General features: G+C 38.2%; 1 protein-coding gene across 1 annotated transcript; it reads right to left on the minus strand.

Moving 5' to 3' along the window:
* Window positions 1-8,733: 8,733 nt before the first annotated feature.
* On the minus strand, window positions 8,734-57,605 carry LOC127794392 (uncharacterized). The gene is made up of 5 exons (XM_052325429.1): window positions 55,841-57,605; window positions 22,215-22,399; window positions 21,959-22,129; window positions 10,460-10,912; window positions 8,734-9,627 (listed from the first exon to the last, which is right to left on the minus strand). Exons 1-5 carry the CDS (start codon window positions 57,318-57,320, stop codon window positions 9,169-9,171), a joined length of 2,748 nt encoding a protein of 915 aa, XP_052181389.1. The 5' UTR covers window positions 57,321-57,605; the 3' UTR covers window positions 8,734-9,168.
* Between the last annotated feature and the right edge of the window lie 14,484 nt (window positions 57,606-72,089).

A 72,089-nucleotide genomic window follows, 5' to 3' on the forward strand; every position in this document is an offset into this window, starting at 1 on the left:
CTCCCCTCCATTTCTCCTACCTTTCTGGGTTCTGGTTCCAAGACAAATGCGCGCGGATATTATATGGGTCGATTCCAGTCAATTTGGATATTTTTGGTGAAGTATCGACACATTTTCCTTTGGAAACGAATACACATTCCTTATATTTGATTTCAACGAGAAGGAAAGACTGATTTGGATCTGTCCAAACCACACCGACCTTTATGGGTCGATTTTACACTCCATTAATGAGCTGACTGTAAAAGTATTCATAGATTTACAATGTAAAATACAGTAAAATTAAGTGTACAAACTACATTTATATATATACATATATATACACATATAAATAGCATTTTGTATAAACTTGTAATATTTTTTATGGGGCACTTTAAATGAGGTACAACTAGTCCATTATTTAAGAACTAGTTTGGGAGAGTTTTCTTTTTTAATTTTTATTTTTATAATTATTTCAACTTGAAAACCAAAAAAAAAATGTGGTTTAATAGACTCTATTTTCACTTTAAAATAACCAAATATTTTTAGAATAAGCTGCTTAGTAGACTCTATCAACTTTTTCGGAAAAGCATTTGGTAAGTGCAACGTTGCTTGTAAAAGCTAACCCACTTCCTTTAAAAAAAGAAAAACAAAAGCAAATTAAGCTACCTTTTAAGCAAAATACAAGTGGTTTCCTATTTTTTATATCGTTCTCTTTCTTCATAACAAGGTCATTCCCTATTTTTTTTTTTTTTTTTTGTTGAGATACTCTCCATAATAGTTATTTAATATATTAATATATTTTTAATCAATTTACATATCCACAATACAACAACAAAATATTAACTAAAGACATAAGACTTGTTTTTAATATTAATAAGCACAACACAAGTTACACGACACTTAATTTTTGAATACTAATTTATTAATTTTTATTTTTACAACACATTACAATAAAGCACAATAGTACCACACCCCTAACATGACAATTCGAAAGAGGCCCTAAAACTTCGGTACTAAGAAAGAATCATTCTTTTGTTAAGTATTGAATTCGTTGCGTGATTTGCAACTTAGTGTTTTAATGCATAACAAAACAAGTGACAAGCATTTAAGTACATACATTAAGGGTCTGTTTGATTGCACTTATTTTCTATGAAAAATGAGTATTTTTCACTTAAATTCTAATTTTTGTAGTGTTTGATTGCACTTATTTTCTAGAAAAATTAAGTTCCCATTTTCGGTCACGTAATGCTCTTTTCTCGCTTTTGCGAGAAATGATTTTCCTAGGGGGGGCTTGTTTTCCATTTCCAGGGAATTGAATCACCGCGCGCACAGCACATCCACCCCGATTTCTCTAGGATTTCCTCTCCCATTCAAGCCAGCTTCGTTCCCTTCTTCTTTGTCACCATCCACTGTCGAAGTCGAGCCCCTACTTGGGCTTCGTCGCCATCTCTGACCTCCTGTGAGTCGTCATCCACCGCCGAAGAAGACCATCTCTGACTTCCTGTGACTTGCCATCCATCTTCGACTTGGGCTTCGTCGCCATCTCCACAAAAGACTAGCTCTGACTTCGTTTTCGTCGCTATCTTCGCAGAAGACCATCTTCGATTTCGAGTTTCACACCACCGACGCATCTTCATCTTCTTCCACGGTAAAGTTTTCGTCCTCCTCTGTTCTTATTTCTGTAGATCCAGTGAGCGATCTTGGTATTCATCCACCGATCTTGGTTTTTCTCTCTGTTTCAGTGAACGATTTTGGTCTTCGACCATCGATCTGGAGTCTTTGTCCACCAGAAGAGATCTTGTTCTTTGTTTCAGTGAGTGATCTTGGCCTCTATTTCAGCGAGCGATCTTCGTGTTTGCCATCTCCGTCGAAGTCGACCTTCGATTCCGACTTGCAAACCGTCGTTCATCCTCGTCGCCATCTTCGTCCACGGTAAGCTTTCTGGCCCAACCCTATCTGGTTTTCAATTTATCCTTCATCTAAATCTAATGGGCAATTTTTGTACTAAAAATTTATAATTTACAAAAAACTTTCATGAGTCCAACTTATTATTACAAAAAAATTAGGGTTGCTTTGTGGCAATTTTTGTATTAAAAAATTATTATTACAGAAAACAACTGTCTCACATTATGCATATAATATTTTGTATAAAAAAAAAAAAATTGTTGGGGGGGGGGGTTGGCTGAAAAATTGTGATCATGGATAACCATGGACAATTAATCCAACTGTATGTCACTAATTAAGCTTGATAAACAAATAATTAAGAAGCAAATCAATTCAATGGATAGGCAGTGGTCTGTTGACGACTGCCTATCCATGTCTAGGCAAAACATGTGCCTACTCGTGACAAATTATTTGTTAAAAATTATTTGTATTTGTTCAATATTAAAGTTTGAGACTATATTTGGAGTAGGCACATGCAATTCAATGGATAGGCAGTGGTTTGTATAAAAATTTTGATGCTGTATGGCGGGGTGTGTATATTTTAAACTTTTGATCTTGCATGCTCTATGTTTTCATTGCCCCTTTATGTCAAATATAAATTATCTGTCCAGTCTTCTGATTTAGTAGTTCTATTATTTGTGCTTCTTATTAATTACTTGGATCTCTCTTGCATTTCGTTTCCTCAAATATGTGTTTAATTTCAGGAGCTGTTGGCTACCTGATGATGGTAGTAGTAGCCCACTTCCTCCATGGAAGTTGTTTTTGATGACTGATCTCAATGAGTAACCTTGCTTTTGATGACTGATCTCAATTAGTAGTTCTATTTATTTGTTTTTGCTGTTGGCTACCTGGTGATGGTAGTTGTGGGGACATATTTTTTGATGATGATGGTATAGCAAATTTGGCACTCAGGTTTGTCTCAACTTTTAGGAATTTTGCTGCTTATAAGTTGTAGTTTATTTGACTTAGCATCTCCACATTGCTGCTTATAAGTTGTAGTTTATTTGACTTAGCAGATTTTTATTCATATAGCATCTCCACACTGAATTTTGCTAAATTTAGTTACGAACTTTATAGGGTTTACTAATTGGACATGCAATGTTCATAAGCTTGTGTTGCAATCTGCAGTTTAAATTTCTTTAGTTACTATTTGGCTCATGTGGATTGGGTTTAAGTGAGAGAGTAGTAGTAGTTGCTAGTTGGCGTCTGAATCATGTACATGCAGTCATCTTTATATTTTTTTCCTATTGCAAATATGGTGAAAGTGATAGATATATTGATTATTGCATATTTTTTGAATTGATGTATTTTTTATAGATTTGGTTTGGGTTTGGAATAGGAATTGCAATGGGACTTGTGATTGGTTATTATTTGTTCATCTATTTCCAACCAAGCAACGTTTTAAGGAAAACTTGCCTTTGTCTTTCTTTTCATTCTATTGATTTTTGGTTCTAGTTGTTTTTTTCCATTATCTACCTTATACGTGTTTCTTTTTCATTATGCATAGCCTTATATATGTATTTATTCTTCAAAACTATTTTTATTCTTCATTTTGATATATATATATATATTAATATAAAAATTTGATAAATAATTGTGTATAATTTATTAATATATATTGTATTAATGTAAAATTTAATACTATAAAAATGAACAAATTTCAAGGTAAAAAAGGTATTCTTTCCATGGAAAATGTCTATTTTCTAGGGAAAATAATGACAATCAAACATCAAAGTGAGAAAAAATGATTATTTTCATAGAAAATAATGGCAATCAAACACCAAAAATTAGAAAAGTATAGCAATTTCTAGGTAGAAAATTTAGTCAATCAAACACCATCAATTGACATTTTTTCTGGAATTTAATTCTAGGCAATTCAATTCCCTCGAATTCAATTTCTTATCACTCAAATTTCACCCTTGCAATTTGATTACGAGCATGAAATTTATATGGAAAGAAAATATTTTCTAGGTAATTGAATTGTCTAGAATTAAATTCTAGGAAAAATGTTAATTGAAGGTGTTTGATTGACTTAATTTTTATCTAGAAATTGTTGTATTTTTCTATCTTTTGGTGATTGACTGCCATTACTTTCTATGGAAATAGTTATTTTTTTCTCACTTTTGGTGTTTGATTGTCATTATTTTCCCTAAAAAATAGACACTTTCCATGGAAAGAATACCTTTTTTACCTTGAAATTTGTTCATTTTTATAGTATTAAATTTTACATTAATACAATATATATTAATAAATTATACACAATTATTTATCAAATTTTTATATTAATATATATATATATCAAAATGAAGAATAAAAATAGTTTTGAAGAATAAATATATATATAAGGCTATGTATAATGAAAAAGAAACACGTATAAGGTACATAATGGAAAAAAACAACTAGAACCAAAAATCAATAGATTGAAAAAAAAGACAAAGTTAAGTTATCCTTAAAACTTCGCTTGGTTGGAAATATATGAACAAATAATAACCAATCAAAAGTCCCATTGCAATTCCTATTCCAAACCCAAACCAAATCTATAAAAAATACATCAATTCAAAAAATATGCAATCATCAATATATCTACCACTTTTACCAAATCTGCAATCGAAAAAAAAATATGAAGATGACTACATGTACATTATTAATTTGTGTATTTTGTGTGTGTGTTTATTATTATTTTCCATAGAAATAGGCATTTTTTCCAATTTTTATTGTTTGATTGTCATTATTTTCTATAGAAATAGTCATTTTTTCTTACTTTTGGTGTTTGATTAGCATTATTTTCCATGGAAATTGTACCATTTTCCAGAGAAAAATTTTAAAAAATGCACAAATTAATAATCAAATACACAAAATAATAAACACATATATACATAATCAATAATTAAATACACAAATTAATAATCAAATACCTAAAATAATAAAATACAGGCATATTCACAAAATAATAAATAAATAATTCACAAAATTATCAAAAAATAATAAATCAGATACGTATACATAAAATAATTAATACACAAAATAAAAAATAAAAAATTTTAAAAAATAATCAAATACACAAAAAATTGTACATATATTAAAAAATTATATATAATTATTTTAGTATTACATCTTCGTATATTATACACAATTATTTTAATTTTTTATCAAAAGTCTTTTTTTAATATTTTTATATTTTCCTGGATACCCCACCACCACCACACCACACCCGCCACCACATGCAACACCAAAACCCAAGAAACCCTTTAATGACTTACCCCTGTGGCCCTACCCCCCCTCTCCCCACGATTTGTTGCCTGTTCATCTTCTTCTCTCTCTCTCTCTCACCCTCTTCTCCAAGCAGCAGCCATCGCCATCTCTATCTCTTACCCTCTCTCACACTTTCTCTCTCTCTCCCTCTTGCCATTGTTGTTGACCCCTACTGCCAATGTTGCTGCACCGCCGTCGGCCCCCAACCGCAGCTCTAGCCCTTCTTCCTTTCCTCCGTCGTCGATCTTGCCACTGCCAGTCGATCCGTCGTTACCACCGCTACTTGATCCACCAAACTTCAGTGAGTGCTCTCTCTCTCTCTCTCTCTCTCTCTCTCTCTCTCTCTTTCTCTCTCTCTCTCTCTCCCCGCCATTAAACTGGTCTGGAACTCGAAATCGAAGCTTGTCTTCTGCGAAGATGGCGACGAACAAGGGGAAGGCACGGCGCCGAATAGGAGAGAAGAAACCTGGGATGGAAGACCTCGAACAGGTGCGGGCTTCCAATTGCTGAGAAAATTTGATCTACACCCCCCGCTGGAATTCATTTTCCTTCAAAAGCTAGAAAAGATGGTCAGGTGATCGAAAGTTAGAACTTTAATTACCTGGAAAATATGTGCAATCAAACATGTTAAAAGTTGGAATTTAGATGGAAATTGATCATTTTCCATGGAAATTAAGGGCAATCAAACAAGCCCTAAGTGTTTAAACATCCTCTCAAAAAATTATTTTTCTTAGACTTATATTTTTAGGTCAAAATAGATGATATATGAAGTTTGAAAAATATTAGAATAAGTTTCAAATATAATGAAAAATAGAAATTTCGAGTGTTTGGCAATGTGTTAGTCGAATAGAAACTTCGATTAATCTTATATTAAAAATGTTACTCAAGCATCAGACTTCATTACTCAAGTAATTCTACTAAGAAACTAAGGACTTTAAAATATTAATCAAGTAAGGTTAAACATTACTTAAATAACTAGTATATAAATTAATAAGTCCTAAACATTATTCAAGAAACCGTGTATATTATTCAAATAATCTATAAATTTGTCAAAATATTGCAAAAATTACTCGAGTAATCTGATATTTTAGTCAAGTAACCTTTGCTCTAATTTTGAAAATATTACTCGAGTAACACCCATACATTACTTGAGTAATATGGTCTGTGAAACTTTAAATTCAAATATTCTAGCTATTAGATTGTTTTCAATGCTGACCCAAGTACATTTAATGACATTTAATTGAGCAACATTAAATGCTCTAAGAGTCTCTATACATAGGAATATACATGTTTTTATTTATTTTTTCTTTTTCTAACTTGATTTGCATTACAAAAATAGAAATTAGTTGTTATGACAGCAGAAAAGTTATTTGTTCTATAGATTCAAAATTGAAATCATTCATATCCTTGAGAGAGAATCTAGAGCAGAAGGCTTCGAATGATCTTGCATTGTGTGGATTATTGATTCAGTCTTAAAGTGAAAAAACATTATAAGGGTTATCACTTGATCCTTAGAAAAAGCAAAGTGAAATTATAACTAAGCCCATGAAAAGCTATTATCATAAAGAGGATAGCGCTTGCCTCTTGTCCGTTTATTCTATCCCGTAAGTAGACGGATCGTGACAAGTAATATAGCGATGAGTAGGGGTGTCGTACTCATGAGAACTAACTTTTGACGTCTACTCTAACTAATTTAACCTTAACCTAACACACACATTAGTATAGCTATTAACAATGACTTCAACTGTAATGAAAACTGATTAACTAATAAAATATGGAACTAAAACAATTTATTTGATTCAAAACTCACAGAACTAAGGTACTAGGGTTTGTGAATTCATCGTTGGCCTTCTATGATTCAATTGTTCATTACTGGGATCTTGTTATTCCTTATCTTAGGTTGAAAATCGATGATCCAATTACAATCAAAAGCCTATTTCGATGGCCATTCAATTAGATTTATATATATGAGATTAACTATCTCTAGCCAACCTTCGAATATATAAACATACATTCAATCACAGTGATCATCACAAAATGATTTCATAGGGTATAACGGTATCTCTAACTATTATAGAACCCTACGTTGTTTGTTACCATGTCTAATCCGTATTGAATCTCTTGAAAGCAATACAAATCATAAATACGTTTCAATGGTGATTAGGCATCAAAATGACATTATAAACACAACAAACAATCAACCCGAATGAATAAGGAAATAGCAACCTGAGTAACTTTAAATCAAACCATTAGAAGTCGAGGTTTCATCATTCACCCTACCTATAAACACTTAGCAATGCATTCTTACAATCAAAAGAAAAGGAAAAGAGTCGAAATCCAAAGCAGAGATTGAGAAAGAAAAAGAAAAATACAACCAAAAGTATAGTTTTCAAGTTGTCTTCTTTCACCCCTTCAATCTTTTGTCGGCTCTTCTTCCCAAAAACTCCCAAAACTCCAAGATGGAGCCTTTATATAACCATCCCTAGGGTTTTCGAGTCGTGCTCCATGAAAACTCTCGTTCCCTATTGAATTGGATGGAGAAGGGACGAAATCGCGCTTTGAATTGAAGTTCAAAACCTTACCACAGTATGCTTGTTACTGCAAACCTGTGAGCTCCAGAAAGCAGTTCTTAAAGCAGTCTTACAGCGGTATGCATACTACTGTAAGATCGTGAACTCCAGAAACTAACTCTTACAGTGATCCTACAACGGAATGCATACCGCTATAGGCCACTAGATTTCTTCCTTAACCTCTTTCTTCTCTGACATCCACTTTTCACTCTTATTCCACTTTCACTTTCTCCACCTCATTTCCAGTTGATAGCTGACCATGCCTTCAAGTTTTATTTCCACTCCTATCATGCATCGAAATCGTCCCTTTTTGTTCCATGTCTACTTTGCATGCGATATGTACCTCTATTGACAATATTGAACCCAAAATGAGTAGTAATCATGTTTATTAAATACCTAAATGCTAAGCTTGGACAACTAAATAAGAGTGTAAAATATACTAATCACCTCACTCTCAAATTCGACACTTAATGAATTTGAAAATCTTTGATGAGAAGTAAAAGTAATGGACATAGATATTTATTGTCGAACTACTATAACCAACTGTGCAATCTCTCTTTATTTATTACATTGTTGCATTTATTTCTTATACCATTAAATACTAAATTTTTTGGAGAGCTTAATTCACCCACTCTTATGTTAATATCTTTTCAGTTGGTAAAGAGAGAACTCAGTTAAACCAAGGTAAATTTCAATAATTACTCCTAAGATTTTTTTAACTATAAAAAAATCTCTTAAATTAAATTTAATATAGTTTATTATATTTTTATCACGAATTAAATTTATAAAAAAGTAACTCAATTTTATCATACCGAAGTCCAATTATAAGAAGATCATACAATTTTTACATTGCTTGGCAACAACCTAACATAACCATTCTCGGTATGTAATCTGCTTGGTGAAGAGTAATACGTTTTAATTTTAATGCAACAAGTGTTAAATAAATTACTCAATCCTAAAGAAAAAAATAAAAAAAGCACATAAAAAATGAAAGGGAAAATTAAGGCAGTGAAAATAACATAAGGTGGCAATTAACATTTAATACAATTCTCAAACACGACAAAGTGGCTATTTAATCTACCATACTAAATTACACTGCCATGGCCCAAATAGATTACCAAAAGATGAGAAAATCCTATCGTTACAAAATTAGCGGAGAAAAAAGAGAAAAAAAGAAACTCTTATAAGCTATCTCATGCACTAATCAATGAAATCTATCCCTTAATTTCCCAACTCCAGAGTCCAGACCAAAGAAAAGCTGCTGCAGAGGAAAAGAAAAACCTTCATCTAAAATACACTCACAATTCTCATCTACCTTCACTCTGCTGAGGCTGGTAGCCAGTACAGTTCTACCTGTCAAAAACATTTTTTGTACCCATGATATATATTTGATGGAGCGAGCTCTTCGAACCCGATTCACTCACTATCCGGCCCGTCTTAACCTTTTTATTCTCTCCAGGGCACCCAGATGAACATCCCCTCCTTTATCTTTCGCAGCAGCAGTGTCATCTCCAGTACCATCTTCTTCATCGGCCTCCTCCCGCTTCCTAACCAGACCACCAAACACCGCAGAGGGGACGTCTTTCTGGGCAATCTCAACTTTTTCCTCGTCTTCTGAGTCACTCTCCTCCGGGAGCTCAATATCCTCATGATTTGCGGTGACTCTTACTACACCATCTGTCTTAGACTCCATCCCAGCGCTGACAAATCCCAATTTCCGGACACCATCTTTGGTGGCAGCGTCATTGGCTGCGGGCACTAACTGCTTCTCTAAAGCAACCATTTCGTCTTCTGGAACCCCGGCTTTTTTCAACGCGTCCATTGTTTCGTCCAGATTTGGCTTGTCCTTTTGCATCAAGTATTCTGGAAGGATATAATGAGTCTGGGAAGAGAGAACGAAATTTTGTCACAATTAGTTAAGAAAGCAACTGCAAATAAAAATTATAGATCCAAGGCCCGGTTTGATAGAGTTTTCAGTTTTCATTTCAATTTCGTGTGTTTGCTTTTTAGTTTTCGTTTTTTGTTTTCAGTTTCTGCATTTTGATTTTATTTTTTTTTTTCTCTCAGCCCGTTCTATTGCCGACGACCAGAGTTGCATGCATTGACGATGTGGGAAAGGGGGGAAAATTGGAAACAAAATCAAAATTGTGAAAATTCCTTTTTCTTATTTCAAAATTTTGAGAACTATAAACAAAAATCTAATTCAACCCCATTTTCTGTTTTCATTTTCAAACTAAAGAAAATAGAAACTGAAAACTTGAAGAAAACCCTGCCAAATGGGACCAAAGCTTTTGGTAATTGGAAGAACACAAGCAATTAGAATAAGAATCTAAATATACCAATATCTTACAAATGTTTTCCTGACAAGAAAGAAATAAAAGAAAGAAAACCCATTAACTAGGCTCCATGACAACATCGCTTTTACCCAGTTTCAAAATCCTTTTACAAAACCAATTACTATCTATCTAAAGGGAGCCAAAATTATAATTTATAATTTAAATTTTTATTCAGTATCTCGTAATGATTTGATCCTAATGGATGTTGCCACAGAAAAAGAATGGTTGAAGTTGCTTGTGAACAAGATGCAGAAAGGCCATTGAATCAATGAAGTTGTCACTCTATGAAATGAAGTAATGCATGAAAGAAATGGATCCCATCCACAAAAATAGCCAAGGGAATAGACAAACTGATGAAAAGAAAGAAGTGTAACCTACCTGGCTATAGCTTGCAGTAACACTCCGTTTAATGCGTAGCATTTCTCTGAAGGTGTCTTCATTTCCATGCTGAACCTCAAACTCGTGCCATTTGTTCCAGATATCAGGGTCTGATCGTGGATCTGCAAACTGAGATGCATACACATATATTGCACGGGCCCGATCGATTTCTCCCAGGCTCTTCTCAAGCTCAGCATATTTCACGCACATGGATTTCACATCTTTCTCTGGAAGACCAGATTCTATAGCTTGCTCATATATTTCCCTTGTTTTTGGAACCCCAAATATCTCCGCAGCACGAGCTATGTAGATCTCGTACATGCTCAACTTTTCATGGGTTGGGACTGCCTTCGTAGCTTGATCATAAACCTTCATTGCCCGCTTTGCTAGACCATAATCCTCCTCTAGTTTGGAATATTGTAGGTACAATGGCTTTACAGCTTCAGCCGGGGCCTGATCGACAGTAAGATAGGCATTTACATCATAAGCACATACCCATTCATAATGCTCAGAGCAAGTAGAAAGACATTACTAATTTACCAGCATTGAGCTCAAAAAAGACAATGATTGCAAACAATACCAAAATGCCTTAATAGAACAAAACAATTTTCCCCGATGAAAAATTGTTAAGGCAATTCAAAGGACAGCAAACAGTGAGGGCAATACAATAATAACAACATATCCAGTCTTTATTCCACTATGTGAGGTCGGCTACATAAATTCTAGACTTCCTTGTATTTCTGTCTTTTGTCATATCTTCATTTAGGATCATACACTTCATATCAAACTTTAATGTCTCTCCCAAAATTTTCTTGGGTCTGCCTCTACCTCTTTTTTTGACTAATTGTTCTATTTCATCAACCCTCCTCATAGGAGCGTCTCTTGGTCTTCTTCCCATATGACCAAACAGTGAGGGCAATATATGAAGTTAATGATCTGGTTGTATAGACACGGCAAGGCCAAAGATCAAAAATAAACTAAACAAAATAAGGTGGTCCTGACCCAGCAGGTCTTGGGCTAAGACCTGCTCTATCAAAGGGGTGTGTTGAAGAATAATAATATAAATTAAAAGTTAATGCTCTATCTTATAGTTTAAGCTTTTAGATGGGAAGGTTAATAATTCAACAAATACTTTGTCACACAGTCACAGGCTGAGACAGGGAATTTGGCTCCCACGATTATACATGAGGCAGAACTTCACTGGAGTCAAATACTTCCATTACCTGCTAATACCCCTTCTCCATGGCAAACCATCAAATCCAACAATAGGGCCCAAACTTATGCTGTTAATGGGGTATGCATCTCACATAATTCTGAAACCCTACACACCAATAGCAGTCTATAATCAGCCCCACAAATCACCTGTGCAGGGACCTGCTCCCAGTGGAGCAACCATGTACACTCTGTGTACCCAAGCAAAAAGAAGGAACTTGATAAGGTGGTATCTGTAATCCTGACCCTGTTGAAAACATTCTCTAGCCATCAATGCTTCCTCAAATTAGCCACACAGCATATCCATTGGGTATGCAGCATACAAGAAGTCCCTCCCTTGCCCTCTGAATCCTTTTTTCTATACAATTTGAGAGTATACTGTCCTGCCTCGTGGCTCCATCTCCCTAGTTATTTGCCTAATTCTCATGTCATCAGAATTTTGCTTCACTCTCTTAAGATGGATCCACATCTCACTTGGGCTAAATCAGCTTACTCCTCATAATTAAATTAATCAATATCAAAGATAACCAGACACTTGACTTCACAAATGTAATAATCCATGAGAATTATTGATGACCATGCATGGTTGAGTAATCACAATCAACAACCTTATCTTCTTCCTAGAAAACCATAATCAGCAGATACTTTCAATGGAAGCTGATTGACAACTGCGTGATGGAATACAGTGGCAGCACCCTGTAAATAATTCAACAGGCATCCTAAAACTGGTTCAAAGGCCTGAGCATTGACTTAGGATGTTTTGGATGAAGGCGGCCCCTCCTATTCTAGGAGCTTTGATAGGGTTAGTTTTGATGCTTTATGCATAAGGGCCATTTTTGTCACTCTATATAACATCTAAAACGTGGCTCTTGTGTCCTAGGGTCTTTTAAACTCTACCTATGTTGTAGTTTTATTTATGGTCTTTTCCTTATCTTACTATTAGCAGTTTCTGTTTTTGTTTTTTCCCCAACAGGAAAAGGATTTTCCCAATCCTAAGAGGAATAGCATTACTACAGCTCTACCTCTATAGATACAATTACAATCTCTCTTTTTCAGTAGTGAATGGAATAATTAACTAGAGCTTTCTCTAAGCTTGTTATGCTTTCTTTGAATCATACAATGAGATTCTAACCCTAGATGTAATACCTCCTTCCCTCCCCCCCCCCCCCCCCCCTCTCCCTCCCTCTTCCCTAATCTTCAATTCTAGATTATTATTTTTGTATCCTGATTCAAATCCTTTTCCAACCCCCAAAAGTAATCTTTTCAGCTTTATTTTACCTCTAAATTTCCCACCAACCCACTACATATCTAAACCCTAACTCTTTCAACAATTTTCCCAAGCCTTCTAATCTTAAATAAGTCTCCAATCAATCAGTATTCTCACAATAGCAAATATGCGGTTTGGTATCATAGCTTTGGTTTGCACTGTGTCAACTTGTATTGACTATCAACATGATGAGATGTTAAAAAATATGGAGCAACAACAAGAAGATGGTAAAATTGAAATTGATATAGGGCTACTAGCGATTTGGAGGAAGATGTATATGTCACTTCTTTCTATTATTCGAAAAATACTTGCCATCCCTAAAGTAGAAAAAGAAGATTGGAGGCATACTCCACATTTGCAGATCCTGGTTCACTGCAAAGATCAAGCTAAGAAGATTTTTCTTTTTTTTCTGTGATGAACAGCTAAGAAGCTTATTATTGATGGAGGAAGTTGTATCAATGTTCTTTCAACATCATTGAACCCCTCAAACTTCCAGTTGAACCCCATCCTAAAACCATCCAAAGTTGCTTGGACTAAAAGGTGCATTGTTACTTTTTCTGTTGGTAATTATAAGTATTCTGCATGGTGTGATGCAATTCATAGGGGAAGTTGCCCACATTATTCCTAGTTGACAATGGCTCTATGATCAGGATGTCAATCATTCTGGTAGACAGAATACTTGCACATTCACTTCAATGGGAAAACAATAGTATTGAAGTCCTATTACCACAGCTAAAATGGAGAAAGTCAAAGCACCAGCCCCTAAAGCTGCTAAAAGAAATAATCAGCCCATAAAGTTGCTAAAATGGGAATAACCACCAAAAGTGCCAAAGGCCAATCTTCTTGCTGAAACTAAGAGAGACCACCTTTGTATCCTAACTAAAAAGCACTTCCAACTAAAAATAGAAAATCAGGTGTTGTTTGTTCTGTTGTTGCATGAGAAGAGAAGGAACCAGCTACTGGAAACGATCTAAATGTACCACAAGAAGTTAAGTGGGATTTTTTTTATGTTGCACCAGAGGAATTACTTAATGAACTCCTTTCTTTCCAAAATATTTTGCATGTTATTAATCTTGTTCCGAGGTCTACATTGCCTAGTCTACTAGCCTATCTATCCTATGAACCTTGTGAGCATGTTGAACTCAAAAGGCAAGTAGAGGAGCTGCTAGTTAAGGGACACATTTGTGAGAGCTTAAGCCTTTGTGCAGTCTTTTCTTTGCTTACACCAAAGAAGGATGGTTCATGGAATATGTATGTCAATAGTTCAGCAATCAACAAGATTACAGTTAAGTTTCGGTTTCCCATTCCCTGCCCTGATATTATGTCAGATGTTGTGAGTGGTTCTACCATATTTTCTAAGATTGATTTGAAAGGTGGTTATCACCAAATCCGTGTCAGACCCGGTGATGAATGGAAGAAAATTTTTAAGACCAAGTATGGCCACTATGAAAGGCCGGTTATGCAATTTGACCTCACTACTGCCCCAGCACATTTATGTGCTCAATAACTCATACATTGCAGCCCTTTATTAATTGGTTCGTGGCAGTTTGTTCTGACAACATACTAATTTATAGCAAGATAAAGAAGAGCACATTTGTCACTTGCAACAAGTGATTAGAGTTGTTCATCAACAGGAGCTTTGCGTTAATCTAAAAAAGTGTTCATTCATGACTAGAAGTGTTGTCTTCTTGTGTTTTTGTCATTTCTTCTAAAGGAATTGAGGTTGATCTGGAAAAGGTTAAAGCCATAAAGAAGTGGCCTATGACTTCTACTCTACAAGAAGTTTGAAGCTTTCATGGCTTTAGCTACTTTCTGTAGAAGCTCCATTAAGAATTTCAGTATCATAATGGCCCATATTACTGATTGGACGAAGAAAGGGCAGATTGTTTGGACAACAAAGGCAACCACAAAAGCATTTGAAGAAACTAAGAAAATAATAGAAGGGCATCTTGTGATGCATCTCACGTTGGTATTGGGGGTGTACATAGACTTGGTCAAGAAGGGCATATCATTGCTTGTTTCAGTGAGAAGCAAAATGAAGTTAAGCAAAAATATTATACTTATGACAAGGAATTTTATGCCATTGTTCAAGCATGAAGGCATTGGTGACACTAACTCATTCATAAGGAGTTTGTATTGTATTCTGACCATTAAGATCTCAAATATATTGACTCCCAAAAGAAGTTGAGCAATTGGCATGAAGAGTGTGTTTCTTTCCTACAAGAATATGCTTTTGTTATTAAGCATAAGGCCAGGGCTGACAACAAACCAGCAGATGCTCTTAGCTGTGTGCTGAACCATGTGGCACTAGTTCTTCCTTCTATGGCTGCACAACTTGTGGGATTTGACTTGCTCAAGAATGACTACCATTCTTGCAAAGATTCCACCACTATATACAGTGATCAGCTTGCTGAACAAAACACCACACGTCCAGATTTTTCTTTGCATGACGGGTGTCTTTTCAAGGGACCTCGCCTTTTCTTGCTTAATACTTTATATTTCAGTACATGAGGAGACTGTTAGAGAGCAAAACTTTGGTGGTGGATTAGGTAGTCATTTTGAAGGACAAAACTATTGTTATGGTTTAGGATCATTTCTATTGGTCTAGTTTGAAGCAAGATGTTGCTAGAATTGTGTCCAGATGTTGAACTCTTCAAATTTCCAAGGGAGAAGAAGAATACAAGTATGTACAGTCCACTTCCTATTCCACATGAGCCTTGGCAACAGAAGCGTGAACTTTGTCCTTGCCTGCCAAAAAATCTTAGAAATAATGGTTCAATCTGTGTAGTAGTGGATTCTTTTCAAAGATGGCTCACTTCATTCCTTGTTCAAAAACTTCTAAAGCTTTGAGCATTCTTAAAATCTTCTTTAAATAAGTTGTTCATCTTCACGGGCTACCTAAGGTGATAGTTTAGATGTGAAGTTCACGAGTTATTTTGGAGTACTTTATGGAAGATGCTACAAATAATGTTCCAATTTTCTTCTCTATTTCAACCACAAACTGATGGGCAAACAGAAGCTATTAGTGGCAGTATGGGTGACTTGCTTGGTTGTTGTGTCAAGGATTATGTTACGAGAAGGTGCCAAGTTCTTCCTATGATTGAATTTGCATATAACAGTTCTGCTGTTAACAGAACTACAGGCCAAAGCCCTTTTGAGATTTTGACTGGATTAACTACTAGAAAGCCTATTGGTCTAATTCCAATACCTACTTAGGCAAATCCTAGCAGCTAGCATTGAAGCTAAAGCTTTTGCCAAACATATTCAAGAGCTAAATGAAGACATCAGAAAGAGAATTTCTTTCAGCAATGAAGACTATAAAACAATTGCTGATATGAGAAGAACAAATGACATGGTTATGGTCTGAATCAAACCTAAATATTATCCTAAAGGGAAGTATAACAAGTTGCACTCAAGAAGTGACAATCCTTATAAGATTCCAAAGAAAATCACCTCTAATGCATGTTCTTAACCTGCTAGCTGATATGGGTATTAGCAACATCTTTAATGTGAAAGATCTAACCTTAAATCAAGGCCATGATGATGAAATGAAACAAGATTCAAGTAAAACTAGAACACCACCAGCTCCTCGCTTGAAAGAAGAAATAAAAGACAGTTGATCATCAAGTGGTTTCGACACTTAAGAGGAGTTTACCAGAAGTATCTAATCAAGTGGAGGTGATATCCATTGTCAGAATCAGAATGCACTTGGATCGCAGATTGCGACGACCTAGGGTTTTCCTAGGGTTCGGAATGGGATTTGGAGGAAATTGACAGGGGAAACAGAACAAAAAGTGAGAGATAATAAGAAGAAAGTGTCATGACCCTGAGGATATGATTGTAATTGGGGGGGAAATCCATGGTGTATAAGTTGTAGACCTAATTGTAGAAGTTTAGAGGTTAGGCGATAATAACTAACTCTTGTATAAAGTTATAAACAGTTAGCAAGGCTGTTATGGTAGTTGGCTGTATTTTCTGTTATTTCATTCAATTGTAAGCATATAAAGAGGCTGGCATAGTTAGAGAAAGGCATGATTTGAATAACAATTGAATTCCATTTCTCTCTCTCAATTCTCCTAGTTTTCCCTCGGTTATCTCTCTTCTCCCACAATTCTTTCTGTTCTGTTCTCTCTTTCCCTTCCTTTCTGCTCTTCCTTCCTCTAATTCTTACAAATTTACTTCCCAAACCCTAGGGTCGTATCAGAAAGGAGGTAGAGTTCAAACGAAACAGAGAGGGAGAGAGAATTTGAGAGGGAAAACAGAATTCAATTCATTCATCAATACCTATTCCCTCCTAATTTAGCCTATTTATAGGCTGTTACATCCTTTCACTTAGTAACCAACTGAAGGTACAATACTACAGCAGCTTAAGGTACAATCCAAGGAAAATACATGTACTAAACAATTACTTCTATAGCCTTGGGACTGTGACACAGATCAACAGTTTCAAAGGCTTGATCATGATTTCTATGATAGTATCATGGCTTCAACTGGATGGTGCCTTGTCTTCTTTAGCCAGGGAAAGATGATGCAAGATATTGGCAACAGTCCGCAAAGAAACAAAAGAAGCATCCTAAACGTGGTTCTAAGGCCCAAGCATGATTTGAGATATTTTGGATGAAGAATGACCCTCCTGGAAGATTTGTCAGGCTTAATTTTGATGTTTTATGCATCAATGGTATTTTTGTCACTGCATAATGTCTAAAGCATGCCTTTTTGTGTCCTAGGTCTTTTGTTAACTCTACTTGTGTGTTTAGGTTTATTCATGGTCCTTTCCTAGTATTATTATTAGTAGTATCAGTTTTCTTAGTTTTCCTAATAGGAATAGGAATAACATTACTAGAGCTCTATAAATACTATTATAAACTCCCTTCAATAGTAAATGGAATAATTAACCACAATTTTCTCTAAGAATGTTATGCTTTCTTTGAATTGTGTGACGCAATTCTAAGTTCTAACCTAGTTGTGACACCCACAGAACCCAAAGAGTGATGCCTATAAACTATTTCTCTCTTCCAAGTCTCCACCGCCCCGCCATCCCCCCCAAAACAAGAAAAGAAAATCTTTAGTTTCAGATTATTACCTTTGTAACCCAGCTTCCAGATGTTTTCCCTATAAACCATTTCTCTCTTCCAAGTCTCCACCTCCCCACCCTCCCCCCCCCCAAAAAAAAAGAAAGAAAAATCTTTAGTTTCAAATTATTACTTTTGCAACTCTGCTTCCAGCCCCCAAAAGTCATGTTTTCAACCTTATTTTAGCTCTAAACTACCCACCAATCCATTGATCTCCAATTTGTTGTTATTCTCATAATACCATATCTGTCGTGCAGCACCACAACTACCATCTAATCATCTTCCTAAATCATAATCAGTTAGATTAATTTCAAGAAAGCCAATATTCTAGAACCTACATGGTTAGTCTTTTTATTTACTTCAACTCTCTACCATACTAGGAGGGTCCTTGTAAGCTAGACGTTGAACATATAACAGACCACAACCCAGTCAATGACAAACCAGCAAAATACAGCAGGGGTTCATTAAGCACCAGCCCTTTTTTAGCTGTGTTTTTTTTTTTTTTTTTTTGCTTAAAAAGAGCAAAAGCCATTTGTTTGGTAGCTCATTTTTTTTAACTTAAATAAAAAGCTCAAAGAGCCAGGGTAAAAGTCATTTGATCAAACCTAGCTGACTCCACTGGGTTAAGGCTTGATATGTTGTCAAAAATAGAAAGCTCAAAAAGGAAGAAGTGCCAAAAATAATGATTCTCTTTCTTCACTCTATTGAAGGAAATAATATATTTTTTTTTTATCCAACTCTTCCAGAGTTTGAAGGTATTGTATCATTTCAGCAGTTACCAAACATTGTCACATTTTTTAAACAAGCTTTTTTCTACTGCTTCTTTAAGACTCCCACAAAAAGGAAATGCTGGTGCAAACAGAGCTTAAATCAGTACAGCCAGAAAAATTATTTCAGGAAGAAAAATAAGATAAGTAAGCACAAAAACAACACTTAAAAGCAGACTGTTAATAGCATGAATAAAATGGTTGAAGTCACCCATGTACATCTTCGTTAGCATTTCAAATAGAACTTCAATCATGTGTTATGGATCAGATTCAGTCAGTCAAAGTGGATCCATTTAGTGGCAGAGTTACAAGTGGTTTACTCATGGAAAGAAGAAGGCTTAGGACAGGGCTAAGTGTCCTAATATTATGTTCTGTCCTCTTTTGTCAGTTTATTTTCTATTTTTCTGTCAGTTATGTAAATTATTAGTATTTGAATTTGTCTAGATCTGCTATTCTCTAGGAAGCAGTTCCTAGTTCTAAGATGGCAGTTATTTCTTCTAAGATAGAAGTTATTCCGCTACTTCCCTGTAAGACATATATGCAGTTCAGAGGGGAATAAACATTTTTATGCAATATTTCTCAGAAAAGTTTTGAGTACCTTCTTACTCAAGGAGATCGTTGGCTTGACGAGCTCAATTTTTCTAGTCAAGATAGGTCAGAAAGAGAGAAGATCACAGAAGCATTCAGCAACTTCTTTTTCTGATTATTCTGTTTCAGGACCTATAACCAGATCCAGGGCTAGATAACGAACCAACTTGGCATCAGAGCCAGATTATGGGGGATTTACATTCTTTTCAACAGCAATTTGAGGCCTTCCTGAAGTTGTATGAGAAAGATAAAACCAGGACGGCACTGAACGGGAGCAGGACCGCACAGCCATCATGGCACAGCAGCAGGTACTGGCGGGTGATTTGCTGGATGATTGATTGTTTAAGGATGGTTTAATTTTTTTATAAGAATCGTGTGTATTTGCTGCATACATCTCCTCTTCCTCCTGCATTGTTGTCTGGTGTTCATAACCAGTCTCATGAGGGCTATCAGAAAACTCTAAAATGTCTTTGGATTTTTCTTGGAAATGAATGAAACAAGAAGTCCAGGATTTTGTGCGGACTTGTCCTACTTGTCAGCACCATAAAGTGGAGCACTTACAGCCTGATGGATTATTGCAGCCACTCCCTGTTCTGGTTCAGATATGGGCCAATATATATTTGGATTTTGTGGAAGGTCTTCCTCCTTCCAGTGGCAAGCAGGTGTTGCTGGTTGTGGTTGATCGTTTTTCTAAATATGCCCATTTCATTCCATTATCGCATCCTTACACGGCTGTTTCAGTAGCCTGCATATTTTTTGATAATGTGTTTAAATTGCATGGGCTGCCAGAATCTGTGGTGAGTGATTGCAAGGTCACATTTACCAGTTTGTTTCGGACTGAGTTGTTTCGGTTGAGCGAGGTGAATTGTCTTTTAGTTCAAGGTTGTTAAAATCGTAAAATCGTAAGAGGGTCATTGACATGTAAAATCGTAAAATTGAGTGCAATTCAATTTCAAAATCATAAAATCGTAAGGGTTTTTAGTGCAAAAAATCGTAAAATCGTACCCGTAAAATCGGGAGTTTAACAACCATGTTTTAGTTCCACCTCTCACCCTCAAACAGAGGGGCAGACGGGAGTGATTAATCGTACAGTTGAAATGCACCTTAATTGTTTTACTAGTGATTGACCAAAGCAGTGGATTGATTGGGTGGCTTGGGCTAAATTCTGTTATAATACAGGATACCATGCTTCCCTTCATGCTACTCCTTTCAAGATCATCTATGATCGTCCACCTCCCCGTCTATTATCCTATTGTTCTGGATATCTAGGGTGGAGGCAGTGGACCAGGAATCGTGTGCTCGAGACTTAGTTCGTCTTGAATCACATGAGCAGTTACTGGAAGCTCAGCACGAAATGAAATTCCATTATGATGCTCCCCATAGGGATGTCCACTATGCTGTTTAGGGTTGCAGCCATATCACCAGCTTTCTATGGTTCTAAGAGGAATCAGAAACTTGCTCCTCGTTTTTATGGTCCCTATCCGATTCTAGAGAAGATTGGTTCAGTCACACATAAACCTGCCTTACCACCTGAATCAAAGCTCCACGCTGTCTTTCATGTTTCTTGTCTTAGAAGTATCACGGCACTGAATCAGTTTCTCCTAGATTGCCAATGCTTAACCAAGGTGTTCCTATTCCTACTCCTCAAGCTGTTCTAGATTTCCAGGGAAAGAGAGAAGAAGAGGGGGAGGGGTGTTTCAGCGAGGGGCCTTGATTCATTGGGAGGGCTTATCCCCACCCCAGCTGATGCTTCCTGGGAGTCTATTGCTCATTTAGCTGTCCATTATCCAAACTTTGTGCTCAAGGACAAGCGCCAATAGGAGGAGGGGAGTGATGTTATGGGACAGCAAGTAGACCAATCAGATTCAGTCAAAGTGGATCCATTTAGTGGCAGAGTCCACAAGCAGTTTACTCATGGAAAGAAGGCTTAGGGCAGGGCTATGTGTACTAATATTATGTTTTAAAATATTCTGCTATGTTCTGTTCTCTTTTGTCAGTTTATTTGGATTTGTCTGGATCTGCTATTCTCTCGGAAGCAGTTCCTAGCTCTAAAATGGCAGCTATTTCTTCTAAGATAGCAGTTATTCCACTACTTTCCTGTAAGACTTATATGCAGTTCAGAGGGGAATAAACATCTTTATGCACTATTTTTCAGAAAAGTTTTGAGTACTTTCTTACTCAAGGAGATCATTGGGTTCTCTCTTGCCAAGCCCAAGTTTTCCAGTCCAGATAGGTCAGAAAGGGACAAGATCACCAGAGCATTCAGCAACTTCTTTTTCTGATTATTCTGCTTCAGGACCTATAATCAGACCAGGGCTAGGGAATGTACCATTATGGTTGAAGTTCAAGCTAGGAATATGGATGGTGTAACTTCTTATGGCCAACTAGTCACTAGTTGATGATATGTTGATTAAATTAGCAAATATTTTTGACCCTTTTACTGATAAGCAGGAGTTTACAATAGACAACTACAGATGATATATAGAAGTTCATTAACGACTTACAACTTCCTAAATACTAGCAGCGGCCAGAATGTAAACATGTTATAATTGGCTATTGAAATGCAAGGACAAAAGAAGAGTAAGATGTATACCACTTCAACAGCATGCTCAAACAACTCTCTTGCACGTTCCAATTTTGATTTCCCGTATCTTTTAACAAACTTGGAAAGATATGTGACCCATATGTCCTTTACATGTGGATATTTAAAAATCTTGACACCTCTTTCATACACCTTGAATGCATCCTCAAAATATTTGTGTTCCTGGAAAGGTCAAATTGGAAAGCCTTACTTCCCAAACTACACAAGGCAGATGGATAACAAAAGGCAGTGTAAGGTATATCTTTACCTCCAAAAGCATAGCATAGTTAATTATGATTTGTGGTGTGGCTATTCTTAGATCCAAAATCCTTTCATAAACTGCACAAGTTGACTCTAATGTCCCCAGGCTTTCCTCTAAATCAACATAGAATGCCCAAAGCCTCAAGGATTTATGCAGCTTGATCTGCACTGGTTCATTGCCATCAGCAGCCACTGTGTAAAAACATATAGATGAAAGGCCAAAGGTTAGTCATGATACAGATTATCACTAAAATTCAAAAAGAAATTGCAATTGAAACTAGTAAAAGAGTTGAAACTTGAATCAGGCAAGAGTTTAATTTAAAATACAAAGTCTACTTGTTAATTTTTAAAAACATTGATGATAAAGTCAACAAGCCCCTCTGCTGAGATGCAATGGACTGCGTAGTGTGTAGTACCATTTAGCAAAACGAACTTTTTGGGTATCTCATTTCTCATTAACAATGTTGATAACAAAGCTAGCAAGCCCCTCTCCTGAGATGAAATAGACTGTGTGGTAACCATTTAGCCAAAAAAATAAAAAAAACAAATTGGCTATGCAATGATATAGGAGTACATGGAAACAACAGCACAAACCTTAAAAGGAGTACATGGAAACGCCATACATATTTTTCCTTTTTTTTTTTATTTCACTCATTTATTTATTTATTTATTTTGAGCAATTGAAGGTACACATCTGTGTTCTACCCCCATCCTCATGTAATTGTAAACAGATTCTGCTTTAAGAAACAATGGAGCAAGTACACGTGATGATAAGAGGAAAATACACTTAACAATACATTGTAAAAAACTCATCTCATGGATTGAACAAGTTTCATATCCTCTAGAATGGGCACCTTTAAATCCATACAAGAACTTTCCATTCCCAACACCTTTTGGGCAACCCCATATGCAGTGAGCCACTCCTTTGCACCACTGATTTGCAATAACTTGTTCTGTTAAGGTTGCATAAAGCATAATTTATAGGGTTAATTACCAAAGAAGGGTTGAACTACCCGAGTTTTCAATTTTAGACCAAGCTTTTAATTTTTTCTGCTAGCAGCATCATACATTTATTTAGTTTCAATTATAGACCGCTATCTAGCCCAGTTAGATGTTGCTGTTAAAATATGACATGGCAAGCTTATGTATAATGAGTTGGACAATGATGTAGCAAAAATGATCCACCTCACCATACAGAATACTAAATAACAAGTAGCAACACAGGGGGTTGGTTTTTGCCACCTCATCGTCCAACTCATTACATATCAGTATGCCATGTTATTGAAAACTTGAGTAAAATTTAGTGTTTTTTGGTAACTAACCCTAATTTATATATGCATAAGATGACCTTCTACATACACTGCAATTTAATATTGTTTAACAATTTTATACATTGACCTCCACTATGTTCAAAATGTGAGAAACAGTGACTATTGTGTCTATTAATTATACAAAAGACAATGGAGACACAAATTGAATCTTCGAAAAAATTCAAGATAGACAGAAAAATTGGAGGCCAATTGGCTCTAAAAGTATTGGAGAACTGTCACTGCCCTTGGCAGAAACAATAGAGTTTCCCCTGACTCAGTGAGATTCAATGGATCAAACAAGGAAAATTAGAGAGAGAGAGAGAGAGGAGAAAGAACAGAAAGAAAAGAGTGAGACGAGAGAGCGTAGAGGGAGAGAATCGAATTGTTCTATATTCTGATTTTGCATAACCTCTCCCACCGAATAGAGAGAGTAAATTGTCACGACCCTAGGGTTTAGCTAGGGTCCAGGAAGGAAATGGGAAGAATTCAGAGAGAAACAGAGAAGAATTGGAAGGAGATATAAAGCAGAAATCAAGAGAAATGAGGGAGAACATAGAAAGTAAGGAAGGAAAATATGAATTCATTATATTATTTCAGCATACATTTCTCTACATGCTATATCCTATTTATAGGTTGTTCAAATGATAGAATATTGTAGAACAGCACCAATGTGCACTTTAACAGAATGAATAGCATCTCCTAACAAACAATCTTTATATATATAAGAGTAGGATAGTGTGAAAAAAAAAAAAATTCCAACCAAAACTTGCATTAATAATTTAAATTTTTCAATTGCTTTGAAATAATAAGTACTAATTACTGTAAAATTAATAATAAATTTTAAATACATGATATTTTCAATACTAATCATGGATTTTCTAATACATTATTATGTGAATATTAAATATTTAATTATTCCGCCAATCAAAAAATAAATACTATTTATGAGGAATATGAATACACTTAAAATATTAAATAGGTCACAGAAAATTGTCCATTAAATAAAATTTTATCTTTATGTAATATAATAATATATAATTTATTATATTAAAGTAGAATAGTTCGCAAATTTTTTTTCCCTCAAAAAATCTGCCAAGCTGTTTTTGTCTCTAAAATTTATATTAAATTTGCATGGGTCTTCTGAAAAATATTAATAGACAACTTGAACAATTAATTAAGTCATAGAAAATTGTTCATTTATTTAAAATCTTATATTTATATCTTTATTCTACATACAACAACAACAACAACATATCAAGCCTTTATCCCACTATGTGGAGTCAGCTACATGAATTCTAGACTTCCATGTATTTCTGTCTTTTGTCATATCTTCATTTAGATCCATATACTTCATATCAAACTTTAATGTCTCTCCTAAAGTCTTCTTGGGTCTGCCTTTACCTCTTTTTTTGACTAATTGTTCCATTTCATCAACTCTCCTCACAGGAGCGTCTATTGGTCTCCTTCTCACATGACCAAACCATCTCTGTCTAGTCTCTCTCACCTTCTCCTCGATTGGCACTACTCCTACCTTATTACGAATAACTTCATTTCTAATCTTATCCTTCCTTGTATGGCCGCACATCCATCTTAGCATCCTCATCTTCGCTACACTCGTCTTTTGCTCATGCTGGTATTTGACTGCCCAACATTCTGAGCCATATGACAAAACTGGTCTTATAGCTGTCCTATAGAATTTTCCTTTCAGTTTTAATGGGATTTTACCATCACATAACACCCCCAATGCATTTCTCCATTTTAGCCAACCTGCCTTAATTCTATGTGCGACATCCTCGTGAATTTCTCCATCTTTTTGAATCACTGATCCCAAATATCGAAAATGGTCTTTTCTTTATAAGATTTGGTCTTCCAATTTTATTATAACATCATCCACTCTTGCATTCTTACTAAATTTACATTCCTTATATTCTGTTTTCTTTCTACTTAATTTAAATCCCTTAAATTCTAAATTGTTTCTCCACAACTCAAGCTTGGTGTTCACTCCTTTTGTTTCATCCACCAACACTATGTCATCTGCAAATAGCATACACCATGGCACATCTGTCTGAATATCTTTAGTGAGTTCATCTATTACTAGAGCAAATAAGTATGGACTTAGTGCAGAAGCTTGATGCAGTCCTATTGTAGTTGTAAACGGTTCAATATCCCCTCTGCATATTCTGACCCTTGTCTCTACACCGTGATACATGTCCTTAAGAGCTTGTATATAGGCTATTCTGACTCATTTCTTCTCTAAAACCCTCCATAATACTTCTCTAGGGACCCTATCATAGACCTTTTCTAGATCTATAAACACCATATGTAGGTCCTTCTGATGATCCTGATACCTTTCCATTAGGCGCCTCAATAGGTATATAGCTTCCATTGTTGACCTACCAGGCATGAAACCAAACTGATTTTCTGAAACCTTTGTTTCTTTTTGAGCCTCTGCTCTATTACTCTCTCCCAGAGTTTCATGGTATGGCTCATTAGTTTAATTCCTCGGTAATTTTCACAGTTTTGAACATCTCCTTTATTCTTGTATATAGGAACCAAAGTACTCTTCCTCCATTCATCTGGCATCTTTTTTGATTTAAGGATTGCGTTAAATAATTGCATTAGCCAGGAGATGCCCTCTTCTCCCATGCATTTCCATGCTTCTATTGGTATATTATCTGGTCCCACCGCCTTATGATTTTTCATCTTTTTTAATGCTTGCCTTATTTCATTTGAACTTATGCGTTGATAAAATATATAACTCACGTTCCCTTCAGAGTTACTAAGATGTCCCAACCTAGCTCTTGTGTCGCCACCATCATTGAATAATTTTGTGAAATACTCCTTCCATCTCTCCTTAATCGCTCCCTCATTCACTAATACATTTCGATTTTCATCTTTTATACATTTCACTTTATTTAAATCCCGTGTTTTTCTTTCTCTTGCTTTAGCTAATTTATATATATCCCTTTCTCCATCTTTTGTATCAAGTCGTTTATATAGATTCTCATATGCTTTTGACATTGCTTCACTAACAGCTCTTTTTGCTACCTTTTTTTGCTTCTTTATAATTTTTTTGATTTTCTTCATTATTGCATCGATATACAGCTTTATAGCAAGTTTTCTTATTTTTAATTTTCAATTGTACCTCTTCATTCCACCACCAAGACTCCTTAAGGTTAGGGGTTCTACCATTTGTCTCTCCAAGAACTACCTTTGTCGTGCTTCTCAGGGCGTTAACCATTTCTTTCCACATTTGGTTTGTCTGTCCTTCTCCATTCCATTCCCTTCTACCCCTTAATTTTTCTTTGAAAATTAGTTGTTTCTCCCCTTTTAAATCCCACCACCTGATTCTTAGATTTTGTTTTATGTGATTTTTTCTCTTCCAATTTCTTACTTAGACGTCAAGTACTAGAAGTCCATGTTAAGTAGTCAAAAACTCTCCGGGTATCACCTTACAATCCCTACAACATAACCGATCCTCTTGTCTCATGAGGAAATAATCTATTTGGGTGCTTGATGTGATATTTTTATATGTGATTAAGTGTTCGTCCCGTTTTTTGAACCTAGTATTGGTTATGATGAGCCCATATACCATAGCAAAATTTAGAATAGACTTACCCTCATTATTAATTTCCCCAAATCCATACCCTCCATGTACCTCTCTATAGCCGTTTCCGTCTCTACCCACGTGCCCATTTAAGTCACCTCCTATAATCACTTTCTCTCCTCTTGGTATCATTTGTATGAGTCCCTCTAGATCCTCCCAGAATTTTGCTTTTATCTCATCACCTAACCCAGCTTGTGATGCATATGTACTAAAGATATTTATAGTCATTCTTCCTAAACTAACCTTCACCATAATAATCCTATCCCCTATTCTCTTTACATCCACTACCTCATCTACTAAGCTTTTATCCATAATAATCCCCACTCCATTTTTGGCTCGATCATTTCCTGTGTACCACATTTTATATCCAGTTTCTAATAAAGTTTTTGCTTTTTTCCCTACCCATCTCGTCTCTTGAAGGCACATAATATTAATTTTTCTCCTAACCATTGCATCTATCACTTCCATAGCTTTGCCTGTTAATGTTCCTATGTTCCATGACCCAATCCTTAATCTATGATTTTGTTTTTGGCCTTGACTTTGAATTTGATTTTGTTTTTGGCCTTGACTTTGAATTTGATTTTGATTTTAATTTTGGTTTTGATTTTGATTTTGGACTAGCTTCTTTACCCACATCCGTCCAAACAAATGCGGGAACCCTTACTCATTTGTCACTACATCCGGGCGCCGATGCAGCAGCCCTCGCTCACTTGACACTACACAGGGACAGTGTAGCGCGTCGCTATGAAGGGTTACGCCCACGCCCAAACGATTTTTCATAATTTGTCTAGACTTCATGTTTTGAATCCGACTAAGTTTTACGTTAGCTGTAGGCTACCTAACACAACCCTCCTCCTTTATAGTCAGACAAAGTATTTTGCCAAGTGTCAATCAATGGTGAATTTTGTCCCTCAAAAATTTGCATTAAATCAAAGATAGTGATTAATTAATTATTAATATTACTTTAATAATTATATTATAATATTAAAAATGTGATATCTTAACAAATTCACAAAAGAATATTTAAGGTTGTCAAATGCTTAGTTTTTTCAATACTAATTAATATTTAAGGTATCACATTTTTAAGACTATGGAAGAAATCAAAATTCATATTTTTAAAGTTTTGTTATTATTGAAAAACTTATTCTTACTCACATTTAAGAATTTTAATTTATATTTATAATATAATAAATAGAAAATAAAGAACATCTTTGAGTGGATATATTATAAATTTTATAATATTTATTTATAAATAAATATAATATAATAAAAAAAATTTATAAGTATTTTGCCAAGTAACCTACTTAATATGTTAATTATTATTTAGCACATTGAATGGCAGTACTTTGAATTAAGAGTGTTCTTCATTAGCATATTGAGTAGTGAATAATTAATTAAACTTAAATTTTGATATAAAAAAAATGAGTATTAAAAGAAAAAAAAATTATAATTATCAATTCTGTTAAAATAATTTAAAATAACGAGTTTAATCTTTTATTTTTAAATTAAACTCTTCAGTGCATCGCACGGGTTTACCACTAGTTGTAACTAATGACAACATTGCCTCTCTAATTCCTCTTAAGTCATGACATAAATATAATCGCTTGGCATGGGTGCGGATGTAGCAGATCATTTCCCTTTCCAGCGGTTACAACAACTTCTTTTGTCATTTTCTATGGCCTTACACTTGGCCCTCCTACTCTAACAGAATTGACAACTGAAAATTAAGTATAGCAATTAAAATAAAGGAAATACAGCATAGCATAACAAGGAAACAAAATAAAGACTAGACATCAAGGCAAAAATTTAAAATAGCCATAGCCGTGACAAGAACACATAAACTAACAGGAAGGTTACACAATTAATGAAATTGGAAAGTATCAAATTGTGAAAAATTCCAAGGACTAACATTTTATTGACAGGAACAAAAGGTTAATACAAAAAAATATTTCCGCTTGCCATCATTGAGCCTAAAGACTACTTGAACCCAGCTGTTATATGAGGCAGGCTCAACAGTTCAGTCACAGTGACTTACCTCAGCCATTACAAGGCTATGCTACAGTAGGAGTACTTTCTAGAAGGACCCTTAACCATTTATATATGTAAGAGCCACACTCCCAAAAAGGCAATCAATGAGAATATTCTAATATTTTTCTCTCCTTTCTGTTATTCTCTCTCTCTCTTCTCTCCCTCTCCCTTCTCTTTTTCTCGTAACCACAGAATTCATTCCCAAAATTCTACTGTTATCCTTGACAATCCCTCTGGTACTGACAATTGGTATTAGAGCCGACGATAATCGACCGGAAAACATGGTGGAAGGAACCCGTATGAAGCAAATGGAAACAAGATTAGACGTCATAGAAGCGGGGTTGAGATAGAGCCATGAACAAGTGGATGAGAGGTTGGAGACTGTAGAAGGGTCAAAAATACTCAAGAGGATGTGAGCCATATTCGAGCAGACATGCTAGAGATAGAAAGGAACCAATGTTCTAAAACACGCTAGGCACTAGTCGGGCACCAAGCTGGGGCCTAGCGCTTAGGTGGTGCATAAAAAAATTATTTAAATAAAATTTATATTATCCTAAATACACATACATACATATATATTCATATATATATAAACAAATCATATATATATAGAGAGAGAGGCTATATATATAAATCTATCTCTATTTATATATATATATGAAGTTATAAACATATCACATGATATATCAATATATTGTTAGAATTATTATATTATATATATATAAAGTTATAAACAAATAATATGCTCGGCTCTCATCAGAGCCTAGCAGGGGCAGGAGCTTATCATGTTTACTCTTTTTCGATGATCACTACCATCGTCAACTACAATGCAACCACAGTCCAAGCCGACCCATGCCAATTGGCCATCATCGCCATTGCTTCGCTGCTATTCCATCACCATCTCCTTACTATAGCACCGCCACATCTGGTTGTTCCATCATCGTCGCTCAGATCTGGCTCTCGGATCTTAGATCCATCCATCTGATTTGGGATGGAGATGGAGATGAAGTCGAAGTCGAGTGACAGACGAACCCAAACCACAGTCACAAGAGGAGAGGATATAAAAGGGAGGGGAAAATCGGGCACAAAAAACACGTCTGGGAGGCGTCACCTTGGACGCATCGGCCGCCTAGGCATGGCCCGGGCCCGATTAATCAGGCTCGGCACCTAAGAGGGTGATTTGAAGGTATTCGCGACGACCATGGGTTGCCTAGCGCCTTGCCGACGCCTAGGCCACCTTTTAGAGCATTGAAAGGAACTTAAGGGAGGATTTCTCACATCTGCGAGAGGAATTCTCAAGGCTAAGCCAGTAGTTGAGTGTTGCGTTGGCCACCTTTTCTAGGCAGCCCAACGCAAGCTCACTGGTGGATTTTCCACCAAGAGCAACTGCAGTTCCGATCATTCCCAAAGCTAGGGGAAGACAAAAGATCGGATAGAGCTCGTAGCAGAAGCCACACCAAGGGGAAATGTGGCAAATCAACCTAATGCTCCCATGGCAAAATTGGAGATTCCGGTGTTCGAAGGGGAGAAACCTAGGTGGTGGATTAGAAGATGCAAACGCTTCTTCTATCACTATATGGTGGCATAGGAGAATAAGGTGAATATGGCTATTGTGTATTAAATGATGTAGCAGACTCCAGGTTCCAGAGTTGGAGTGGACAAAGGAATGAGTAGAGGTGGCCAGAATGAGTGGAGGAGTCTTGTGCTTGTTTTGGGGAGAGCAGCTTGATGGATGTAGTAGAGCAATTCAACAAATTAAAGCAAGACGGAACGGTGGAAAAATATGAGGCCCTGATTCGAGGAGCTCAAGTCCATACTCAGTCATGTTCATCCAACATTAGATGAGCATTACTTTGTATCGAGCTTCCTCAATGGGTTGAACGATGAACTCAAGACAATGGTGAAGATGTTGCAACCCACCACCGTGAGGTAGGCAACAGAGAAGGCCCAGTTACACAAGCTATCCCTTGAAGCCTTTGTGAGGAAACATAAGATTTCCTCAAAAGGATCAAGAGAGGGTTGGCAAAGTCCAATGGGAGGAGGATACAAGGGTAGCAACTCCCATATGAACAGGGGAGGCTACTCACCAAGAGCACCAATCCAAGCTGCCCCAGTAAGGTCCCTCACACTAGACCAGAAAAGATAGATGGGACTATGCTTCAAGTGTGGTGAGAAGTACACCCCCAAACATCAATGCAGAAAGCACTTGATGCAAATGGAAGGACAAGAAGACGAGGAAGAAGAAGAATTGGAGGAGGAAACAAAGGAGTTAGAAGCAAGCAGTAATGCAGAAGAAGAAGGAGAGGAGGGGGGACAGATTTCCCTTCATGCATTGGAAGGCCACCCTTCGGAGAAGATAATCAAAATTAAAGGGTTCGTAGGGAAGAAGAAACTAATAGTGCTCATTGATAGTGGGAGCACACATAGTTTCTTAGATGAGAATACAGCCAAGGAACTTGTATGCGTGCTGCAGACCACTATACCCCTCTCAGTGATCGTTGCCAATGGCCACAGGATGATTAGCCAATATAAGTGTCAAGGGTTTACATGGAAAATGTAGGGTTACAAATTCTCTGCAAATCTAAGGATCTTGTAGCTTGGGGGGTGTCAAATAATGCTCGGTGTTGATTGGATGAGGATAGTGAGTCCTCTGATATTTGATTTCAACACCCTAGAGGTAACTTTTGAAAAGGGAGGAAGGAGGTTGACACTAACTGGGTTGTATGGAAGGAGGGGAATGCAAGGCCATTTCAAGAAGTCACCTGAAGAAACTATTTGAGCAAAAAGAAGGAGCCATAGCTCAACTACGCTCAGTGTATGCCATTGAAGTAGATGAGGAGTGCAAGAAGGAGGGTAAACCTCGGGCAGAGGACCACCAGTGGTTCAAGATAGAAGCCCTCACTGGTTCCCCAAGCGAGGTAACTCTTAATGACTCTTTACACTCTCTATTGGTTGAATTTGAGGACTTGTTTATGTTTCCTAGAGCATACTATTCACCTTAAACTTAACACAGAACACATAAATGTCTGCTCTTACCGATACTCTCCTTTTCAAAAGGCAAAGATTGAACGCCAAGCTAAGGACATGCTTTCCAAAAACATAATCCAACCCAACCAAAACCCCTTTGCATCCCATGTTCTTCTTGTTAAGAAGAAGGATGGAAGTTGGAGGTTCTGTGTAGACTATAGACAACTCAATTCACACACCATTAAAAACAAATTTCCCATCGCAATTATAGATGACTTGTTAGATGAACTAGCTAGTGCCACTATATTCTCCAAGCTTGATCTCAAATCCGGGTACTACCAAATCCAAATGAGTTGTCTAGACATATCCAAGACAGCCTTTCGCACCCATCAAGGATTGTATGAATTCCTAGTTATGCCTTTTGGCCTAACTAATGCTCCTGCTACCTTTCAAGCACTGATGAATCATGTTTTTTGTCCCTACCTTAGAAAATTCATCTTGGTCTTTTTTGATGACATCTTAGTGTATAGCCCTACCATGAAGCAATACTTAAGCCATCTCAAAACCACCTTCCAAGTCCTCAAATCTAACTGATTGTTTGTAAAGAAGTCTAAATGTTCCTTTGCAGAGGGGAAGGTGGAGTACTTAGGGCATATAATCACCGATGAGGGAGTGACTACAAACCCTAAGAAGATCATGGCTATGGTGAAATGGCCAACACCCAAGACCAACAAGGAGCTAAGGGGATTTCTTGGGTTAACAAGCTACTATAGGAAATTTATTAAGGGCTATGGGATGATCAGCAAGCCCTTAACAGAGCTGCTCAAGAAGAATGGGTTTGAATGGAGTGACAACGCAAAGGCAGCATTCAACTCTCTAAAGGAAGCTATGACTCAAGCTCCTATATTAGCCTTGCCTGACTTCACCAAATCTTTCATCCTGCAAATGGATGCATGTGACACAAGAGTGAGGGCAATTCTAGTTCAAGAAGGTAGACCTATAACTTTCCTTAGTCAAGCCTTAGCTCCCAAACACTTGGGGCTGAGTATCTATGACAAGGAGCTTATAGCAGTCCTCATGGCAGTTGAGAAATGGAGGTACTATTTGGAGGGGAATCCATTTGGCATCAAAAAGGATCATGAGAGTCTTAAGTTCCTAGGGGAACAGAGGCTGGACACGCAGCTACAAAGGAAGGGAGTAACAAAGTTGTTGGGGCTAGATTACACTATCCAGTACAGGAAGGGTAAGGAAAATACAAGGGTTAATGCACTGTCGAGAATGGATGAAATGGGGGAGTGCCAAGCAATATCAATAGTTGTCCCAGATTGGATCAAGGAAGTGTCAGAGAGTTACGAGCAAACATCTTGGGCTAGGGACCTTATGAGTTATGACTCAATTGGCAGCTGGACCACAGGAGGGTAAAGGGTATACATTGAAGGCAAGGCTGCTAAGATACAAGGGGAGACTAGTAGAAGGACAATCAGCTTAGAAAGAGGATCTTACACGCTCTACACGCATCACCCATTGGGGGACACTCGAGCTTGAACGTCACCTACAACAAGGTAAGGCAACTATTTTATTGGCTGAGGATGAAAAAAGAGATTACTGTCTTTGTGTTAGGGTGCCCCATTTGTCAAAAATGCAAGCATGAACAAGTCCTATATCCTGGCGTGCTTCAACCACTAGAGATACCTAAGCAGGCATGGCAGCAAATCTCCATGGATTTTGTGGAGGGGCTTCCAAGGTCTAAAGAGAAGAGCACTATCTTGGTGGTGGTGGACAAACTGACTAAGTTCAGTTACTTTCTAAGTTGAGCCCATCCCATTTACAGCCCCTAAGGTGGCCAAGTTGCTATTGGATTACGTGGTTAAAGTGCATGGACTACCAATGCCCATCACTTCAAATAGGGACAAGGTGTTCACCAACAACTTTTGGAGGGAATTGTTCAAACAGTTGGAGGTTGGGCTACACATGTCCATCACCTACCACCTTGAGATAGATGGACAATCCGAACGAGTGAACCAATGCCTGGAGTGGAGGCTTATCTAAGGTGTGTATGCTTCTCCCAACCTAAGAGTTGGAACCAATGGATACCACTTGCCCAGTGGCATACCGCCTACTTCTTCCAGAGGGTGTGGGGTTGCACCCAGAGTCAAGTGTATTCCTTCCGCTCGTCGGAATTCCCCAGATCGCTGAAATTTACTGCTGGAATTGCCTGGGTTGCTCGCCTCCCTTGCTCAATTGTGTTGCAACTAATAGAATTTTCTAGAATTGAGAATTTGATGGCTCCAGTAGTTTATGAATTGGCTTCCAATTCTGCTAAATCTTCTTCAGCTTGCTTACCCACACTGCCCAGCCTTGGAAAATAGCCGCAAACAACCTGCTTTTCCACTTCACAACAGTCGCCCAGAACAAGCGATTGCCTCACTATAGCTAGCGATCTTTAGTCCTCTAGCAAAATGAACCGCTAGGCAACAGATCCGATTCTGCCTTCTTCTTCGCTTGTTGCAAAAATCCCTACACTCGCCTCGCCTCTTGATCGACTACAGCAACTCGGAAATCAACAGCGATTCACCCTGTTGTTCCACCTTCAATAGTCGCTCTGTTTCTGATCCAATACCTGCTGCACCACTCTGATTTGACTTCAGATTCGACTCTGTATCATCGTCGACACTCTCCCTCTTCGCTTCCATGTTCGCATCAAAGGTTACTTAAATCGCCCTATTAAACTGCACTCACTGTCAAATTTGTTTTCCGTTCCGAGCCGATTCGATCGTGATTGCTAGGATCCTGATCACTTGAATCTGTCTCTAAATTCCGCCGCTAGGATAGTCGGAATTTGCACGTATCTCTTATCTCATAGCCGGACTTGCTGCACCAATCCCCTCCTCATATATAGGAATCAAATTCTGAGATTCAACCGGTCTTCTCCTTCAAAATCGCCTACACACACCGCTTGATAGCTTCTGCGGAATTAGCAGTCGAAGTCGCGGCTAGGAGACCGCCTCGACCACCGTCTTCCAAGGGATTGGCTCCGATCACACCACCTTTTATGGATCGACAGTCTCGTTTCGCTGAATCGCCTCACTTGCAGCTTCCAAGCCACCCAAATTCCGACACTCAGACCACTTCTATAAACCGCCTACCTCCGTAATGATCTACTAGCTCTGCTTCGACTTTGGCTGGATTACCTCCAAATCGGATCGAACACTATTGAATTTCCGAACTCACAGCCGAGGACAACTGCTCTGATACCATTTGTCACGAACCTAGGGTTCGTGATAGGATAGAAGAGGAATTGGGGAAGAAACTGAGAAGAAATAAAGGGGGAGATTGCAGAGAATTTGGGAGAGAAGGAATGGAATAGTGCTGAACGAGAGAGAGAGAGAGAGAGAGAGAGAGAGAGAATAGAGATTCAATATCAATATCAATTTCAGCAAATAGAGATTCAATATCAATATCAATTTCAGCATACCTTCTATCCTCTCTAGCTGTGGCTTATATAGCCTCACAGCATTGCCCATGCACCCATGTGCAGTTACAACAATGACTATAACTGTCTATAGTCTAAACAATTAGCTATAACAGAAAGAAGAAAGGAAATTACAAAGTATAGTAATGCATGTAAGCTAAAAATTATTATATTTCCTACTTTATCCTTAGGGATCCTCGGGGTCATGACAACTTCGGCACCTACCTCAAAGTTGCGGTCCGTGCGGTGCCTATCCGCCAACTGTTTCATGCGATGTTGGGCTGAAGTAAGCTCTTGTTTAATAACTTGCAAGGCCGCTTGTCTGGCCTGTAAGTATTGGTCCGTTATAGTTTCTGCAGGGCTATAGTGAATGATAGCCGGAATTATGGGAGGTGGATATCCGAATAAAGCTTCAAAGGGAGTCCGCTTATGGGCAATATGATAGTTGGTGTTGCACCACCACTGGGCCAATGCTATCCACCTATTCCAGCTTCTTGGTCGGTTAAAGCAGAGGCATCGTAGGTATGTTTCGAGACATTGACTAACCCGTTCTGTTTGGTCGTCGGTCTCTGAATGGTAAGCTGATGACAACTGTAACCCAATTTCGAGTCCATGCAATAGGGTTTTCCAAAATTGGCTAGTGAAAATCTTGTCTCTATCTGAGATGATGGCCCGTGGGATGCCATGTAGCTTGAACACATGGTCCATTAGTTTTCGGGCTACCTCTGTAGCCGTGAAGGGATGCACCAGTGTAATGAAGTGACCAAACTTGGTGACTTGATCGACCACCACCAATATGGTGTCAAAGCCTTCAGACTTGGGCAGGCCTTCGATAAAGTCCATGGTTATCTGTTCCCACACTTGGGAAGGGATCTCTAAGGGCTGGAGGAGGCCGGGGTAGGGCACCTGCTCATGTTTACATCGTTGGCAGGTGGTACATCTGATGACAGGCTGAGTTACATCCTTCTTGAGCCCTGGCCAGTAGAAGAGTTGTTTCACCCAATGATACGTTACATTTAGTCCCGAATGTCCCCCTATAGGGGAGTTATGTAGAGACTTTAGGATCTTTTTTTTCAACTGCTCATCCTCCCCAATGACCACCCTGCCATTGTATCAGAGCAAGCCTTCCTTCATTGTATACCTCGAGTCTTCTTGGGTTTGTACCGCTAATTGAACCAGTAAATTTTGGATCCAGTTAGTCTTTTCATAGCTGGCGGTTATGCATTGCACCCAGTCTAGGATCAAGGTTGAAATGGCATGGGTACTACCCTATGCTTCTCTTCTTGACAAAGCGTCCGCTACCACATTTTCGCGCCCCTTCCTGTACTGGATGACATAATCAAATCCCATGAGCTTTGAAATCCCTTTCCGTTGTAGTTGATTCTGAGCCCTTTGTTGGGATAGGAATTTAAGACTCTCGTGGTCGGTCCGAATGGTGAAAGGCCTGCCTTCTAAGTAATATCTCCATTTTTCCACTGCCATAAGGACAGCTAGCAGTTCCTTGTCGTAAATACTTAGGCCTTCATGTCTTGGAGCTAGAGCTTGACTCAAGTATGATATCGGCCTGCCCTCTTAGATTAGGACTGCCCCGACTCCTGAATCACAAGCATCCGTTTCCAATATAAATTCCTTAGAGAAATCCGGTAGTGCCAGAATGGGTGCCTTGGTCATGGCCTCTTTAAGAGAAACAAAAGCATGGTCAGCCTCCACTCCCCATTGGAAGTTGTTCTTCTTTAGCAAACTGGTGAGGAGTTTACTGATCAAACCATAGCCTTGTACAAACCTTCGATAGTAGCCTGTAAGGCCTAAGAATCCCCTCAATTCTTTGAGGGTCTTGGGTTTGGGCCATTGGGACATAGCTGCAATTTTCTGAGGGTCTGTACTTATCCCTTGCCCTGAGATGATATGGCCAAGATATTCCACCCGTGCTTCGGCGAAGGTACACTTGGACCTTTTCACATAGAGCTTATGGTGTTTGAGGATTTCAAAAGCCATCCTTAGGTGGGTTAGGTGCTGGTTGAGGTTGGGACTATATACTAAAATGTCATAAAAAAAACCAACACAAATTTCCGGAGATAGGGAGCAAGGATATGGTTCATGAGGGCTTGAAAGGTTGCAGGGGCATTTGTGAGGCCAAAGGGCATGACCAAGAACTCATAATGTCATTGGTGGGTTCGAAAAGCTGTTTTGTGATTGTCCTTTGGGTTCATTCGAATTTGATGGTATCCTGAGGTGAGGTCCAGTTTGAAAAAAATAGATGCTCCTGCTAGCTCGTCAAGGAGATCTTCAATAATGGGAATAGGAAACTTGTTTTTGACGGTGATGGAGTTAAGTTGACGGTAATCCACACAAAACCTCCATGACCCGTCTTTTTTCTTTACTAATAAAACCGGAGATGCAAATGGACTTTGGCTGGGTTGAATTAAGAATTTGGATAGCATTTCCTTGATTAGTTTTTCAATTTCGACTTTCTGTATAGGAGAGTAACGGTAGGCTCGGAGGTTTATGGGTGCATTGTTTGGTTTAAGGTGTATGGAATGGTCAAAGAATCGGGAAGGAGGGAGTGTGGTAGGTGTGGCAAATAAATCCTCAAACTCCATTAACAATGTGTGAATTGGGCCATTAGAATGTACCTTATTTTCTATTGATGGTAGAGATCTGGCCAAGTGTTGCTTCCCACTGTCCCATCTGCCTGGTGCAACTTCCTCATCTTCACCAGCATCCATTTCTCGGGCATACAGGGAGTGTAGCTGCCCTATGGCCATTCCCCCTTGCTCCAATAGTCTTTGCAGTCTTTTTCCCGTTATTGCCTTGCACTCCCCTGTTCCTTGGCATCCTGCCAGAGTTATCTTCTGACCTTCCCTATCAAAGGTGACCTCCAATGTATTGAAATCAAAGACCAAAGAACTTACCGTTCGCATCCAGTCCACCCCTAGGACCACATGACATCCCCCTAACCTCAGAATTCACAGATTAGCAGTGAACTCATGCCCATTCATCACCCATCTGAACCCCATGCATTTTGATTGACTCACCATCCGGCTTCCGTTAGCGATCAATACAGAGAGTGGAGTAGTCTCCTGTAAAGGGCATTGTAACGTAGTGGTTGTTTCCTCATCAAGGAAACTATAGGTGCTACCGTTGTCAATGAGAACTACCAATGCCCTCTTCCCTGCTAATCCCTTCACCTTGAGCACCTTGCCCGAGGTCTCACCTTGCAGCGCATGCATAGACAATTCACCCCCTTCCTCGTTTTCGACAAGTTCCCCTTGTTCTTGCTGCTCAGCTTCCTCCCTATCTTCCTCTCCCAGCCCTTCCATTGTCAACAACATCCTTTTACATTGGCGGCCCGCTCCATACTTTTCTTCGTATCTGAAGCAAAGTCCCAGTTGCCTCTTCTATTCTATGGGTAGTGACTTGGCGGGTAATTGGACCAGTGGATTTCTTCCTGATGTACCATTCCTTGGCCAGGATTGGTTGCTGCTTCTATTCACCCCAGTGTAGGAGGTATCCTCCCTCCCGCCTTTCGCCAGCAATCGATGCCTCTTGGCAAAGGTTTCTAGTGACAGTTCGTGGAGTCTAGCCTGTTCTGCAGCTTGCCCTACTGATGTTGGGTACAGCATCTTGATCGTTGGTCGGATCAAGTCATTCAACCAGCTGATGAAGCTAGATACAAAATAACCTTCATCTAGGGATGGGTGAGCTAACGACAGTAGTGATCGTAGCTCTTCGAACCGTATATGGTATTCCTCCGCCGTCCCCCTTTGTTTCAGTTTATTGAATTCTTCAATAACGTCCGTCCTGGTCTTCTCCCCAAACCGATTATAGAGTCCATTAACGAACTTCGGCCAACTCCACTCAACCTTGTTTCAGCTCCAATTCTGGAACCAAGCATCCACTACATCGTCCAAGTACGCAGCTGCGGTGTTCACCTTCTCTCCTTCAACCACCCGATATTGGTAGAAGACTCTCTCACACCGCCTGATCCACCACCGCGGCCTATCCCTTTCGAACGGAGGGATGTCCATTCTGGGTCCTTGTAACGTGAGGTGATTTCCACCTCCTCCACGGTTCAAATTCGGTTGATCAGTTTCCTTTCCTTCTTCTGCCTCGCCATGTCCCTGATATCTCCGTCTCTCCCCTGGCGTCATGAGAATTGGCGCAGAAGATGCTTTGGGGGGGAAATCCATGGATAAGCTGGCGTGCGATTGTTGAGCGAAGAGACTTAAGGCAACACTCAATTGCTAATTAAGCTGTTGGCTGAGCCCCGCAATCTCCTCTTGTAACCCCGTCACCGCTCGATCCACTGTCCTATCCAAATTAGTGGCGTATTTCGATCGACTTCGACTAATCTCCTCCTGGGTGTTCCGAATGCCCAACTTTAATAGATCCAGTCAGTCCTCCACCTGCTCCCAATACTGTCGCATTCCACCCTCCATCGCATCTAATCTAGATTCCGTCTGCTTCGCCCTGGTGCCGTCAGCCATCCTCAGCGCTCAGGTCGCCGGCTCTGATACCAATTGTCAGATCATCGATCTGCTTAAGGTCGTTCTCGTAAATGAGAGAAGGCCGGTTAGGCGGGAAAGAGAAATGAGGGAGGGAAAAGAAAGAAAGAGAGAGATTGAGGGAGACAGAATTTGAGAGAGGAAAAGGAGGGAAAAGATCAATGTAGAATTCTCACATGATCCCCATCCTCGGTAGCCTTCTTTATTTATAAGAGAAACGGTTATTACATCTTTCTGGAACAGCCAAGTGGCCATGTGCAGTTAGCTATAATTCTCTACAATCATTAGTTCATACACCCGAGTAACTACCCAACTAACTGAAGGACTAATTACAAGTTTATCCCTTAGGCTGTGACAAGACCCTTGGCAGTGTTAGACAAGAGAATCATCTATCACGACTCCCTACCATTGACATAGGTGCTGGTGCAATGGACCAACCGCCACCCAGACCACACTACATGGGAATATCGACCTAAGCTACTCAAGCAATTTCCCCAAGTAACCAAGCTATTGTAAATTTCTTGTGGACAATAAATGTTTTTAAAGGGAGAGGTATTGTCACGTTCCTAGGGGCAGTTTGGTCCATGCCCCTGATTTCATTATTTTATCACACTAAATTGGGTGTACCTCAACCGTTACAAGGCTGTGCTACGATAGGAGTACCTTCTAGAAGGACACTTAACCATCTATATCTGTAAGAGCCACGCTCCCAAAAAGACAATCAATAAGAATATTCTGATATCTTTCTCTATATTTTCTATTATTCTCTCTCTCTTCTCTCCCTTTTCCTTCTCTTTCAGCGATAACCACATAATTCGTTCCCAGAATTTTGTTGTTATCCTTGCCAGTCCCTCCAATACTGACATCGTGACTAACAATAGAAATTCTCATAAGAGGAAGAGAATTAGGGCAGAATGAGAGAAGAGTGCAGAGAGGAAAAGAAAGAATAGAGGAAGATGAGATAATAGAAGGATCAAGAAGGAGAGAAATTGAGTGAGAGAGAAAGAGAATTAGTTGCTATGAATATTCATCGATGCTTTTCATTTAGTTGAGTTAGCCTTTTATAGCTCCTCCTTGGCGCCAAATTAATTGGCAGTTATCCAAGGTACAACTTACAATTGTTGTTTAAGTACAATAGCTACTAATATCCTTACAAATGTAACCCCAAAGGACAAAAATACCACTAATACAACCATAGGGTCCTGACAATTACCCCCCCCCCCCCCTCCTTAGAACTTTCTTCTCCTTAAGAAAGAGAAAGAAGCCAAGCCACTTGAGGAAATTGTCGCAGCAAATCAAGGAGATATTCACACATGTTTTCAGGATGAAGATGAGCCCACTGAACCAGCACTTGAGTAATAGGAGCCCCTTATTTATGGATCACCCACCTATCCAATATGAAAGCTGGCTCCACCGAAGGAGGGGCATCGGAAATATAGTCAAGTAAAGTAGGAGAAACCAGCTGGGCTCCCACTGACTTCTTGAGCAAGGAGACATGAAAGACAGGATGGATGTGAGAAGTGGCAAGCAGTTACAGCTTGTAAGCTGCAATCCCAAATTTGGCCACAATAGAGAAGAGACCAAAGAATTTAGGACTAAGCTTAGACACTTGGCCATGAGAAAGAGCCCATTGGTGGGAGTGTCTCAACTTCAAATAAACCATATCTCCCACTGAAAATTGTCAGTCACTGCACCTGCAATTAGCAAATTACTTTATCCTATGCTGAGCAGTAGCTAATTCCCTGCATAACAATTGTGATACCTCCTGTTGCTGCTATAAGTAGCCATCCACAGTAGCTTCAGATGTGAACTCCAAAGTGGCAGGAAGCAATGGTGGTTTGTAGCCATACAAGGCCTGAAAGGGGGACATTTTAATGGAGCTGTGGTAACACAAGTTATACCACCACTGGGCTAGAGGAAGCCACTTGTGCCAGACCCGGGGTTGAGCAAAACAGAGACAGCGCAGATAGGTCTCTAGGCAACAATTCACATACTCCATTTGGCCATCCGTCTCAGGGTGGTAAGCAATAGACATGTGCAATCGGACACCCAAAGGCTTAAACAAGTCTTGCCACAGCAAACTAGTAAAGACCTTGTCCTTATCAAAGACTATGATCCATGGCACACCATGTAAACTAATCACCTGGTCCAAAAACACCCTTGCCACCTCCTCTACTATGACAAGATGAGAAAGGCCTATAAAATGGGCAAATTTAGTGAACCTGTCCACCACCACCAATACACAATCCTTGCCCTCTGACTTCGACAACCCCTCTACAAAATCCATGGAGAGATGTATCCAGGCTTGCTCCGGTCTTCCCGAAGGCTGCAACAAACCAAGTGTTGCCACTGTTTCATGTTTACAACACTGGCACGCCTCACAGAACATCACAAATTTCAGCACACTCCTCTTTAAGTTGGGGCAATAAAATAGTTATTTAACATTATGATAGGTGTTCCCTACTATGTTGTACGGAAACAGAAACGAAAAACGTTTCTAATACGAAACGGAAACGCAAAAACGGGCATTCTTCTAAAAAAATAGGTATAAATAGGATCCGAAATGGGAACGGAAAACGTTTCGGAAACAGGGAAACAGCTCCTCCGATGACCCATGTAAGGCTTGCGGAATTTTGGACTTAAGCTGGTCACAATCCCCAATTACAATCCTGCCATGAAACTGAATCAGCCCATTAGACTCAGTATACCCTGGTCTGCTAGAAGGATCAATAAGCAGCTGTTCTAGCAGCTCTTTAGACCACAGAGCAAGAGTATAACTAGTTGTCACCTCCTGCAACCAATCTAGAATGACTGAGGTAATAGCTGCAACAATCCCTTCATCAAAACACCAGGACAGAGCTTTTGCGGCCACATTTTCTTTTCCCTTCCTATATTGAATGATGTAGTCCAAGCCCATTAACTTACTCATCCCCTTTCTCTTTAATAGAGTTTGCAGCTTTTGCTGTAAAAGAAACTTCAAACTCTCATGGTCAGTGTGGATGATGAAGGAACCACTCTCAAAAAATGCCTCCATTTCTCAACAGCTATTAATACAACCAATAATTCCTTATCATATATGCTTAGTCCCACGTGTTTGGGAGCTAAGGCTTCTAAGGAAGGTTATAGGGTGGCCTTCCTGCATGAGAACAGCTATTACCCCCACATTACTCGTGTCAGTCTCCAAAACAAAAGGCTGGCTGAAATTAGGCAAAGCCAGAACATGTGCCTCACTCATTGCCTTCTTCAAATTCACAAACACCTCTTCCGCCTACGAGGTACATTGAAACTTATCCTTCCTTAACAGTTCTGTCAAGGACTTACCGATACTTCCATAGTGCTACACAAACCTCCGGTAGTATCCCATCAACCCAAGGAAACCCTGCACAGCCTTCCCATTAGTAGGCCTAGGCCAATCTAGCATGGCAGCCACTTTTTTGGATCAATACTAACCCCTTGGGCTGAAATAATGTGCCCCAAGTACTGAACCTGACTTTGAGCAAAAGCACATTGTCATGGTCCAGTAGTTGGGATACTAAGGCAGGAGTAGAAGTTGGTTACTAATTCAGAATACACGAGGAAAGGCTGGGGTATTATTGTAATAAGAATGGAAGGCAGTTCTAGAATAATTCAAATTGTAATTATAATTCAAGTGTGTCACTGCTGGGCGATGACAATAACTGCTTTCTTGATTCAGTGAGAATCAGGAAGTAGCAACAGAGAAGTAATGGGAGAATCAAAGAAGAATAGGGAAAGAGAGAACAGATGAAGAGAAGATAAATTAGAGAAAATTGAGAGAGAATTCAAATTGTTCTTGATGAAAATCGATAATGCTCTCCAAGAATGCCTTGGAGAGTACACACTCTTTAGCAAGGGGGTTGCCACAGTAGATCACACCCTTCAAGCGGTTATAACAACTCCTTTTGTCCTATTCTGGCCCTCACACGTGGGCCCCTAGGCTAACAATTTGATAACAGAATTATAGCTAGAAAATGTAATAACAAAATGACAATAGTAAGAAATAACAAGAAATAACAGCAGTAAAATGAAATAAAAGTGACAGCAAGAGAAAGAGAAAAATTTCGAATTGGGTTAACTCAGTCGCAGCTTGTGACAAAAATGTGGTGCCAAGGCTTGGTATATAAATCAAGTCCCACGAGCCTTGAGGCATGAATGGAAATACGATTGAATCTGTTTTCCCTCTAAAATTCTCTCAATCTCTCTTCCCCTCTCAATTCTCTCCCTCTGTCTTTCTATTCTCTCATTCAGATCATCAATTCCCGCGCAATTCCCTCTGAATTGCAAGAGAATTTCCCTTGTCAAAATTGAGTTCTGACAATTTGGTATCAAAGCAAGGTTTTGGACGATTGGATTGGGCCATGGCTAACAAAATGAGGATGAAGCTGATGGAGACGCAGCTCCAGTAGGTGACGTCAACAGTGTCTGAGATGCAAAACCAAATGGAGGCATTTGAAAATCCAGTGGAAAGGAGGATCGATGGAGCTGTTAATGTGTGGCGCGAGGAGAACAGAGCACAGGCTGCTCGATTGGAGGATCAGAGCAGGGCCAGGCTCTCAGGATCACATATATCAAATCATGCTAATGCTTGTGCGCTAGACTCGGGTCAGAATCTCACATGAGTTCCCTTCAAGGGAGCGATCTAAGCCAATTCTTAATGGCCAGGGAGAAAATTTCAGATCGGAAGGATCTGCGAAATTGGAGACGAAGCAACCGATTATGGAAGAGAATCTGGGGGTAAGGAGGCAGGGCATTGCAATCGAATCGAACCAGATCGGTTTGCTTATGCCCAAAATGGAGATTCCCCTATTCGATGGTCAGAACCCAAGGTGGTGGGTGAGGCGCTGTGAGAGGGTGTTCGGCCTTTACAATGTGGCTGAACAGCAAAATGTGACGTTAGTAACGATTTATCTTAACGACGTGGGAGATGCATGGTACTAGGGCTGGATGGGTGTGAAGGAGGAGTGCACGTGGGAGGAATTCGTGGAAGGCATGTGTGGGAGATTTGGAGAGAAAGGGATGTTAGATGTTGTGGAAGAATTTAATAAGCTTAGGCAAGGGGATCTATACAAGCTTATCAGCAAAGGATTGAGGAGTTGAAGGCCCTCATGTTAATCTCCAATCCCACTCTTACAGAGGGATACTTCGTGTCAAGCTTTCATCAGTGGCTTGAACGAAGAGCTCTATCCCACCGTTAAGATGTTCTAGCCAAAGACAATACAACAGGCCACTGAGTGTGCCAAGTTGCAACAACTAACGGTGGAAGCATTAGCAAAGACGTAGAAAGGGGTGAGCAAGGGATGGCAGGTGGCGCCCTATCACGGATGCGGTCTGGGAGTTCTTTTAAATTTTTGCTAGTAGTGATCTTCATTTTTATGTTATAATTTCTGCTGTAACCATTAGTGGCTAGAGGGCTAGTAGAATGTGTTAGAATTAGTGTTTGTTATGCGGTTATGGGTGAAGGCCCACCTATCAGGAGAATATACTCCTCCAAACGACCTTACAAATATGCCTCTCATGCGCTTGGGAAAGGCATGCATGAAAATCAACAGAATTTTGTTTCTCCTATCTGGCTAATCTCTCTCGTCTGTCTCTCTTCTAATTTCTTGCTTGTTCTTCTTCACTATCAACTCCACTCTCAAGTGGAGGACTTAATCTCCCTACCAATTCCATCGGATTAGTAGGAGAGTTGTGGCTATCACAGCAGGGCTGTGACACGCCCCTACAACAAAGCAACCGAGGGTGGAACATGGGGACAAAGCATTAAGGGTTGGCCCTTCCAGCCCCTTCTCAGTCGTTCGTGGAAAATTTGAGAGAGCAGAGGAGGTTGGCAAGACTTTGTTTTAGATGTGGGGACAAGTACACCTCAGGCCATCAGTGTAAAGGACAGATGCTACTATTGGATGGAACTAAAGAGGATGTTGCGGAAGAAGAGGAGGAATGCAATCAAGGGGAAGAAGGAGGAAGAAGAGAAAGTGGAGATCTCCCTACATGCCCTAAGGGGAGTGACCACTAATAAGATCATCAAGGTGGAAGGGAGGACTAGGGAGAATAGTTTGATGATCCTTATTGACAGTGGAAGCACTCATAGCTTCCTGGATGAGGGAACAGCCAAGAAGTTAAAGTGTGACCTCACGGGGACTCATCCCCTCTCGGTCACAATAGCTAATGGGCAGAAGGTGATGTGCAAATCAACATGTGTGGGCTTTTGTTGGCAAATGCAGGGGGAAGAATTCGAGGCTGATCTACGTCTGCTTAAGTTGGGGGGATGTGACATGGTTTTAGGAGTTGATTGGATGAGGGAAGTCAGCCCCATCTGTTTTAACTTTAACAAGATGGAAGTTACATTTGAGAAAGGGGGAAGGAGAATGACCCTTGCAGGCAGTGTTGAGGCAGGAACTTGTAAGATGATTACGGGCAAAAGGTTACACAAATTACTCAAGAACAAATGGACACAGGTGGCACAACTTTTCTCTATACATGCTATGGAGTTGGAGGAAAACACAAAAGATGGTGAGAAGTTCATGCTGAATTCCATGGATTCTACACAAATCCCTTAGGAGGTAACTCAAATAGACTCTCTTAATTTACTCATAGACGAGTTTGGGGACTTGTTTGAGGAACCTAAGGCTCTACCACCCCCGAGACCGATAGACCACACCATCAACCTGGAACCCAATGTTAAGCCTGTTAACCTCTGTTCTTATAGATACCCCCCAAGACAGAAAGCTGAAATTGAATGAATGATCAAAGAAATGTTACACACCTCAACCATTCGGCCAAGTACCAACCCCTATGCCTCACCCTTGCTCCTAGTTAAAAAGAAAGATGGCAGTTGGCAGTTCTGTGTTGATTACCGCCAACTCAATTCCCTTCCCATTAAGAACAAATTTCCTATACCGATTATTGAAGACTTGTTGGATGAATTACATGGAGCCAAGTTCTTTTCTAAACTTGACCTCAGATCTAAAGATCATCATATATGTATGCATCCCGATGATATCCATGTCATGGCACGTCCGTGAATTTAGAACACTCCTAGCCTGGTATGGATTAGGAGATAATTTCTATTGAACAGAACAAAGCAAGGGAGGGAGAGAATGAGAGTGAAGAGAATGAGAGAATGAAGAGAGAAATTAGAACGATAGGAGGAAGAATCGGTCCAAATATTCAAATCAATGATAATCTTCCCAGCAAGCTTGGGAATATTTATACAACCAATCGGTGGGAGGCTATCACAGCAGATCCCTTCTCCATGCGGTTATAACCACCCTTTTGTCCTATTCTACCCCCCTCCACATGGGGAATCTGTCAGCCTGGCTAACTAACATCTCTAGTGGAGTTACAACAGTAAATAGAAAAATTACAGTAGTAAGGAAATTACATTAGTAAGCAAAAAAAACAAACTAATACTTATAGCTACTTGTGTTAGAGTATCTCACAGCACACTACTCTATTCTCCCAACCCAAATAGCTTCCTAACTTACTCAAGATAAACTGATATTATAGAACACAAAAGAAACAACACAATCACAGAAGAAAACAGCAAGAATTATCCTGGTTCGGTCTTGAAATCCAAGACCTACATCCAGACTGCTTAGAAGCCAATCAAATCCACTATCTTGAAGTCAACCAAGGATGATTACAACGAGAACTTAATCCCTCCCGCCCATATACTCTAAAAGCTGTAGGGAAAATGGGAAACCAAGCTAATAACCAGCTATTCCCAACCTCTCGCACTCAATCCCGACTCAAGACAGAAAGTTGAAACAAAACCGTCTCAATTTCTGGCACACTAAGTCTCTCACTCTATTAATTCTGACCTATCCACGACCCCTATTTATAGGATATAAGGGTGGCGGAATACATGGGATAAAATAAAACCAACTAACCGCCTAACAGAAAAAAAACATACAGCTGGCACTTCTTCTAGAAACATACATTCTAGAAGATCAGCTATATCTAACCATACAACAGAAAATATATGCAGAAAAACAGAAGATACATTTTACCTAATCTAATACAAATGTTACAACAACTTGAGTTATCAGTTCCGGGTCCTTTCCATGACAATCCACAAAACCGCATTTAAAACCCATCAAGAGCAATACGAATTCTTGGTAATGCCCTTCGGATTAACCAATGCACCTACAACCTTTCAAGCACTTATAAACCAAATATTTGATCCTTACCTACGCCAATTTATTTTGGTATTCTTTGATGACATTCGCATGTATAGCCCCACCTTCTCTAAACACCTAAAGCACTTAAGGACCACTCTACAAGTCCTCAGGTTCAATAAGTTGTACATTACGAAGTCTAAATGTGCATTTGCACAACCCCAAGTGTTGTACATTAAGAAGTCTAAATGTGCATTTGCACAACCCCAAGTGGAGAATCTTGGCCACATTATCTCTGGGGCAAGAGTGAGTACAGACCCCCAAAAGGTAGCAACCATGACTAATTGGCCAAGACTTGCCAATGTGAAAGCCTTGAGGGGATTTTTGGGCCTCACAGGGTACTATCGGAGGTTTGTATAAGATTATGGCATCATTAGCAAGCCATTGACAGGGTTGTTAAAGAAAGAGGGATTTCATTGGAGTGATAAGGCTGAGGAAGCTTTTTGAAAACTGAAAACAGCCATGAGTGAGGTACATACATTGAGTCTCCTTGATTTTAATCAACCATTTGTATTGGAGATAGATGCAAGTGATTTTAGAGTGGGAGCAGTTCTAATGCAGGAGGGCATACCCCTAGCTTTCATCAACTAGGCCTTGGCCCCTAAGCATATGGGTCTAAGTGTATATGACAAAGAACTACTGGTTGTCCTAATAGCAATAGAGAAGTAGAGACATTACTTAGAAGGGGGCCAGTTTATCATAAGGACGAATTATGAGAGCCTCAAGTTCCTGCTACAACAAAAACTTCATACCCATCTCCAGAGAAAAGGTATGTCAAAATTAATGGGGCTTGACTATGTTATTTAATACAGGAAAGGCTATGAGAACAAGGTTGTCAATGCTCTCTCTAGGCGCTTAGAGGATGGGGGGTCAGCTTCTATTACTACCTTGACAGCAAATTGGTTCATGGAAGTAACCTCCAGCTATAGTCAGGGCAGTGTTGTTAAAGGCGCGCCTAGGCACAAGGCCCCTCAAGGCGCAGCCATCTTGCCTTGCCATGCCCAGGCGAGGCAAGATCCAGCCAGGGGCGCCTAGACCCTTCAGGCGCACCTCCCTCAGGTGCACATCCATCAGGCGCAACTGAGTTTTCAGCATGCTTTATTTTTTAAACATTTTTTTATTAAAACTTAAAGAGAGAAAATAATAAAATACAATATTGAAAAGTCAACCAAAACTCAAAAATATCATGCTCTAGCTCATCTGATTTCTAGAAGGCCAAGAGACTACACCTCCAAGGCTTCAACTCTCTTATGCAGCACTCTCTTCTCTCACGCAACGCAGCAACTGCAACTCCTCAAGTTCTTCTCCAGTTCTCCAATTCTGATTGAGGTGCTTCATTGCTTCTCTAGGCCAAGGTAACATATCGACAATCCCTCCTTCTCCTCCTCCTTCTACTGCTTCTTCTCCTTCTCCTCCTTCTTGTCCCTCTTCTTCTTCTCCTTCTCCTTCTCCTCCTCCTCCTTCTGTTGTTTCTTCTTCTTCTCCTTCTCCTTCTCCTCCTTCTCCTTCTCCTCCCTCTCCTCCTCCTCCTCCTTCTCGTCCTTCTTCTTCTCCTTCTCGTTCTCCTTCTCCTCCTTCTCCTACTTCTCCTTCTCCTCCTTCTTCTCCTTCTCCTCCTCCTTCTCCTTCTTCTCTCTCCTCCTCCTCCTCCTTCTCCTTCTCGTCCTTCTTCTCCTTCTCCTTCTCCTTCTCCTTCTCCTCCTTCTCCTTCTCCTTCTTCTCTCTCCTCCTCCTCCTCCTCCTTCTCCTTCTCCTTCTCATCCTTCTTCTTCTCCTTCTCCTTCTCCTTCTTTTCCTTCTCCTTCTCCTCCTTCTTCTTCTCCTTCTACTTCTCCCCCTTCTTCTCCTTCTCCTTCTGCTTCTCCTCCTTCTTCTCCTCTCTCCTTCTTCTTCTGCTTCTCCTCCTCTCTCCTTCTCCTTCTCCTCCTTCTTCTCCTTCTCCTCCTCCTTCTCCTCCTTCTCCTCCTCTCTCCTCCTCCTTCTTCTCCTTCTTCTTCTTCTTCTCTTCTTCTTTTGCTATCCTCCTCCTTCTTCTTCTTCTTCTCTTCCTCTGCTTCTTCTTCTTCTTTCTTACACTTCTTCTTCTTCTTCTTCTTCTTCTTCTTCTTCTTCTTTCTTACACTTCTCCTTCTTCTCCTTCTTCTCCCTTCTCCTTCTTCTCCTTCTTCTCCTTCTTCTTCTTCTCCTTCTTCTCCTTCTTCTTCTTCTCCTTCTTCTCCTTCTGCTTCTCCCCCTTCTTCTCCTTCTCCTTCTGCTTCTCCTCCTTCTTCTCCTCTCTCCTTCTTCTTCTGCTTCTCCTCCTCTCTCCTTCTCCTCCTCCTCCTCCTTCTACTTCTCCTCCTCTCTCTTCCTCCTCCTCCTCCTCCTTCTTCTTCTCCTTCTTCTCTTCTTCTTTTGCTATCCTCCTCCTCCTCCTCCTCCTTCTTCTCCTCCTCCTCCTTCTTCTCTTCTTCTTTTGCTATCCTCCTCCTCCTCCTCCTATTATATAGAACTGCTAAACTTATATTCCTCTTCTGGCAGTATTTTTCAATCCTTAATCGAATCCTATGCTTGATTAGAATAGAAGTTTGATCTCTACTACTTCCATGGATTTCTTCTTTCCCCTCCCTGAAATTTTTTCTCTTCTCCTCCAATCTTCTACAATACTTCTTGTTGTCCTGCATCGGTTCTCCATTCCAGAAAATCCCACCGCTAATTAGAATTCTTTTTCAACCCCTCCCTTCCTTGGTTGAAATTCAGCCACTTATTGATCCATGCTTCTTTTCAGAATTTGTTTACAATGTTTTTTCAAATTTATGACTCCTTGCTTATGATGATTATGGCAGATATCCTAATCCTAATGGCATCTGATTCAAATGCTCCTAGTGGCTCCTCTGGCAGTGGTAGAAAAGATCCAGCATGGAAATATAACACACTGCCAAATCCAAAGGACATAAACTCTTTAAAATGTAATTGTTGTGGAAAAATAACGAAAGGAGGGGTTTACCAAGCTAAACAACACCTTGTTGGAGGGTATAGGAATGCCAAAGTTTGTCCAAAATGTCCTTCACATGTTAAAGAAGAAATTAGAGTGTATGTCGAAAAAGCTAGAAGAGAAGAACAATAGTGATGTTATACCAGATTTTGGCGACATTGATACCCTTGGAGATGATGATGATGATGATGATGAAGTGGTTTTTGAAAGAGGTGTTAAAAGGCCTGTGTCTTCAAGTTCAAGTCAAGGTTTAACTATGCAACAAAAAAAGCAAAGGATGAAAGGGCCTTTGGATTTGCTTTTGCCTCCTAAACCTAAAATGAGCACTGGGAAGCAAAGAACAATGAAGACCCATGTCAATAAAGAACTGAGGGAGAATGCTTGTGTTTGGTTTTCTAGATGGATGTATGAAGCTGGCTTGTCTTTCAATGTAGTCACGCATCCAAGTTTTAAGCCAATGATTGAGGCTATTGGTCAAGTTGGTCCAGGCATGAAACCTCCCAGTTATCATGAGGTGAGAGTTCCTTATCTTAAGAAGGAGTTGGTACGCACAAATGAAATTATGAAGAGTAATAAGGAGGATTGGCCTAAATATGGATGTTCCCTTATGTGTGATGGTTGGAAGGATAAGAGAGAGAGATCTTTGCTTAACTTTTTGGTAAATTGTCCAAAGGGAAGCATGTTCATTAGATCCATTGATACTTCCTCATATGCCAATGATGCTATTAAAATATTTCAATTACTTAACCAGTTTGTACAGGAAGTAGGTGAAGCAAATGTGGTTCAAGTTGTGACTGATAAGCTAATGTTTTAGCTGGTAAGTTTGCTATTTTTTAACTTTTACCTTTGAATGATGTTGATGTTGTTAGTTTAATGACAGATTTTTAACTTGTCTTATAGGAGACTTCTTAATGGCTAAGCGAAAGCACTTATATTGGACAACATGTGCTGCCCATTGCTTAGACCTAATGTTAGAAGATATTTTTAAACTTCCTATATTGAAGAAGACTTTTCAAAAAGCATGTGCAGTAAATGGATTCTTGGATAGCTCTACACAAGTGTTGAATATGATGAGAACATTCACAAAAAAGAGAGAGATGCTAAGACCTGGGAAAACAAGATTTGCTACGACTTTCCTCACCCTTTCAAGACTTCATAAACAAAAAGCCAACTTGAGGAAGATGTTCACTTCAAAAGAGTGGACTAACACAAAATTTGCAAGAGAAGCACGGGATAAGCTCGCATCTCAAACAGTGTTACAAGATTCATTTTGGAAAAATGTTATTTATGCTCTCAAGGTGTCAGGGCCACTTGTCAAGGTGCTTAGAGTGGTAGACAATGAGGATAAGCCTGCTATGCCTTATATTTATGAGGCTATGAATAGGGCAAAAGAACCCATTGCAAAATCTTTTGATGATGAAAGGAAATACAAGCAAATATTTGAAATCATTTATGGGAGGTGGAATATTCAATTGCATCATCCTCTACATGCAACCGGATATTACTTGAATCCAGAATTTTTTTTATTCAAATGCAAGCATTGGAGAAGATCAAGAGATTATTGATGGGTTGTATCAAACCATAGAGAGGTTGGTTCCCATTGCAGGGTGCAAGACAAAATTTCTAAAGAGCTAAGCTTGTATAAAAATGCTGAAGGGTTATTTGGAAAACAAATATGCATAAGAGGAAGGAATCAATTGGCACCAGGTAATATGGTTTTTTAATTAATAATCTAAGTAAGTCTAATCATTAGTCTACAACTAGCAATTTTTAATTACTGATTATGGTATATTTTTTCCTAGTTGAATGGTGGTCTCAATTTGGTACTACAACCCCTAATTTGCAAAAGTTTGCCATCAAGATATGTAGCCTCACTTGTAGCTCTTCAGGTTGTGAAAGGAATTGGAGTGTCTTTAAGCATGTAAAAGTGTTTTATCTTATTCTTAATATTCACTACTAAAGGTGTATGATTTCTTATTTCTTTAACTTACTGATTCTAATTTAATTATGACAGCTTCATAACAAAAAGAGAAATCGATTGGAGCAATTACGTCTCAATGATTTGGTATTTGTCAAGTATAATAGAGCTTTGAGACGTCGCTTCAGTTTGCATAAATCAATTGATCTAATTTCTTTAGATGAAGTTGATGAAAGTAATGAGTGGTTGCTTGGAACAATTGATAAATTTGGAGAGTCAGATGATGAGCTAGTACATGAAGATCATGATTTGACATGGGCTAATGTTGCTATGGCATCTGGTGTTGAAGAAGCTAATCATTCAACTAGATCAAAAGCGACTTCAAATTTGACAAGAGGGAGGGGGGACAAGGGCATCAACTTCAAATGCTCCAATGGATCTTGACAAGGAAGAAGAAGATGGAGAGGAAGATGATGTAGAAGAAGATATTGGAGATGATACTTCTGATGATGAAAATATGGATACATTTGATCTTGATGATGAGGATGATTTCTAGTTTATTATATATATCTAGTTAATCCTAATTAAAATTTAGCTATTTAGGACCTATTAATGGTTTAAGGTTAATCATTTAACTTTTTCTTTTAAGTTGACTGTTGACTTAAAGTCTTAAAACTAACATTTTTTTGTAGGTTTTGCTTAAGTTTAATGACATTTTTAGTACTATTTTGTTGTCTTTTAATTATATATGTCAAATACTAATTTTGTTTTTTATTTGTGGTGTTTAAATGTCAATTTATTTTTCTGATTTGTCGAAATATGGTGGGATTTAATTTGCTGAAATTTACAGGTATATTATGAAGTATATTTATGTTGTGATTTATTTAATATATGTTGAATTCTTGAATTTTTTGATAACATAAATGTTGATATGTGATTAGGATTTATTTTATGACTTATTATTCAATTAAGAAGTATATTTTTCTTTCTTCTTAGTCAGCATGTGCCTTGCACCTGCCAAGGGCGCGCCTCGCCTTGCGCCTTATGCCTCGGGCTCCAAGACCCTTTGCGCCTTAGTGCGCCGTGGGCCTTTAACAACACTGATTTTTATTTGAGGTCTCAATAAGTAAATGGCTTCCATTATTGACCTGCTAGGCATAAAATTAAATTGGTTTTCCAATACATTTGGTTTATTTCCTTAATCTTTGCTCAATTACCCTCTCCCTAAGTTTCATAAGTAGCTCATTAACTTATTTCTCTATAATTTCACCATTTTGAACATCTCCTTTAAATAGGCACTAAAGTGCTCTTTCTTTACTCTAGCATCCCTTCTTATTTAATGATCACATTAAATAATTTCATTAACCAAAAAATGCCTCTTTTCCCATGCATTTTCATGCAAACTTCATTGTTCAAAAAATATTCTTTTGAGATAAAGTTCATAAAATCATTTGAGCTCTAACAAAAAAAAGGTAAACCATGATGCAAGTGCATTTTAATCATTTTCAAATCAAACTTCATTACTTCAATTATTTACTTATCACAATAGACCATCAAAAATTAATCCGTACTACTAAGAAGGTTAGAACTTATTGCAAAGAATTAAGTCGTATGTTCATAACCTAAAATATGTATAAAAGGACAATACTTGGTTTGCAAAGAATCAATGCTGATAATATTAAACAACTCAAAAATGAAATTCTTCATCAACGAAGAATGCTTGGAAAATTTGTGTGATAATGTAATTAATTTACCATCTTTACAAATAAAGAAAAGCAACTAACACAACTCATTGTGATGGCACACTTAAAAAGCACATATATCCAGCTATACACATACATATAATAAAAACACATAAATCTATCAATAAAAAAAAAAAACACATAAATAGAAGCAGGAAGAATATAAATTAATTTACAACAACAAGAAGAAACACTCTTTTCTTTCAATAATTAATACAAGGAAAAGAAATGGGTCCAAATGTAAGAAGAAGATACTAATCACAACATGGATGTTTAAGTTAAAAAAGCAAGAGTTTACAAAAGCAGAAGAATATAACTTAATCTACAATGAGGAGAAGAAACACACTTCCCTACCAATAATTAATAAAAGGAGAAGAAGCATGTCATGAAAAACAAGATATAATGGTCAACAATGTTGATAGAGGTCCAAGTGAGCGAGGTAAATAATGATCACAACTTGTAACAGAAATCTATTTATCTTGAAGGGAATATCATGAATGATTGGATGCCAATGATGCTAGCAAAAGAGAAAGAAGACTCAACCATTTGTAAATGAATATTTTTCGCTCAAATTTCCTATTTGAAATGACTCTACTAAACTCAGTCCAAAAAATTTTCTTCTTGTAAATTACGCTCAGTCCAAAGATAATACATTTGTACAAAAATTACTGTGCTCTATAGTTAGTTCCACCTTCTACTATTATTTTTCTATTCCATAAATTTTTTTAAATAAAAAAAAGAGCAGGAAATGAATACATCAATTTTTAATTCATATTCCAGTTTGAGTCAAATGCCAACTTGTTAACATATTTTTTTCCCTAAATGCCAATTAAGAAAATTGCCAATCAATTACTCTTTAGGGAATAATAAGTAATTCTAATCAATCATCAATGGATAAAGAAAGATAAGGATTACCTCTTCGTTTGACCTCCACTGATGGTTCTGCTGTAGCCCGTCTCATCAGTTCCAGAGCCCCCTTAAAGTTCTTGTGTCTAAGCTCCATTTCAGCCCATTCACACCAAACACTAGCCAAATGATCAACAGCTTTGTAGTTTACCTGTACTGCCTTATCATATATCACTCTTGCATTGGCAATATCCTTGTGGGTCTCGTACAACTTTGCAAAAGCAACCCACAATGTATGAGGCTTCCCCACAGCTTTCATGGGATCAACAGTCCTCACTGCCTCAGTGTAAGTAAGAATCTGCCTCGTCGGATTACCTTCAAAAAGCTTTACTCGTCGATGCCACTGTTCTACATTATGTGGGTTTTGACGAAGAAGCACACTATTAGCCAGTTCTGGTCTCCTATCCATTAAATGTTCCAACCGTGCCAACCTCAAATCTACATCTTTATCATCACTCAACCAAAATCTTTTGAGCTTCTTCTCAAGCTTGGCTACGTCCAAACGGTCATCTTCTTCTTCGTCATCCTCCTCAGCATTTTCTTCACTGTTATCATCCTCTCCCTCACTTTCTTCTTCCATCTTTATAGCAAGCATACTCTCTTCAAACTGGGAATATGCATCAAAAATCACACTGAAATCCCGAACTGTTATAACTGTAGTCATCCCCTCCTCAAATATATCCCTTGCCTTCTCCACTAAGTTTCTCCTGATATAATAATCTGCAAGCGAAGTCCAAAGCCGGCCAACCTCATCTGTGAACTTCCTAATCCCTCCCCTGATTATCGCATCCACATTCAACCCTGAAACTTCCTTCGCATGCTGCGTGAGCAAATCACACAACTCGAGCCACAACCTATGCTTGGTCTTCCCCTTTATTGAATAAAACTGGTCATCATTCAGGACCCCTGCTAATCTCTCGGCTGCCTCTTGCCAAAGGTTCGAATTTACCAAAAACTCAAGAAAATCCTCTATATGAGTAGGATCATACTTCAAATACCGCCTATAAACCCTAAGTGAAGTCTCGATTGGGACGCCCTTTTGGCTGACAAACACCAAATAGGGCTCCCAAATCCGATCATGCTGCGTCACCGGCAACGCGCAGAGCGCCCGATCGAAGGAGCGGCGAGTCCGAGTGACCAGCTTTTGCTCCGTCAAGGTCAGCAAGTACATAATCCAAACCCGTGGCATTTTGTGCATTGTGACAAGTGCTCTCTCAAATGTGTTATTTAGGGTTTGGTACTGTGAGTGTGTGATGGGGAGGTTCCGTACAAGTTCGAGACGTTCACGGAGATAAGCGTACCATAATTTGTAGCTTCCCGGTAGGGCTTTGAGGGCTCGCTCGTAGATTATAGCTCGCTTCTTGAACGGCGCTTCGGTTCGAGCGACCAAGTATCGCCACCATAGTTTCAAGCTGAATGGATTGCGAAGGAGTTCTTCTTCGTATAACAAGTCGTCTTGACTTGGATAAAGTTCTTGTGGTATTGACATGAACAGTGAATTTGCAGGAAATTGAAGAGGAAAAGCTCAGAAAACAGTGTGGTTCTCCGAATCCGACAACTAAACCTCTTCTTTCCCCCCTTATTTCCGGTGATACTGCGGTGAAATGAATTTGGGAAACTCAAGCCGATCGGCGACTCGTTGGACTTAGTTGCAGAAACTCAAAGCAATCGGTGATTGGACGCCATGGTGATGATGGGGAAAACGGAATCCTTCGAAGGAGAAACACGAAGCAAGAAAGAGGGAAATCGTTCGAGTGATGCGATAGAAATCCCCTTTTCATTTTGATCCATGTTTTCGAGTTTTTAGCCATTTTTTATAATTTTTTAAAAACATATTACTTGGATACTTAATTTCAATATTTTACGTTATTTATATTAATATTACATACAATATAATATATTAATATATAATTATTATCTTAAATATTAAAATTAAATATCTAATTAGTATTTTCGACATATTTTTCACTCTATTTTGTTTCATGATCTCACAACTCCAAATTCGTGCCCTTGGCGGGATGGATTTGATTTAAGATTTTTCATTTAAATTCTTATTTCAGTTTTAAGTCTTTGTTTGTATTTTAAAAATTATATTCATTATTTTTATATTTTATAAAATTATATTATATTCTCCTTTAGATTAGTAACAAAAAATTTTGATGTAAGCAAAATACTTGATGAACAACCTAAAATGTGCTCAAATTAGGTTGATGATCTGTAAATTTAAGGATAGGGATAGTAATTTGGGTAAGATTGACCCAATTTGATTTGCCAAACTCATCCAATTAAGCATATTAAATGCATCTTCATCTTTCCCCAAGTTCACTGCTTTGGATCGGGGCTTCAATAAATTCACGAGCCCAGGACTGCATATTTGCCGGTGGAATATCAATTAATTCCTTTTGTGCTCTCATTGTCGTGTATTTGGCGATGGTCTATCATAGTCTATTTGATTGTCTTAAGTTTTTCGACCAACTTAGGATTAGACGAGTAATATCTAGAGGGATAAACCTACTCTTCAAGCAATAAGGGGAAGGGCGTTGAGGTTACTTGAAGAAAAAAGATTCTGACACAATTTATTACTCTTCAAAATGATCTTTCTTATGTGTTTCTAATTGCAAATGTTAATGTCGCATCTAAGGTCGCTCTTATTTAGATAATTAAGGTGTGGTCATTGATAAAGAATAATTTTTGTTCATTAATGGAGAACGATGTGGATATTCCTTTGCTTGAGAAATTGACCCTTCTTATTAACTGAGAAACTATGAATGACACTAAGATAAATGTAAAAAATAAAAAATAAAAATAGGTTGAATGGAAAATAAGAATTTTACATCAGACAAGACAAATAACTCTAATTTGAGATACGTGTCTGTGAAATTAAAGTCTTAGTTGAAGAATGAGAAGAAGAATGCCCAAGAAAGAGCAAAAAAAAAAAGGCTCTAGTGCATAGATTCTAGTTATTATTGATCTAACTTAATAATTTTCTCGCTTAGATTTGTGTTATTTTGTGTTTTTCATTATGGTTTGATTTTGTTTGTTTAGTGGTTGCTCGAAAAATGGTCTAGCATAAGATGTAAATGCTTTGTGTTATTTTTTCTTACCAAAAAAAAATACACAAATAGGTACATATGTAGAAGCATATAGGTACATATTTAGGCATATATATAGTATATATATACTTACGTATGTGTATCAACATGTGTACATATACATAAAAAATATATTGAAAAAATATTTGATTGATAGAATTTTATAACACCAAAACCTAGTATTTATTTATATAATAATATAGAATATAATATATATGCATACATATCACGTATATGTACTATTTACATATATATATACATACATGTACATACCTATATATATTTACATATTCATATATATATATATGTATATTTAAAAAACAAATTTGTTGGTAGAAGATGGATTGTTAAATGTAAATGTACATATTTACGTATGTATACGTGTGGCACCCTAACTTATAGGTTTGATCTCCTGCCCATGTCGAGCATTCCTTATCTTGCTTAACGCGGACGTCTCACTCCCAAATGAATTGAAGACAACACCTCTCACCCCCTGAACACTCCACTTGAACGCATGCCCTCCCCCACCCCTTAATACCCCCTACCTCCCTTGAACCCAATGATGAAACATGTAGCATTTAATATTTTTTAAAATATTATTATAATATATACAGTATCATAAATAAATTACAACTTAAGAATATTTTATAAAAAATAAATTTGATATATATTACTCATATCGAGCATTGTTTATGTTGCTCGAGCGAATGCGGACATTGACTTAAAATAAATGAATTATCATGAAAAATAATTATTAAAATTAAAATTTTTAATTTCAAAAGCTTTAATTTAATGGCAAAATTTAAATAAAAATTATAATTTCAATTAATAAAATAGTCACCTACCTAGTATTTATTTTATTTTGTTTAGATTTTAAAATAATTAAAAGGATTTTTTTGTGTTTTATTGTAATTTTTTCTCTATCAATAAAATTAGACTTCTTTTTTTAAAAACTCTCTTCAATTTTTATTTTTTTTAATGAGATTTTAAGCGTTGGCCAAACAATTTTTTTATTTAAATTTTCATCTTTCAACTCCCCCTATTCCTCTCCCCTAAAACACCACCCGACACCCTCTCACCCCCCCCCCCACACACGCGCGCGCGCGCGCGCGCCCGCGTGCGCAAACAACCCCCAAGCCCCTACCCTAAAATCAAAATAATTTCTAAGAATAAAATTAATGTGTAAGTTAACCCCACCCTCAAATCAATCTGCCCCTACCTTTTAAATAAAAAATCTCTTATATTAGCCGGCTCCACTCTTAAATTAGAATCCTTAATGTGTCAGTTGACCCCACTCTCAAATCAACCAGCCCCTACTCTTTCAAATCAAAACTCTCTTGTATTAGCTAGCCCCCACTCTTAAATCAGAATCCTTCCCCTTTTCAGTAAAATTATGTTAGGTGGCCCTTCACCCCCAAATCAAAATCTCTCTCAGTAAAATCATGTCTGCAGGCCCCACCCCCAAATTAGAAATCTCATCCCCCCATAAGTATTTAAATTTTAGTTTCCTCACAAAATTCCACTCCATTTAAACACCACATCCTTGAAGATTTCTCACTTTATTATTTTTATTGATTTTGATAATTTATTTTTCATCTTTTCTTACCTTAATATATTTCATTCTGTCACCACTTTTGGTATATTATTTATATTTTGTATTTTGTTTTCGCTCTTTTTTTGCTTAAATGACACTTGTTTATATTTAATTTTCATCGGCTTTAGAGTATTAATTTTCATCGACTTAGAAAATCATTAATTAACTAGCACATAATAAAAAGTTTTTATAAATTTTGCCTCCTTCATTTTGCCTAATAAACATTGTTATTTACTGGTAGTATTAAAATCCTACCGGTTAATTTATTTATATGTCTTGTGTTGTCCTAATATGTTATTTCTAACTAGAGCGTAACTTTATTTGTAGGGATGGAATCGCAAAGTTCTGATAATGTGTATCTTTCTCAAGTTTCCATTGGTCAAATTCCGAAAATTGGCCAGATATTTGAATCACATGAGGATGCGTACACTTTTTATAATGCATATGCACGAGAAGTAGGTTTTAGCACTCGAATCGCAAATAGCAAAAAAAATAAGAAAACAGGCGAAACCATATGAAAGTTATTTGTTTGCTCTAAGGAGGGAAAAACATATGAGACCTATCAGATAGGTCGCAAAAATGTTGTGCCACGGGTTGCCGAAAGAAATCGTGGACACACACGAATTAGGTGTAATTCTAGATTGTCAGTGGTGAAGCAACAAACTAGCAATAGTTAGGTGGTTGGACAATTTGTGGAGGAACATAACCATGGTCTAACTACTCCTAGTAGAGTACATTTGTTAAGATCATACCGAAATGTCTCAGCCACCAAAAAGGCACTTGCTCAACAATTTTCGGAAGCCAATATACCAACATGTCAACAATTGTGACTCATGGAGATAGAGTCAAGCGGTCCATCATCAATGGGTTGTACTGAGAGAGATATCAGGAATCATGAAAGAGATTTACATCAACAACAAATGGGTCATGATGCTGAAACACTAATCCAGCATTTCGCATTTGAGAGAAAAAAAATCTAAACTTTTTGTTTGATTATGATACGGACTCGGACAATAGGATGATTTGTTATTTTTGGGCTGATCTGAGTCAAGAAGATCATATTCCTTTGTAATATCCGGGAATTTCTCGAGGCTATAAATAGTATTTGATGAAGGGTATAACTGAAATTTTCAAAAAAAGAGGTTGTAGGATACACTATCACAGTTTAAAGCGACCAAATCGATCAGATAGAGTACTCCAAACCCTAGATGATTAAGGAAAATGGTATAGTAGGGATGAGTAATACGAGTTATGATTTTAGGTATCAAAAGAAGTGGGATCGGGAACAGTTTTCGGTACACCTGTCGACAGGGCTGAAAAAATCGAATCGACATAGGGAACATCCGAAAAGTCAACAGAGCATGCTGAGGACTAATATTTTACGCGTAGAACAATCCTTGAGCGAATTCGGGTTAAACAAAGAGATTTAAGGTCAAAATAAGCAACCGGGCTAAAGTATAATTTTTTAATTTTGCCCGAGAGAGGTCAAACGGATAATTTTTTGGAAGTTTCGAGGGTGAAATGAGAAGTACTAAACTTGTGGGCCTTAGTGGTATAATTGGAAAGATTAGGGGGTCAAGGAAATGGGCAAAAATCGAGATTGGAAGAAATTAGGGGGCTGAAGTGCAATTTATCAAACCTACAGTGTGAACACAACTACCAGAAAATGGGCGTCGCCTTCCACCGCACGTGGCCGCGATTTTCGGCGATGGGACGGCTGAGGGATAGCTGAGGAAGGTGGTATATGGCGTGGGGAAGTGTTGGGTGGTAGCCATTGGCCGAAAATGGTTGAGATTTGATTGGATTTAATGGTGGATGGGATCGGTGGTTTGACCGAATTTTTCAAGGAATCTTGTGCCTGATTTAGGGCTAGTTGAATCATTTGGAGGCTAGATCTTGGGCTTAAGGGATAAGAATAACTGGGATTTGATGGAACTTCGGGTCGAGAAAGAGTATAAAATGGGGGTTAATGGCCGAGAGTTTCAAAAATATAACGACCAAAATTGCTTTCATTTTTGCTTGAATCGAGCCTTAGGGATAAGGGGTTTTTCTTCTATGAGTTGTGGGGAGTGTTTCTAGATATTTTGAGAGCATTTGGTGTTCATTTGAAGCTGTTTTGAGTTTCGCCGGAGACGCGAGGCGGTCTACCACGCTGCACCTGCAATTGCCTGATCGGGGGCTTTTTCGGTGGTGTTTCGGCCTGGAACCGGTACCCCTAGGATCGACTGAAGAAAGACTTCAAGGGGGTACCATTTGTTTAGTCATCGGAGTCATCGGCGGCGACCAAAAATTTGGAGAAGAATGTGTGTAACACCCCGCCCTATACAGGCGTGTCACTATAAGGGTATCCCCAGGATTTCTTTTTTTTTTTTTCTCCAAGCTCATCACGCGCGGTGTGTCAAGAACAATCTTCACATGCAGATACAAACCCCGAGAACCCCAGCCTTGCCCGTTTAACTATTAAGATCAATAATCTTAAACTAAACGAGACTTAATACAACGCAGCGGATACATTAATATCAAAACACCATAGTCTTACATTGATTCCATAGCAAAGTACGTAATACAGATCAAAAGATAACATTATTAATATACAACTGTTCATTTACAACCTGAAATACATACTAAAGCCTCCAAACGTTACAACGACTAACAAACTAAGCACCATTGGCCCTCAACCGGCCACATCCTTGCCTTCGCAGCAGTCCCTGGTTGGAACATTAAACGTTCCAGGGGCATAGCCCAGGTTAGATGATAAACATCTAAGTGAAGGCATAAAATAGTTTATACAATGCATGATAGACACGAGCATGGCATACTTAGACAAACGAAAATATGCAAGACACGTCAAAAACGAAAATATGCAAGACACGTCAAACTTGAGAAATTTCCCTGACATACTTAATCCCCGGGTGCCCTACCGTGTCACTCGGTTACCAGTCCCGGATGCCCTACCGTGTCACCCGATCACCAGGACTAACCGTGTCCCATTCCCAAGAAGACCTCGTCCCGCCCCGTATGAACCCAACAATGCAATGAAACTTGACCCCAAACGATATGAAAATTCACACGCCATGTACCAACATTTTAAAGTAAATCAGTTAATGCAATGCAACGAATGTCGACATAGTGTTCATAAGTAAAAGCCTGATAAAACAATCTAAGTCTAGGAGGGCGAAACCGCTCGCTAGAACTCACCACAAGCATTTAAAAACACTTCCAAGACAAGGTAAAACTAGAATCAAACCACTCACCTCAAACGTATTCAGATTGCCTCGATCCTTGTGCAACGCCTCGATTTGCGTGCCAAATCCCAAATACTTATACTCAACCTCGAGCCACAATACTTCCTAAGCACCATATTTAATTAAGGAAGCATTAAAATCCATTTTTCTCAATTTTTTCATAATTTTCTCTATTTTCTCCCAATTTTCACCTCAATAATTCTAAAATAATTATTTCTTCAACTATTTTCCAAAATTTTTCAACACAATAAATTCTAAAATAATTTAATAAAAATACTGGAAGAAAATACCAGAAAAACCCTATCACACGCGCCCTCACGCACCTGGCGCGTGGAAGCTGGCGCGTGCAGCCACGCGCGTCGTCTTCTTCCTCAAGACCGGCCGGCGACGACCCCTCCGATGACCAATCTAAGCATACCCCATTCAAGCCTTCGATGAGTCGATCCCATTGGTGCCATTTTCTGGCCGAAAGGACGCCAGAAAAGCTGCCAAATCGGCAGTTGCAGGTCAGGCGAGGTGGACCGCCTCGCTTCTTCAAACAGCCTCCAAATGCACACCAAAGCTCACGAAACTCTCCAGAATCGCTCGCCTTGATGCAAGGATGAAAAGCCCCCTATTTACTCTCCTCGATTCATACCAAATCACGGCCTATTTTTTGTGCAAAGTTTCGGCTGAAACCCTAGGTATTTATAGTCGAATTCCGGCCAATTTCGGCCAATCAGCGGCCGAGGCTTGGCTTACAAGCTTCCTAGCACCGGATACTACCTTCCCCGAACCTCCCTCGGGTAAAATTAGAAAACTGCGCTTAGGCCCGACTGGTCAAATTGACCTTAAATCCATTTAATTCAACCTGAAATTGCTTAAGGGTTGTTCTACACGTTAAATACTAGTCCTTGACGCACTTCATTGACCTTCTGGACGTCTCCTACGTTGATTCGATTTTCTCAGTCTGGTTGACAACTGTACCGAAAACTGTTCCCGATCCAATCTCTTTCACCACTAAAAATCATAATTTAAATCACTCGTCGATATTATACAATTTTCTTTATTCGTCTAGGGTTCGGGGTACTCCCTCGAGCCACTTCGGTCTTTTAAGACTTCAACAATGTGTCCTTAAGCCTTATTCTTTTGATAATTCCATTTGTATCCTTCATCAAATATTACTTATGACCTCAAATCATTCCTGGGTATTACAAGGTGGTGCGTGGCTGCATACGCCACACTCCACTCGCACCCATGTGCTAGGCACGTGAGGGCATGTGACAAGGGCTATTTTTGTAATTTTTCTTCTAGTATTTTTCTTGATTTATTTTAGGATTTATCATGTTGAAAAATTAGGGAAAATGATTGAGGAGATAATTATTTTTGAATTATCGAGGTGAAAATTGGGAGAAAAGTAGAGAAAATTATGGAAAAATAGAGGAAAATGAATTTTGATGCTTCCTTAATTAAATTTGATGTTTAGGAAGTATCGTGACTCAAGGTTGAGTATAAGTTCAAGTGTTTGTGATTTCACACGCAAATCGAGATAGTACACAAAGATCGAGACAATCTGAATACGTTCAAGGTGAGTGGTTTGATTCTAGTCTTACCTTATCTTAAAAATGTGTTGGAGTGGGTTCAGGTGAGCAGTTTTACTCTCCCGAACTTAGGTTACAAGTGATTGAACCAATTCTAGTAGGTTGTTATATACCCTACAGAATTTGGGTTATTTTGCAAAGGCATTAATTTCTCTTATGTACTTGTGACATCATTTATATATTGAACATGTGATATTGTATCAACTGTTTTGGCTTATAAAATAGTCGGTGCATGGCGTGTGATTTTCATATATAATCGGGATGTTGATTTTTCGTGTCGTTGTTGTGTCCGTATGGGACGGGATGGGGTTTTCTTGAGAATGGGATAAGATTAATCTAGGTGAACGGGTGACATGGTAGGGCACTCGAGGATTAAGTATGAAGTATGTCACGGCAAGGTAAATCCCAAAGGTGTGTGGAATGGATTCTCCACATGAGGTTGAATATATCAAGGAGATTTCTCAAGTTAGACGTATTGTATGTTGTTGTTGTCTATTTATGCCATGCTCATATGTTTTTCGTGCATTCTGTAAACTATTTCATACCATCACTTAGATGTTTTATCATCTAACCTAGGTTATGCTCCTGGAACATTCAATGTTCCAACCAAGGACTGCTGCAAGAGCGAGGACATGGCCAGTTGAGGGCCAATGGTGTTTAGTTTGATAGTCGTTGTATCTTTTTGGAGGCTTTAGTATGTATTTCGGTGTATGTATGAACAATTGTATGATAATGTTGTTATTATTTGGTAGTCTGTATTACGTATTTTGTTGTGGAAAAACTATGTAAGAACCTCGGTGTTTAGGTGTTAATGTATCCGATGCGTTATAATATGTCTCATTTAGTTTTTAAGATTATTGGTCTTGATTAGTTAAACGGGCAAGGCTGGGGTTCTCGAGATTCTATCTGCATGTGAAGATTGTTTTTAAGATTATGGTATGTGTTAGGTGTTTTATTTGCATGTGAAGATTGTTCTTATGGCACCGTATGTGATGGACTTGAAAAGAAAAAGATTCCCGGAGATTCCCTTATAGTGACACGCCCGTGCGAGGTGGGGTGTTACAGCCTTCTTTAGCGATGTCGTGGTGTTCGATACAACCTACAACACCAATAAATACTCGATGATTTTTGCCCAATTTGTTGGTGTAAACCACCATAGCCAGACCATTATCTTTGGTTGTGGATTATTGAGTGATGAGACCACCGAATCATTTGTTTGGTTGTTCTCGAAATTTCTAGAAGCCATGCCAAATCAAACGGCCCCTACTGTTATAATCACTTATTAAGACGCTGCAATTTTAAAGGCAATCTTGATGGTGTTGCCATTCACTCTGCACCAATTTTGCCTGTGGCATATTTTGAACAAATTTTCAGAAAAAATCAACGCCATGTTGTAGAAAGAGCAATATCACAGGTTGGTGAATATCATTAAACAGTCTGAATCGCCTGAGGAGTTTGAACAACGATGGACTAAGATAATGGAGACCACCAATTTGGGCAGTAATGAATGGTTGATCGGCATGTATGAAATACGCAATCGATGCGTATTAGTGTATGTCAAACATGTATTCAATGGAGGAATGTCTAGCAGCCAAAGGGTTGAGAGTAGTCACTCATTTTTTAAGAGATATGTTAATAGAAATAACTCATTGATGGACTTTATCACACGTTTCAATAGGCCATTAGCTCATCAACGCCATGAGGAATTAGTTGCCAACCATATTGATCTCAGTGAACAACCGAGGCTGACATCTATTGTTATGATGGAGCAACAAATGGTATAGATATACAAGAAGCATATATTTGTGTTGTTCCAAAAGAAAATTGAGCAAATCAACTTATACATTTGTTCAAAGAAATCAAGCTCTGTAAATGCTAAAGTATACAGCGTTGAGCGTTTTGAGCAATGGAAGAATTTTGATAGGCATCGAGAGCTGACTTATTACCCAGAGTATGATTTCATATCATGCAGTTGTCAAATGTTTCAGTTCGACGGATCCATGTCAACACATGCTATGTTATTTGAAGAAAAAACAAATGTTGTTGTTACTGGAGAAATATATTTTATGGAGGTGGACAAAAAATGCAAAGATTGGACCCGTACATGAATCTTTAACTGGTTTATCAGCCGATGAGGGTTCTAGTCAATCATTAATGGCTAGGCATGGGTTACTATCACACAAGGCTTTGTTGTTGGTTGATGACTCGTCTTTAACAAATGCTCGCAACACCTTTCTATTGGATGAATTCGAACGTTTGCACATTAGGTTTAAAGATATTGACAACGGCAAAAATATCGAGATGAGTAGAAATAAGAGCAAAAGTCGCGAAAAGACCCAAGTAGTATGTGATCCGAATGTTGTTAGAATGAAAGGGTGTGGGAAACGATTAAAAAGTCATCGAAAGAAAATGCAGTGACGTCCCAATCTAGAAGAATTTGTAACATTAGTGGCCACGATAAAAAGGACTTGCCCGACGTTGCATGATAGGTAATGTATTTTTCATATTATTTCTTTGAACTAATTTAACTCATTTTACAAGTTGTATTACGCATCTCATATTACCATTCTTTTCAATCCTTTCAGGTCGGATGGGTTGGATGACCCATATCATCCTCAGTATTCTTTTGATGGAATGCAGAATGATGAGTTTATAAGTATTGCCAGTAGCAATTTATGATATTTCTCATATGAATTTCAATAATTATTTTTCGTGATGGTTCGTTTGTTTTAAATCGATGTCTGCATTCGCGTTGAATGACATAAACAATGCTCGATATGAGTAATATATCAAATTTGTCTTTTATAAAATATTTTTAAGTTATAATTTACTTACAACATTGTATAATAAATAAAAATACGATATTAAAATATACTATAATAATATTTAAAAAAAAATATTAAATGTGGCATGTTTCATCGTTGGGTTCAAGGGGGGTAGGGGTTGTGTTTAAGAGGGGTGGGGGTAAAAGGGTGCGTTCAAGGGGGGTGTTCAGGGGGTGGGGGATTGATTAGTGGTTAATTTTGTAAAAATTTTGTTATAATTATACCCTTCTTTTGATCTTAAAAATGGTTTAAATTAGATATTAATATATATTTTATGGTTATATGCAAGTTTAAATTGAAAAATGAATGAAATGAAATTTTAAAGTAAAATTTAATAATAATAATAATAATATATAAAATTATATATAATATATATACATCATTATATGCATGCATGTAATATATATATAATATAATCTAATATATATATGTGTCATGTGTAATACATATATATAATATATAATTTATTAATAACATTAAATTATTATTTTTTTTTTTTTAGGCATGAAGAATTCAAGCCCATGAAGAAATCAAGTCTATGAAGAATTCAAATCCATGAAGAAATCAAATCCATGAAGAAATCAAGCCCATGAAAAATTAAAGTCCATGAAGAATTCAAGCCCATGAAGAATTAAGGCCCAATTTGAGCAACCCATGGAAGATATTATTTGGAGAAGGCCCAAGGATTATTTTTAATCCTAATGAAGATTAAAAACCAATTTATAGAAATCTATTTTTATTTTTTATGTGAGAGCTTTATTATGTGTGTTTTTTAGCTAAAATCCATTTAACTATTAGGTGGATATTATAGCTAAAATCCATTTAACTTTATGAGTGCTTTATTAGGTATGTATTTTAGCTAAAATCCATTTAATATTAGGTGTGTATTATAGCTAAAATCCATTTAACTTTAAGTGTGTGAGTGCCCATTAGATATAATTATGTCTAATTGAATAATTGAAATTGTGTGGTTTGTATTGCATCTTGTGGCCTATAAATAGCTCACTTGATTGCATTTGTAAGTGTGATTATTATTCTTGAATAAAAGTTTAGTTATTTCCTTATAATTCTCTCTTTGAGAATTGTTCTTGTTCTTTCTCATTTTCTTTAGTACTTTCTCTTATAATCTTACTTTTTTCTTTCTTCTTTTAAATTCTTATGTCATTTATTATTACTTTATTATTCACCGCCTAAATGGCCGGTTAATTTGTGCCTTTAAATTTCTGCAATTTTAATTCTTGTCATTTAATTATCCACCGCCTAAATGGCCGGTTAGTTTATGCCTTTAAATTTCTGCAATTTTAATTCTTGTCATTTAATTATCCACCGCCTAAATGGCCGGTTAGTTTATGCCTTTAAATTTCTTGTCATTTAAATTCTGTTATTTAAATTACGTCATTTAAATTTATGTCAATTAACTTTCAAATAAAAATGAGTAGTTAAATCTAATCTTGGGTTAAGGCAAGGACAGTGTCCAACGCCAATGATTCCCAAAGAAAGTTGCGCTTTAAATAAGTAACATTAATTTAAATTTCAGTATGAGTGTGTATTAATTATTAAAAAATCACTAGGTTTGGATTGGAGCGTAAGCCTAACTTAGAGCTTTCATGCCATGTATGAGAGTTACTAGAACTGGAAACGCTATCATACCTAAACCCAGATGATTAATTTAGTTGTTTTGTGTATTAATTGCAATTGGATTTATGGTGGTTGCTTAAATTAGAATCTCGCATATCATGTATGGGGATTGCTTAACCTAGAACTATCATCATCTCTAATTGCATTTAATAACAAACCCTCATATCTGAAATTAAATTAATGTTGCTAATTTTTTATGCTAAAATTTGGGAATCAACGGGTTGGTACTGAAATTGTCTTAACTCAAGCACTATCCAAATTCATATTTTTACGTTTAATGTTTATTTCAATTTTTGCCTTACTTTATTTTCTAGTATCTGTTGTCTAAAAACAAAACCATAAAAAATCTTGTTGTCAATTTGTCCAAATGCGTGTGCGTGTGTGTGACATTCTTTTTCTTTTGCCATAAATAAATCTCTCAGTGGACGACCTGGATTCATCCAGAAAATATAAATTTAAATTTGGACTACAACTGCACTCGTACACTGGCGAGTATAAACCTCTCACTAAAATAAAAAAATATATAAAAGTTTTATTATGATTTGTTTTTATTGTGTTTTAATTGCAGGGTGAGAGTGCAGTCAGGGATGCTGTCTTCAATTCATTTGGGAGTGACACGTTCGCGTCAGGCAAAATAAGGAATGCTCAACGCAAGCAAGAAATCAAGCGTGCCCTAACTTATACTTGGACATATTGTACCCAACTTCTAATTTTGTACTAATTACACATCTCATTCTCCAATCGGCACGTAGCTTGCACTCATGCTATTGAGCGAATGTGAAGGTCTGGTTCTATCCTACGACACAAAAGGTTTTAAGCCAAACAAAATAAATATACACACACACACCTACACACCCATGAATAACTCTTTGGCCCATTCCATTGCCACCATGTCCGACAGTTTCGATGAGAGTAGAGATAAAAAATTTCATCACCCACCAAAAATTAACATTATCAAGAGGTTTTTAGCAAATACTTACGACGCTTTCGGGTGGTTGGGTTGGCGAAGTTGGCGGAGCTCATGGAGAGCTACCAGAGCTCCAACCACCCTATGGACTGCATTGTTTACGATCCCTTGCCTTGGGCTCTTGATGACTCCAAGAAGATGTGGTTGGTTAAAGTTGCCTTCTTTACTTAATCATACGTTGTCGACTATGCTTACCACAACTTACATGTGGGAGAACTGAAGCTTCATGTTTCACCTAGGTCTGAGTTTTTGGTCCTCGAATTGTCGTTGCTTCGAGCTTTGGACTTGTTAAGTTTTATCACTGGTGGTGAACCTTATCGTCGATATCCAGTGTCACTAGTGACAAACCTTGCTGACAGCTACTTTGAGCTTCGGTGTACAATCTCGCTTGTGCCAAGTAGTTGTCATCGAAGCCATCGGAAATGGTCTCGATGGCGAAGGAGTTGAAGGGGTAATCGACGGTGGCCTGGCTCATGGTTTTATTGAAGATGAAACGGGTGGTGACGAGGATGACTTTGGCGCCTTTACTTTACAAGTGCTTAAAGAATTGCAGCATCAGGTTGATGTGGCCTTGCAATGGCAGCGACAACACTAAGAGGTGAGCTTTCTCTCCAATGATTCTCTCCGCCATTGGTGGCATTTTTCTTCTCCAAAATCTTCATTGATGCTCTTTATTTTTTACTTTTCCACTTTTAGTTGTTGCTTTTAATTTTCATGTCAGACCATGTGCAAGTCACGCATTGTATTTTGAAAAATAAGGTGTGTAATTATTATAAAATTAAAAATTAAGGCACGTAATAGGTCTAAGTCTAAACAGGGGATGCCACATGGCCAAAATGGCAAAGTTGAAATTTAATTTTATAATAAAAGATAGAGTGAAAAAATAAAAGATTATAAAAAGATTAGAGAAATAAAAAAAATTAGAAAAAATGAGTGCTACAATCAGAATTGGAGGAAGCCAAGCTGTCGTAGGGTAGGCGTAATGAAACTGTAGAACAAAGGAGGCGAACATCACAGGAAAGAATGGAGCAGTAGCCCATGCAAGCATCGATTACACAATGGAAGCAAAATTGCACGAAAGCCGCAAGGCTAAAGGATGAGACGGACGCGAGCACAGAACTGATTCACACATATATGTTCTAGATCTTCAGGGAACATTAATATGTTATTTATCTTTTAGAGAGAGAACAATCAGTGACGACTGTGAGAGGGAACAACAACCTTTGGCAATGCTCAATCTTCGGGATTCACTAGCGAGGGAACTCTGGGATTCGGAAACGTAAAGAAGAAGAAGACTAAACTGAACATTGGATTGGT

Source organism: Diospyros lotus, chromosome 2 (assembly GCF_014633365.1).
Source record: "Diospyros lotus cultivar Yz01 chromosome 2, ASM1463336v1, whole genome shotgun sequence".
Lineage (NCBI taxonomy): Eukaryota > Viridiplantae > Streptophyta > Magnoliopsida > Ericales > Ebenaceae > Diospyros > Diospyros lotus.

Coding starts and splice junctions, on each gene's coding strand:
- LOC127794392 (XM_052325429.1), bottom strand. CDS start 57,320: ATGTCAATACCACAAGAACTTTATCCAAGTCAAGACGACTTGTTATAC. Junction 22,400..55,840: donor AGTGGAGGTCAAACGAAGAG/GTAATCCTTATC, acceptor GTTTTTACACAG/TGGCTGCTGATGGCAATGAA. Junction 10,913..21,958: donor TTGAGCATGCTGTTGAAGTG/GTATACATCTTA, acceptor ACTGTCGATCAG/GCCCCGGCTGAAGCTGTAAA.